The sequence below is a fragment of the Podarcis cretensis genome (genome assembly GCF_951804945.1).
Source record: "Podarcis cretensis genome assembly, chromosome: 2".
Classification (NCBI taxonomy): Eukaryota; Metazoa; Chordata; class Lepidosauria; order Squamata; family Lacertidae; genus Podarcis; species Podarcis cretensis.
In genome coordinates, this window is record NC_137171.1 from 58,285,188 (window position 1) to 58,357,276 (window position 72,089).

The 72,089-nt window shown below is 43.9% G+C and overlaps 1 protein-coding gene and 1 long non-coding RNA gene across 2 annotated transcripts; both read right to left on the minus strand.

Annotated features, from left to right (window-relative positions):
- Nucleotides 1-3,131: 3,131 nt before the first annotated feature.
- VDAC1 (voltage dependent anion channel 1) lies at nucleotides 3,132-25,801 on the minus strand. Its single transcript, XM_079968157.1, has 9 exons — nucleotides 25,604-25,801; nucleotides 15,083-15,152; nucleotides 13,374-13,423; nucleotides 13,065-13,217; nucleotides 12,915-12,967; nucleotides 8,495-8,722; nucleotides 7,777-7,927; nucleotides 4,825-4,882; nucleotides 3,132-4,122 (listed from the first exon to the last, which is right to left on the minus strand). The coding sequence occupies exons 1-9, from the start codon at nucleotides 25,709-25,711 to the stop codon at nucleotides 4,031-4,033; spliced, it is 963 nt and encodes a 320-aa protein (XP_079824283.1). The 5' UTR covers nucleotides 25,712-25,801; the 3' UTR covers nucleotides 3,132-4,030.
- A 25,659-nt stretch (nucleotides 25,802-51,460) lies between these two features.
- Nucleotides 51,461-57,972, minus strand: LOC307211526. The gene is made up of 3 exons (XR_013836506.1): nucleotides 57,906-57,972; nucleotides 55,795-55,880; nucleotides 51,461-51,836 (listed from the first exon to the last, which is right to left on the minus strand). It is a non-coding gene; the product is annotated as an uncharacterized lncRNA (long non-coding RNA).
- Nucleotides 57,973-72,089: the final 14,117 nt, after the last annotated feature.

A 72,089-nucleotide genomic window follows, 5' to 3' on the forward strand; every position in this document is an offset into this window, starting at 1 on the left:
CAACACAACACACCAACCCCAAAAGTCAGTTGCACTATACAGTGGTACCTCGGATTAAGTATTTAACTCATTCCGGAGGTCCGTTCTTAACCTGAAACTGTTCTTAACCTGAAGCACCACTTTAGCTAATGGGGCCTCCCGCTGCTGCCACGCCGCCGGAGCACGATTTCTGTTCTCATCCTGAAGCAAAGTTCTTAACCCGAGGTACTATTTCTGGGTTAGCGGAGTCTGTAACCTGAAGCGTATGTAACCCGAGGTACCACTGTATTATTTTCCATTCAGCAGCCTAACAGCCCACAGATAGAAACTGTATTTTAACCTGTTGGTATGACTGATTATACTTCTATATCTCCTGCCCGAGGGTAGACAATTAAAGAGGTGCTGGCCAGGGTGTGAATCGTCCCTGAGGATTTTTCTCGCTCTCCTAAGGCATTGATCCCTTGTGATGTCATCTAGCAGGCTCAGGGAACAGCCCATGATATCATGAGCTGTGTTCACCACCCTCTGTAAAGACTCTGTAAAAACATTGTGGATGTTGATCTGTATCCTGGATGTTGCTCAGTAAAGGTCTGAGTGTTGCCAGAAGTATTCACCTAGAGGGTGAGAGAGATTCTTCATCCACATCCTAGTTTGATTTGACTCCAGGCTGGGACTCCCAAGGGGAATGGGCAGGCAGCTTGTTAGACTGCAGATTGGCGTCTTTCTGCTTGATATGCTCTGCAAAGGCCTCTCAGTGGCATGGGTGCTGCCTCTGGGGTGTACGAGGCAATCAGAGGAGGAGGGAGAAGGAGTTTTTGCTTGCATAGTGCCTGCTAGGGGTGGCCTATGTGGCACCATGTGCATAGCGACTTGATTGCACGGGTTGCAATGGAGGGTGCTAAAAGGACTTGTTAGTCCACGCAAAAGCCAAGTCACGCAGCAGCAAATCCTGTCCAAGGCTGAGTCCAGATGGGGGTATTAGCTCACAAACTCTGATTTTTCTGCACGTTCTATTAGCACACTCCCTTTTTTCCCAGTCACCCTATTGATCCCTGTTCTGCTGCTTGCTGCCTGCCCCAGAATTGGGCAGAAGATATTCAAAGTACAATCTCATGTGTAGCTTTTGTTCCTCTCCTCAAACACTCGTCCCTCAGATGGCTTAGATGATTAGACAGCCATCAGTTTGTTCTTTTTTAAAAAATAATAATTGTGCTGTTCTGATTTAACAGACTTGTGCAAGGTATGTAATAATAAAAACAAAATGCAACAGCTTAGTGCTCTGAGTGGGGCCTGTGTGTGTGCCAATGCTTCTGCTAGTGAAGATAATTCCATTTTTGCTGCCTTCTCCAACCATTAAACTTCAGCTTCAAGCATCCAGGGATCTGGTCATGTTGCTGAGGCAGGAGGTAAATCAATTCAGTCCTGAGCCTCTCGCTGATGTTTTTTTCAAACCTCTCCACTACTGAAGGATTTGGGAGGTGCGGAAACAGCAGGAGGCAGCAAGCAGGGTTGCTCTTTTGCCTCTTTTTTGTTTTTCCCCAAAGCCTTTCCAAAAGCCTCTTGCAGCAAACTCAGGGTTGATTTGATTCCCTTTCACCCATCTTAGCACCACAGTTCAATTTGTGCGTGCTTTATGCTGAAGTTGAAAACTAGTCTGTGAAGTCCAGAAGGTGAGGAATTACCTTAATTTACAAGGGAAACAGCACATAAAGTAGCCCCAAACTTTTTACTATTATTATTACAGGCCTTGCACAGATGGAAGGGGGCCTGGAGCAACAGAAATGTCACCACACATATGACAAACTGACCACTCACCCAAAAAAATGCATTAAGCAGCTTTCACATCAGTAGTGATGGCAGATGGATAAGGGGTTTACTTATTGGATTTTATTGTGGTAAGGGGAAATCCAGAATAAAGGGAAATGAAATGTGGGCTGAAATTTTGATGATGTTGTTGTGGAGACGTCACAAAAACTTATAAGCATGAGTGGTACAGAGTCTGAAATAAACAAACATGTGGAAACACCTCATCTCAGGTAGTTTGACCTGTCCCACTCCTTTTACTAGTGCCAGGTTGGCGCATGCGCACACACGCACAATTCAGACTAGGGTCTTCAGTAGGGATGGGGCTTGCTACTCATCTGTGCTTGGTTAGTGCTGATGCTTCTCATCACATCAGCTTGGTTCATGTTGATGCTTAGATGGCTTTACCAGTTCGCACTCAGCGCATAGCAGGTATATCAAATGTGAATTTCTCTCTGCTGCCAAACTTTAGCCTGTTGAGCTAAAAATGCCAAGCTCTGGCTCAGCCAAGATTTGGACAGAGAGAATGTGTTAATCAGATTGGCAAATGCAAAACATTGAAAAGAACAGGAACACTGTAATAAGCCATAGGCTCAAGAACCAATGACAGACATCTGTCAAGTTTATTCATTTGCTGATAAGGCTATAAACAAACTCCAAGGAACGTACTTTTTTTCCATCATGTGCATTGCTTGTGATGAAAGCAACTATAATCGTAGTGCAGGGGAAATGGTTGATCTCTCAAACAGATGTGCAATACACAGTAGAAAGTCTAATATGCATCTCTTGTGTCATCCAGGCTCTCGTTCCTTCCATTCCTCCATCTTCCACAATGCCTACCCCATACCAAAGGTTCCTCAAGACACAGACCTACATTTTTTGTGTATATTAACTCCATGTACACTGGGGGAGATATCAACATGCTTTGGGGAATCCCAAGGTTTGCAGAATTCTTTTAAACAACTTAACAAGGAAAAAATGCACACACACACCCCCAAAAAAACCTGAATCCAAATGAGGGTGGATTATCCCATGAAATGTTGAGGGTCAAACTGGAAAGGAAACCATGGAAACAGCGGGGAGTCATGAAGTGTCCTAGAGGAGAATATGACTAGTTAGCATACCTGTTAGAAAGTGACTGCAACATTGGGGGGTCTCATTTGTTTCCATAATAACCAAAAGCTTTCATACTGAGGACTTTACTGGGATATTCACTCATCTGTTTGTTCTGTCTTACAACAAATGGGGGGGAAACACCTATAGGTTGTCAAGAGAAATGCAGCCATTGCGTTTTGTAAGAACACAGATGGGGATGCTTAACCATTTAGGAAAACAGACACAATTAGAGATGAAGTTTCAATGTTTTATTCAAGTTGGGTTTGCTTGTTTGTTTCATTTTAAGTGGTGTCCAATACAGCATTTTGGGGTCTAATGCCACACAAAAAAAGATGGAAGACTGAAGATGTAACCATTAAACTGCTAAAAAGAGAGAGAAGAAGTAGTGATAGAAACAAAGTCCATCTTGTTTAATGCAATGTCACTAGGTGATTACAGTTACAAAAGACTTCCCTGCTTATGGCTCTGTCGTACAAGCTTTTCCATAATGAGTGCAAGGGAAAGAACCACAACACGGGGTGTGATTTTTAAGTGGTGTTGGCTGAGTCACATCAAACTTTCTACACGCCAAAGTTATACGAAGTGAACACTCTAAAGCACTCAAAGGACAAGGTGTTGGTGTAGGAAGAGAGCTGAAGGTGTAGGAGGGAAGAACTAAGTAAGACTTAAATGTGTGTGATGCATCTGCCTGAGCAGCCCCTTATCAGACAAATTTGAACACTCCATCACAGAATGAAAGCCTGCTAATTCAAGTGACAGGAAAAGGAGCTTCCCGAGCACTTGGATGGATTGGCATTCTCATAGCATGAATTCCAAATGTTTCAACCATTTCAGGAACCATTATCTTAAGAAAAAGGTTCAAGACAAGAATCAGACCTTCATATTAATAGCTGGTAAGCAACATTCCCCAAAAGGCCTGGAACTGGAGGGGGGGAAAATCATCACCGGCCTTCTCTGAAAACACACACTTTGAAGCTTAGCCTTCTTTAACCAGATTCAACATGACTGACACATGGCAATAATTGCATCCCAGACATAAAACATTGAAAAGTACACTAAATTCAGAAGGTAGCTATGCTGTATAGTATTTCAGAATTAATCACCAGAAATAACGGTGGTACAATTCCTTCTTTCATGCTTCAAATTCCAGTCCTAGACCTAGTTTGTGGCCACCTGCGTTGACATTCTTCCCATCCAACAAAGCTGACAATGTCAATTTAATACCTGCATAGCAAAACAGGGAGAGAGAAAATATGAGCATTCATACTTAGGAACATAAGGGCAATGCATACAATCTGACAGCGATTTCCACCCGGACACAGTTTCCAACTGTCGTGTTCTGGCTATGTCTGGGAAATTCTGGACATATAGGAAGCCTATCTGAGAGAAGTATGAGAACTAGACATACAATGGATATAAAGGGTTAATTAATACTTTCCTGATATAGGACAGTGGTCCCAAAACTTCAATACAGCTACCAAGAAACCTCACTAAGCTATTTGCTCACAATTCCTTGTGATATCAGCATTAGCAACACTGTCCTCTGACTCACCCTCTTTTAGTATTTTAGATTTGATCCAAGCAAATGACTACAATAAAGCATGATCAACTATCCATAATTCTTACATAGACTGATCAGCTTTTTCTGTCAATTTAGATTTAATGTTTTTGGCACTGTAGTGGCAATTTATCTGAGGAAGTACAGGGAAAAATATAGAAACCAGATGGAGTGGCATTCAGTCGCCTTCACAAGAATTCAAATTTAGATAAAAATAAAGCCTGAAAGAATTGATCACTGGGGTTGAAGAATAATCAGGCTTTCCACATATCACAAGCATACAACAAAATCACGCATGTCATTTTCTGCCATAACCATTTGGATGGAAAAGGTCAGCAGAATCGAATACAATTCTATTCCATGCGTACCTGGCTTCAGAGTCTGAGTATATCCTAAACCAATCAGACTGGAATTATTCACTTTAGCCTGAAAAACAAAAGTGAAGATATCTTTCAAAGTTCTTGTTGCAGATCATAAAAAGAATTGTGGAAAACAGAAATGACAGTTTATTTGCTCAGGGGAAAGAAATTGGGAATTCAGTAAGCATGTGGATGTTTATTTGAAAACACAGATCTTGGTGAGTTCAATAGGTCTCCCCCCACCCCGCCCATCCCCGTCAGCTAATTGTGCAAAAGACTACTCATGCATTTCCTAACAAACTCTTTACTTTTGCTGAACAGAAGTTTTCTCCAGGTGATCAGTACAATATTATGGCTTGCAGCTCAAATGGCACAAGTAGAATGAACTTAGGATGTTGGCTTGCTGCCAGTGTAAAAGGAAAACAAATGGAAGCTTATACCCCACCCCACCCATTTATACATTTGAGCCTAAAGCTAAGCATGATGTTTTGCTGCCAGGAATCATTTTAAAAGCTCTCTGCAAGTCATCCAGTTGCCAGCCAGCCTCTATACGGCAGCCAAAATAATAATATAATAATAATAATTTATTATTTATACCCTGCCCATCTGGCTGGGCCTCCCCAGCCACTCTGGGCAGCTTCCATAGAAACAAAAAATACAGTAAAATGTCACACGTTAAAAACTTCCCTGAACAGGACTGCCTTAAGATGTCTTCTGAATGTCAGGTAGTTGTTTATCGCTTTGACATCTGCTGAAGGGCGTTCCACAGGGCGGGCGCCACTACCGAGAAGGCCCTCTGCCTGGTTCCCTGTAGCTTTGCTTCTCGCAATGAGGGAACCACCAGAAGGCCCTCGGCGCTGGACCTCAGCGTCCGGGCAGAATGATGGGGGTGGAGACGCTCCTTCAGGTATACTGGACCGAGGCCGTTTAGGGCTTTAAAGGTCAGCACCAACACTTTGAATTGTGCTCGGAAAATACGGAAGGCTAGCCTTGAACGGGAGAGCCCTCACTTTCCACTCTCCAGAATAGCTACTGCAGGTGCGTCATGCATTATTCCAACCAAGGAAATAATTAATGAAAGGGCTCATCAACTTCTACCACAGCTCTGATTGCCTAATGGATCCTGCTTTTCACCCTGCACTCGTGCCTCTGCTGCCCGTCACCATTGCCCTCCCCAGTGGGGCCTTGTCAGGCACCTGTTCACAAGTGGAATGAGCAGGATAGAGCCACAGCCACCATAGTAAAGACCAGCATTTTAAAGCATCAGTGCTACTGAGGCTACATGTGGGGCTATAATAATTAATGATGATGATGATGATGATGATTTATTATTTATATCCCGCCCATCTGGCTGGGTTTCCCCAGCCACTCTGGGTGGTTTCCAACAGAATATTAAAAACCCGATAAAACATCCCCAGGAAGGAAAAAATCCCCAGGAAGGAAAATGTTGAGGTTTTTTCAGGTGCAGAGATTTAAAATAAAAATTAAAAAATGTTATGACTCAAATGTGATTGTGGGGCAACTAAATCTTACATGGAGTAGTGAATTTAATGGGCTTAAGTTAGCCATGTCTATTCATTTCAATGGGGCTACTCAGAGTAGAACTAACATTGGACATAACCCTATATGTCAGGCATGGGGGACCTTTGGCCCTGCAAGTTAATAATCATAATTATTTATTTATAATTTATTATTTATACCCTTCCCACCTGGCTGGCTTTCCCCAGCCACTCTGGGCAGCTTCCAACAAAAGATTAAAAATACATTAAAACATTAGTCATTAAAAACTTCCCTAAACAGGACTGCCTTCAGATGTCTTCTAAACATCAGGTAATTGTTTATTTCTTTTACATCTGATGGGAGGGCATTCCACAGAGCAGGCAACACCACCAAGAAGGCCCTCTCCTCCTCCTTGCCCAGTGGCAGACTTTGGGCTTTCAAATATCAGCAGCACCCTGCGTGACACCAAAAATCAGTGCCCCCCCTTGCCTTCCATTCTAAGTCATTGTTGCGGCACCCTCTCAGCTCGGCGTCTAGTGCGGGCGAACCAGTTGCATTCCCCTAAATCCGCCTCAGAACTCAATTCGTCAGATGGAAGAGAGAACGAGCCAGCCACAGGTGCAGCAGCTCTTGCAATACTGCCAGTTCAAAACACACATAAGCTAGGTTTGTTAAATCTTTTGGCTCATTCTCCCTTCTATTCTTTAGCCAGTAGTTTCATGAGTCAAAGGAAACGATGAGGAGATCATCTGTGCAGCTGCCATAGCACAGCACTGAGCGAAGCTGCGGCAGCTGCATACACATCTCTGCCCAGCAGCAGTGAGAAGGCATGTGGTGCTGATAGTTACTCACTATGAGCAACTAGGCAAAGTGCTAGATCTACAAAGCTGTATTGCTCAGATACAATCTGTTTTCTTGTTTCTTATCGACGAGTCCACATTGTTAACACCCACATCTGAATACAGCTGAATAACTAGGGGAAATAAATTTAAAAAGGTGACGTTAAAGGGAAAGCAAATGGAAACAAAAAAGATTTCGTGTTTATGAGAGGTGCTGAGGTGCAAGTGTCTCTTTTCTCTCAGGGCTGCTTTCCTTGCCTGGACTTCGCTTGATAAGTGAAGCAAGAGGAAGCAGTGATTACCAGATGAGGTAGGTGACCCAGCAGATGGGTTGCTGTTGCTCTCCAGGAGGGGAGGGGAGGCGAGGGCAGCAGGAAGGCCTGTGCATTGGCAGAAGTGCAGGACTGGCTTTGCTGGTGCTTTTGCACTGCACCAACCTCCCCACCACCTTGCCCTTTGCAGGAAGCAACAGAAACCCACCTGCTGGGAAGCTGGCATAGCTGTTCCACCCCACCTGCTGAGCTGCTTCTGTTAAATGGTCTTGGAGTTCCAGGAGAATTAAGCAGTCAACCTCTGTAACAGAATAAATCTCAATGAAAATGAGTGCCCACATGTTACTCACAGAGAAAGATGCATCTGGGTCAATTTGATATTTGGCAGCTATTCCAAAGCGGGTGTTGCTATTTCCAGCTGTCCAAGCAAGATTGACGGCAGTTTCCAACTTATTATTCACCTTCTGATAAATGGAACCTCCAAATTCTGTGCCATCATTCCTGTAAGAACATTTTTCATACTTTATTGTACAGTCATTTGTGGGAAATGTGCAAGCCTAGGCATGGTTATGTTTATGATTTGCTGCTGACTTGTTCTAATGGTTGGATGCTGCACTTTTACTCTTTATTAATGTTTATGTTATTTAGCTTTTCATCATTTGAATACTGCTGTGAGATCCTACAGGATGAAGGGCAGTCTATATTACAATCAATTATATATAGTGCTTAAAAAAACACATGAAGGAAATAAATTAACAACATCCTTCCACATTTTTTATTTCTTCAATACACTAGTGTGAACTTAAGTCTGTCATCCATTCCAAATCATTTCTGAACCCCGGTCTCCAAACCCTTCATCTGGGTTTTGGAGATCTGGATTTAGAAATGATCTGGAAGGTCCTATATATCTGAATAAATATAAATTTGGCTCCTACCAAAGCACATAGTGATGTTTAAAGCATCCAAGTTATTGATAAAGAAACAGTTCCACCTTCCTTTTCACCAACTTGACAGGATTATTTTTTCCCTTACAACACTTTCCCAGTATGCAGTCTTGCCAGTACTTACACATTGGTGTGAAGCTGAAATTCGTCAGTCTTGTAACCAACAGCAAAATTGCTCTGAGTTATTCTGGACTTAGCAGTCTCAAAAGTCATTTGGTAACCAGCCAGCCAACCTTCATAGCCAAAGACAAAGGCACCACGTATTGAAGGACCAGCGATGTCAAAATCCATGTCACAGCCCAAGTTGATATGTTCCCGCTTGTATCCAGACTTGACCTTAGCATTCTTCTTCCTAAAAGGAAAACCGTGCTTTATAGTATACATTTTAAATCATGCATTCTAAAGCTATTTCCCCCTCGCTGCTATGTACCAGTCCCATGCATTCTCCACAGTTGGAGACAGAAATGTTTCTGAATATCAGTTGCTGAAAACTACAGGAGGGAAGTGCTCTTGTGCTCAGATCCTGCTTGTGGTTTTTCCAGAGGCATTTTGGTTGGCCACTTTGAGAACAGAACACTGAACTAGATGAGTCATTGACGTGATCCAGCAGGCTTCTCTTATGTTCTTGCCACCACCAGAAACCTTTAACGGTAGCATGGAGACTGCCAAAACAAATTAACCTCTTTCTCTGTATGCTGAGCTGCTTGACAGGCTATAGTCACCATGCATAAGCTATCTTAAGATGCTACCTCCTCATGCACCTGGTGTCTGAAACAAGTAGGCCAATTTTTTCAGCCTCTCCATTATTAGAGATTTTAAAGCAAAAACTGGATGGCCACCTATCATGGAAACTACAGCAACAAATTTATTACATCAGCAGGGCACTGAACTAGATGGTTTTGAGGTCCCAATTCTATGATTCTAACCAGCAATCAGTCCTGTTTTGAGCTGTTGAAATAGGCACTGCACTATTTCAATACAGGAGACTAATGATCAATGCAGTAGGTTAGGAAAATTATTTGGAACATTATCTGAAGATATTGACTCAAAACTGATGGTTGGCAAACATTTTACTTGCAATGCCTTTATCACCAGGCACCCTTCTACATGCTGGTTAAATTAAGGACCTACTTTTTTACCTGTTATTAATCAACCACATTATTTCCTCTCAATTCCTTCAGCCTTATTTTAACCTGGATATTCACACTGAAGCCAACTGGAACACTGAGATGATCCAAGACCGAAACCCCAGGTGTAACAGCTCGTGGTTCGACATGACATGCACCCCAGGAGGGTGACTGCTACATTAATCGGCAGACATATCCCTCTTTCACATATCGGCGCCTCCATTTCAAGTTTGGAGAAGAGGCAAACATCAGAGCCACCTCGAGAGATCACAGTTCAAGGTTCACTGAAGGCAGGTGCTATCAGTAACGCACACCAGTCCTTGTCAAGCAACACTTTCACTACTTCATTTATATAAATGGTGTACTTAACCACATAATTAATTCAAGGGATGCTGGCCTGCCTCCATTTTCCCTGGGATTAATTGAAAGGACATGCGTATCTGACATTTGTAATTCCTGAACAGTGTGGTGTGTTTTTTAAGGAGCTTTATATGGGCAGGAACCTGCCTAATATTAGGCTAGAATATTTGCCCATCTAACCCAGAACTGATTAGACTGACTGGCAGTGGCTCATTAGAGTCTCAGGTAGCACTTTCCCATTACCTGTTATCTGATCTAGCTGGAGTTGCTGTGCATGCAAGGAACATAGGAAACTGCCTTATACTCAGACCCTTAGGCCAGTGTTTCTCAACCTGTGGGTCCCCAGATGTTGTTGGACTACAACTCCCATCATTCCTAGCCAGCATGACCAGTGGTCAGGGATCATGGGAGTTGTAGTCCAACAACATCTAGGGACCCACAGGTTGAGAACTGCTGCCTTAGGCCATTAGGTTGGTGCTGGGCATACAACTGGGTCCTTCTGCATGTGAAGCACAGGCTGTACCTCTGAACTATACTCCCTCCCTAAAGGATGCTTGTGTGGCACTGATGGAGAAAGGGACAGTCATGAACAGTCCCAACTAGCATCTCAAGAAAGCTGCCACCTTCCTTCTTCTCTTCCCATCCACCCTGCAGTCTTGCTTGGAAGCCACAGGGAAAACTTCCTTAGCCATTCCCCAGCTTTCTTTGCCAGGCATGTCACATACCCTCTCTTTCAACTCCCAAACTCCATCATGGGACCCACTTATAAAAGGAGAGCAGGGTCTTTCCCCACTGAAGCCAGTGGCTATGCTGGGGTGTTATCCCAACATGAAGGAAGCCAGCCTCCTCTGTGCAGCTTTCCTTAGCACCTCTGCAGAAATCAGGGACAGGTTATCCCATCGCAGTGTGAAAGATGGATGGGGGGGGGGTCTCCTTTGTGTTAGCAAATCACTCCTCTGTTGCTGATATATGACTGGTAAGTCACATGTCTGTGTTTACTTTCCTGAGCTGGAAAGGTCTGAGGATGGAAGTTACATCTTATCTCTTCTGTTATGTCTTGCTGTTACACTGTGTTTTTCTCTCTGTGTCTGCTGCTGAAGAAGAGAGCAGACGCCATTATGATTTGTCCTGTAAATATTGCAAAATGAATCTAAGAATGTTTACATTCATACTTCCAGTCATCACTGCAGACTCTGCTGATTAATAGCGTGCACAGGATCATCCGACCTGTGTCGCTGAGTGCTCTGGCATGAAGACTCATGTCCATCCCAGGGGAGCGCAACACCGGACAATGCCCGGAGAGGCTTGTCTCATACCGGGGGCAGTGGGGGCCCCCAAGGCGTGTTATGGACACTTTGACCTCATACTGAGCTTCAGAGGTGCTCCAAGGTACCAGGTCAGGGGAGAGGTGTGGCTGGTGGTGACATTTTGATTGGTTATAAAGGTCAGTCAAAGTCTGCAAACACCTGCACCAAGGGAATGACAGGACTGAGGTTCATCACTCCCTCGTGTGGTTTCTGCTGTGCCACCAATGAGGTAGCAGGAAGGCAAGAATGGAGACAGAATGGAGGACTCCTAGTGGAAAGGATTACCTGTCGCTGGAGTCCAGTCTACACAAGCATTCCTCTCAATACCCACTCACTTGGAAAGGGGATTTATGGCTCTGTGTCTTACCTGCCTTTAAGATGTAGCCCTCCTCACTCTGTTATCAATAATTCAGCTGTTTTGAAAATGCAATTTCTGAAACTGGGTTGCAAAGGGCCACACTTAACGCAACACTAAACACACAACATGCTGTGGCAGTTTTTGTCCTTTCATTGCTAATGGCAAGTACAGGGAGACCGGTTTTCATCAGGACTGTGATGTTGGAGTGGGGAGGCGATTCTTTTCTTTGCCACTGTGGTTCTGATGAAAATCAATGTTCCCTGTGTCTTGGGTGAATAGCAGCTCTGCAGAGAGGAATTTTATTTAGCACAATGGTGAAGGAGGAAGGAGTGAAACCACTCCTTTCCTACATTCCACAGTCCCCAAAGTGAATCACACACACCCCAATTTGAAACAAAAAAATATGCAACAACCAAGAGGTGCATTTAACACATTTCTAAATTGGGTCTTAAAATGGCTAATTCCCAAATGGACATTTTAAAATCACACCAGTAATTAAAAGGATCTATTTAATTTAATAATTTTAGTAGATGTCTGATTTAGAGCTTTGTATCAGTGCTAAGGTGGATGCCACATTAACCCCTGGTGCTTTTAGCAAAGGTGCTCTGTCATTTTACATTTTTTATTCCCATCCAGGTAAGCACTGCTAGTAAAACCTGAGTTTGTAATGATGCTGCAAAGCCAAATCTGGAGGCTATGGAGCAGATACTCAGTAATCATTCTGAGATTGAACATCCACAGCTCAGGAAAGGGACACCATACCTAATGAATGCAGCCCTGGTTACTAGAAATGCAATACGCTACTTTTAGCTGTGCAACATTCTGACATCAGGAGCATTTAGAAAGGATGATAAAAATGAAGATGCACACACACAAATATTAAGTACGTATAATCTCCCAGCTGCTTAATCCTCCTGGCCCACATAACATGCAGGAAACAACCACAGCATCAAAACCTTTCATCCATCCAATGGCATCTAGCGTTACAGCCTGCAAGAACAGAGACCAGAAATCCAGCTGGGGCAGGGGAAGAAGAGGCGTCCCAAATAGCACAACTTAGTGGTAAAGAGTGAAACAGTTATTGCTAAGTAGCACTAAATAGACCTTGCACTGGAGGCTGTTGGAAGATGTATTTTGCATTTATAAGACCCGCATGTGCATCTTAGGCCAAAATTAGCAGCAGTTATGACAACTGGCTCAAGTGATTAACTATTTTAAATAGCACCACACTTAAGTTTGCAAAAAGAAAAGACCTTCATGGAAAGGGGAAAGATGATCGCACACAATGGATAATCACTAATGCAGCCCAGATTGGAAAGATAAAGCAAATTAAGCAGGCAACTAACAGCAACAAAAAGTGTATTCTACTGTATGAATGTACCCACTCCTTACCCAGTGTTAGGAGAGAATGAGGAGTCAAAGGTCAGCTTCAGTCCATGTGCAAGCTGAACAGAAAAAGAAATTCACCAATTGCATTTATAGTTTGAAAAGATGAGTGCTTAAAGAGTTAAAAAAACTGCCATCTTTCAATGTAACACTCACCTGATCTTCTAAAGTTATCTCTGTGCCTAGTGTGTTGTCTGTGTTCCACTTCTCTGTGAATGTCAAGCCATATTCTGTCCACCTGTACTTGGTTTCCAAACTTCCAGAAACTTTGGTTGTTTCTGTATTTGCTGAACCTGAGCTTATAAATTCCTAAGGACAAAATGCAGGGTGAAAAATTGTTTTTCACAAAATCACCTTACAGAGTTAGAAAAATATACAGGCCCCTGTCCAAGTAGACAGGTGGCTTTATTGGAAGTGTCAATTAAAATGACATGAAAAAATCATGCTTGGTCTTTCTCTACTCACCAGTCCATTTTCAGATTTTGTTTTCAAATCCAACTTTATTAAGCCAAATCCTAAGAAAATATAAATAAGCCAGAATGAGGTCAGTAACCATCTGGGGCAGAGGCAGGCAGAGATTCTGATTGAACTTTCATAAAATGTAAGTCTTCTATGCAGGAAGAAAAGCATTTAAGAAGCTACACTAATTTCTGCAGCTTGCAGGAAGGTGAAATATGATTATATTCACATAATATATAGCCACAGGACAATCAGCATAAACATGATAAACTTTTGCTGCTGCTCTTGCAAGAAGTAAACTGAGCAGCATTTTTATATATTTCTATTGATTGGTGTGTTTTCAGTTGTATCTGTTTTAATTCGTGTTATGAGGCAATACTGGAAGAAAGATAGGCTGTAAATAAAATAAATAATGGGGAAACACATGATGAGATCCATGATTCCATGAGATATTTAACAGAACACAAACAGTTTTCTTCAAAGGATCAGAAGGCAAATTGCTGAAATAAATACTCCAAAATAAAGGCCCAAATGCACAAAACCATCCTTAGTACCATAGCTGTCAAGTGTCCCTTATTTGAAGGGACAGTCCCTTATTCCAGCGCCATGTCCCGCTGCTGTCCCTTATTGATGGATGTCCCTTAAATGATGTCCCTTAAATTTCAAAGGAAGCAGCTCCTCTCCCTCCCTCCCTGCCGGCCAGGGAGGAGGGAGGCTCCAACTGTGTTGCTTGGCTGTGTTGCTCACCCAATAAGAAGTCTAAGAACGACTGGGGGGTGGAGCTTGCATGCCTTGTGTGTGGCTAATTAATGCAAGCTGAGGGAGGGTTTGAATGCTGGACGCCATTTTGTTGCACGTGCTGCTGCAAACTTTGCAGTGCAAAGCCAGGCCGGAGAGCCATCTTAAGTTGAGGCTGCATAGGCCTTGTGGTGCATGTGATTCAAATTCTATTCAGTTGAACCTCTGGTTACAAAGTTGGTTGGACAGTGTTCTTGAAGCTACCCAGCATGAGTTTGACCAGACTGCAGGAGGACAGGAAGACTGGAGTGCCTGGAACAGGTAAGGATGCAGGTCCCTTATTTTGGCTGCTGGTCCCTTATTTTCAAGGCTGCTGGTCCCTTATTTTCAAATCTGTAAGTTGACAGCTATGCTTAGTACACAAATTCAAAGGTACCTGGGACTTGGCCCAAATTTATTCCCTTCCACAGGTTGCAGAGTAAAGTGACAAGACTGATTACTCAGGCTGACAGCAGCTGGATAAAACTGTTAATTCAGTCTGGTCAAAAAAGGGACATGTCTCCCCTTGTCTCTGCCACTGAAAAACAATTTAAAAATACACAATTGCCAACGCTGCCTCCAGATATACAGTTAGATGGGCTTAGATAGGCTTTTACAAAGTGGGAGCTACATCCGAGAACTATTCTTTGCATCCCTCTGCTGCAGTTTACACCTTGAAGGACAGAGAATACATACGGACAGAGAAGTCCTGTGCATCTTTAGTCAGAAGGTTTACTAAGTGAGCTAAATGATGCCCAGAAGCTAGTACATACTGATAAAGACCTATTCTTAGGGCACAGTTTGATCTATGCATATTGACTGTGATCTATAACACACGCAACTGGCCAGAAACTGCAATTATAGTTGTGTGAAATCCTAGAAATCAACAACCCAGATAACCAGTGAAACACCACCCATTTCCTTGTGGCAATATTTACCATATCCCTTGGTGAAGATGTCTCGAGCAGATTTTCCTAGGTCAGCATAAGCAGGAGGAACAGCCATTTTCTGCCAAAAAAAGAGAAAAGACACTTGAGTTATGGTTTTGTGGAGAATCCAAACACCACAGTGCTTTTGTCATTCCAGAGGTCCAGCCACCAATTAACCAAAAAGAGGATCAATTAAAGTCTTTTTCATGTTACATTACCGAGATGCCCTCTCACTGGTCGCTATAAAAACAAACCCCACAATCAAGAACAGAGCTGAGTTTGCCGTGACCTTTATTTGTAATGTTGAATCACCTAAAAACATATATTGAGGAAAATTTCGACAAGAAGAAAAATTCTGGGGCTTTAATTCACCTCTTGATCCTTAACAACATGAACAGATCACAATGATCTGGGCTGCTAGGTGCGTGTGAAACATGTCACTCTGAATCTGCTGAGTTAAGAACATCTTCTCTCCTCCTCCCCACCCCATGCCCCCATATAGAGCTCACTATTTTTGTTTTCCCTTCTTCTAAATCTTTCCACAAAGGAAGGAGGTAGTATCATTTAAGCATTTTATTCTCTTTTCCAGCCAGCCTTGAAGCCCAAACCATCCATCAGAAACAGATGACGAAATCAAACAAAGCCATCAAAGCTATGCAATGTTAGGATCTGGATCCAGCACCTTGTTAAATGTCAATACATAAAAGTTATTCTAAAAACAATCATTCTTTAAGAACAGGAACCATAGAGATCCATTTCATAGCAATCAAGTCTATAGCCACATGAGGTTAACAAATCGTATAATTGAGCTCAATGAAATGACATTTTAAAGCATCTTTGCTCTTCTCCTGCAAGGCCAGTATGTTACACATAAGTAGACTTGCCTTGCAATAACCAAGACAGGCCCAACTCATGAGCCCTTAAATCTTTTTACTCTTCACCCAGATGAATATGCAACAGTGCCTTATGGCTTATCTGATTCATTACACATGGTGCAGGATTGTTTATTGTAGAAACTGAAGATTCCACCCTCATTTCTTAAATACTACTAGCTGCACACCATAGGTTAGAAGCTTTATACAAAATAATTTATTTTGCCAGTAAGCAACAGGCATTGAGGATCTATTTCATATTTCACAGACAGAATGATTTACCATAATTCCACTAAAAAGGAGAACGCAAAGTAAGGATATGCAGAACACCAAATGGTGTCTGTCCCTAAACCGTTTTGGAGCAAGCACCACTAAGTTGTTGCTTATTTTGGCTCCAGACCAGAAGCAATTTGCTTTTACAAGAGAATTGCCAGAGCACATATGTCAGATAGGTACTTTAGCAGTTATTCGCAGCCTGAAGCGCTAAGTGCAACAAGCTGTTGCATGCCAGAGTTGGATACTACTCTTAGATAAGTCAAGAGTCTCAAGAGTCTCTCTTCTGGCTCAAATTGAACTGCTCCATCAAGCAAACCGAGAAAACAAGCTACAAAGAATCTTTCTGGCCTAGTGACATAGTCAACATTCTTGAGGGTACACTGATTGAGAGATACAAACCCCAGGTGATACTAACTTAACTATTCTGTGACCGTCTCCAGGGTGCTCCAATCCTGCCACCCAACTCAGTAAACTTAAAATGGATGCTCCTCAACTAATGAGATCTTTAGCAAAATGGAAGACCTGAAGGCCAAGAATCATATACTCAGCAGCGTAACTAGTCGCTCGGGTGCCTGGTGCGGCACAGACATCCTGCAGCCGGGGCAGGACAAGCCACCCATGGGGACAGGGGGGTGCTACGTGGAGCCTCTCCGCCACCTCCTCTTCAGTTGTAGGGCTGCTGAGGGACAGGCGGAGGGCAGACGCAAGCGCCAAACTGCTGTTTCAGGCAGGCACCCAAGCCACCATGTCACTCCCAGGAGAGATGCGTGGCTTGGGCATGCTGCAGGCCCCGCAATAAGTGCCGGCCCACGTGGTATGGCACCCAGTGCCAGCCACGTTTCGTTACGTTTGTTGACTGAACTAAAAAGTTTTGTGAGCCCCATTTTTTTAAAACTCACATTTTTGTCATTTTGTCACATCCCCTCACTGATGAGAACCGGGGCAGCCCGCACCCGCCCTTCCTCCGCCACTGCATATACTCCAGAGGTCCCCAAACTAAGGCCCGTGGGACTCGTTTATCCGGCCCGCGGCAACCCCTACTGCCCGCTGTTGTTACTAGTGCTGCGCTGCACAGCTGCCCACTTCCAGGTCGGAGGAGCACCGGAAATAGCTTGTGTGCATGCGCAAGCGTTATTTCCGGCGCACATCCGGGTCAGAGGAGACCCGTGCACATGCGCACAAGCTATTTCCAGTGCTCCTCCGACCAGAAGTGTGCCAGAAATAGCGTGTGCGCACGCGTATGGGCACACGCTCCCCCGCCCTCCGGCCCGCCATGCGATCGGCGCTGGAGACACCAGCCCAAGGCGGGGTAAGTTTGCTGACCTCTGATATACTCAATACGTATCACTGTGAAAGGCTTAAAGAGAGCCATGAAATGTTAACAGGTCTCAAAAGCAGCTGACCTGAATGTGAGCACTAGGTCAGAGAAGGGACCTCTCAAGATTCTACAGGTGTCTGGAGTGACTAGATCTGCATGCATCTTTCCATGCGGCAAGCACTGTCTCTGCTCCAAAACCAGAAAATTCCTCTCAGAGGAGCTTGTCTTCAGAGGCCTCCTTCTCCAGTGCTGTACTTGTCCACTGCTATACTAGTGTGAGCTGGAGGAAACAATACCTGGAAGAGCTCCTTGACATCCTCATGATGTTTTCGTGGTGCTCAGATGTGACAGCTATCAGTCAGGACAACTTCTATTCCAACTGGCTACAAATCCATTCTAAAACTCCAGCAGGTAGCACTGAAGAAAGCCACGTCACCAGGATCAGCTCCGGGGTTTTTCAAGAAAGCCACCACAGCACGGGAAACGTCAGCGATGGCTGTGTGATGAATCGATCATGACATGCCGGCTTAATGCAGCAGTCTATACTATCCCTATGAAGCAGTGGGAGGTGTCTAAATCCCATCTTATGCAATTACTGAAATTAAGGAATATTAAAAGATAATCCTGTATCTAATGAGAATTGAGTTCTAAGCAACTATTAACTTCACAGGGGATCAGGTGTGTGAAACAGACAATATCACAGTGTTTTATCTGTGGTTAACCCCGATTAAGATATGAATCATCAAGGGGAGGAAAAGTTACTTGCTTCCTCTGTGCAACAGCTGATCAGTCGTTTTAGGTCTGCGGTAGTTCAAAGACAACCGTCAGCCTCCACAAGTTGAAAGTTCAATGAGCTTAATGAGTGGGGCTGCGGGGTCTTAACAGGGCAGCCTGTAAATGCCCCTATATATCAGTTCTGGGATCTCAGAATGTGAACTCCGAGTGGGTCATAAGTGAAACTGCATGTCTGTGTCTGATCCCAGCCTTGAAGATGATAAAGCTATCACATGACTCAATCCCTGTTCAAGGATATCACCAAGACTGAAATAGCAGGGACAAAATGCAAGTCAGTGTTAAGCGCTCCTGACTTAGCAACACTAAACTCTGGCATCTGTTGTCCCACCTCATGATTCTGCAATTTATAGGATTATTACATTTTTAAAAGATGTTGTGGAAGCAAAGTCAGGTAGCAAGCTTTAGAAGCTAATTGTTTTAGGAAACACCAACTGGCAGGAATAGGTTGGAGTTCCTTCATACTCAGGTTAAGAAGCCTCTCTCTAAAAGAAAAGTAAGTTTGTTTTTGTATATCCCTGGCACTGAAGATATAATAATAATAATAATAATAATAATAATAATAATAATAATATTTACACCTCACCCATCTGGCTGGGTTTCCCCAGCCACTCTGAGCGGCTTCCAACAAAATATTAAAAATACAATAAAACATAAAACATTAAAAACTTCCATAAACAGGGATGCCTTCAGACATCTTCTAAAAGTCAGGTAGTTGTTTATTTCCTTGATATCTGATGGGAGGGCGTTCCACAGGGTGGGCACCACTACTGAGAAGGCCCTCTACCTGGTTCTCTGTAGCCTCACTTCTCGCAGCAAGGGAACTGCCCGAAGGCCCTCAGAGCTGGACCTCAGTGTCCGGGCAGAATGATGGAGGTGGAGACGCTCCTTCAGGTATACTGGGCTGAGGCCGTTTAGGGCTTTAAAGGTCAGCACCAACACTTTGGCATAAGAAAAGGTCAGCACCAACAAAATGGCATAAGAACTTTCTCTAAAAATAAATACAAGTCTTCATAGCCACAAAGGGAAGACAAGTTGAAATTGTTCTGGACCCTTGGGCATGGAACAATTCATTTTTTAAACCAAAAGGAATGATTTGCTGTCTTAAAAAAAAGCAAAAAACTTTTCATCTCTTATTTTAAGGGCACAAGAAAAGCCCTGCAGGATCAGGCCAAAAGCCCACCAAGTCCAGCATCCTGTTCTCACAGTACACAACCAGATGCCCACTGGAAGCCCAGAATCAGGCCCTGAGTGGAACAGCATTCTCCCAACTTGTGATTCCCAGCAACCGGCATCTGAAGGCATATTGCCTCTGACTAAGTGGGGAGAGAGATGCAGTAGCAGCACTACTACGAGTGCCACATAATGCCTCTTCTGCATTTGTAAGAACTCATTTGTTCAGTGTGGCAGCACCTGCCCATTGGAACTCCCTGCCTATTGAGACGAAGCTTAGAAAGTTAAGATCATTTTAACCTATTTTAGTTTTTTAACTTTTGTATATTTTAAAGTATAGTTGCAAATTTCTCTTGATTTAACTGTTTTATCTTTCATAAGCAGCTTTGAGGGCGGCATATGAATTTTATGAAATAGATAAGAATACACTTCTCAGTCTCCGCTGTGAAAACCAATGTACATTAGGAAGTCTTAGTTCCAGCTTTGGTCAACCTCTGTCTTGGCACCCATCTCCATGCCACTTTCTGCTGCTGATCCATCTCTCTTGCCCTTAGTGCCTCTTCTGCAGCTGGTACAGAAGCTGTGGATCCTGCTTCTGTACCAGCTACAGCATGGCTAGGCAAACGAAGGTCCAGGGGCCAGATCAGGCTCAATCACCTTCTAAATCTGGCCTGCGGGCAGTCCAGGAATCAGCATGTTTTTACATGAGAATATGTCCTTTTATTTAAAATGCATCTCTGGGATATTTGTGGGGCATAGGAATTTGTTCATTATTATTTTTTTCAAAATATGGTCCAGCCCCCCACAAGGTCTGAGGGACAGCGGACCAGCCCCCGAGTGAAAAAGTTTGCTGACCCCCTCACTGCTACCTGAGCCCCAGATCACTTGCCGCCACCACACACCCCAGCCAGGTATGAGGAATGGACCTTAGACCCCCATCAAAAAAGTTAAAGAGTAACAAGTAATGTATCATTTTCACAGAGTCTAGAGACTGTGGCAGAATCCTAAGGTACCAGCAGCTACAGAATGTCAGGGCTGATCTTGACACAGTGTTTGGTACTAAGGCAATCCATCCCAATAGGAGGAGCTTGGTACAAAGAAGCTTTCAGGTTTGGTCTTAATCACATAATATTGTGCTTTTCTCCAAGTAATTCAGCTTTCCTTTCTGCATTTCATCACCTCCTTGCTGCTGGTTAGAAGTAACCCCCTCCCCAAACAAGATGTAGCACACAGTGTTAGAAATTCAGATATACAGTGGTACCTCAGATTACATACGCTTCAGGTTACATACTCTTCAGGTTACAGACTCCGCTAACCCAGAAATAGTACCTCGGGTTAAGAACTTTGCTTCAGGATGAGAACAGAAATCGTGCTCCAGTGGTGCCACGGCAGCAGGACGCCCCATTAGCTAAAGTGGTGCTTCAGGTTAAGAACAGTTTCAGGTTAAGAACAGACCTCTGGAACGAATTAAGTACTGGTACTTAACCCGAGGTACCACTATATAAGCTGGGTGCCAAATGGATCCTTAAACCCAGATTGCCGTCGCCAAAACGGAATGTCTAGTTGCTATTTTGGAGTAAGACAGCTCTAAAGTCTTATTTTTCAAATGATGGACTGACTGTGATTGAGTCTCAGTGAAACATCTGGCTAGTTCAGATGTCAACCTTGAGCAAGGTTAAGAGCTTTGAGAACTTAAATAAGAAAACTGACTTGATCCAGGGACAGTCACATATAAGAGGCCCATTCCAACCTTTTTATTCTTAATGGTGACTGCTGCTGCTCAGGCTGCACAGAAAAAGCAATTTTATTCCAGAAATTCATTCCAATTGTGCAGATAAAATATAACTGATAGAATTCTACAGGATGGGGTATTAGTGTGTGAAAACAGTCCATCTTCACTTGGTTGCAAGTGGTCAAAAGCCAGCTGGAAAATGTGGCTGGCGCATGGCCAATTTCAAACACTGGTAGCACACCTTGCCACAAAGCTACTGTAAGCAAAGAATTTCTACATACTTTGAATCCTACCTTATTCTCCCTGACTTACTGTGTGAACAGGTGCAGAAAGCAATCAAACCTAAGCCCTTCAGCCCACAGAACATGAATGATATCAGCCTCAGTAAGATTTACACATTCATATTACTAAACACAAAGGTGATTCAAGAGACTAATATTTGTTCTGACTTCCTGCTCCACAGTCAAACCTCCATAAAATTCCAGCTCTAACCCACACACAGACTTCACAGTCATACTGACTGAAGTGATATTTTGCATGGGACTTGACCACACAGAAATGGTAGGAAAAGACCTTGCTACTCATTTGCTGATAATGTTTTTACATAAGAACATCAGAGCCTGCTTGCTCAGGCCAAGGGTCATCTAGTCTTGCATTCTGTTCTCTCAGTGGCAAACCACTGGGAAACCAACAAGCAGGATTCAAGCACAAGTACACTCTCCCCTCCTGTGGCTCCAGGCAACTGGTTTTTAAAAGCATTACTGCCTCCAGCTACTGGGGCAGAGCATAGCTATGATGGCTAGCAGCCATTTTAGTGACTCAAACTAGATACATAACCCACTGAGGAAGAAATCCTACATCAGCTAACTTGGTCCACATACTCCAGTGGTGCCCAAGCAATTGTTCACACTGTATGAGGTTCTGTTCAGTCACCTGTAAATGTTTCCTATTTCAGAGGAATTTCTCCCAACTATTATAGGCTGGAATCCATACCTTTTACATAGGGAATGTCTAAAGCACATAGATGTGGCCATCACAGAAATCAGAGCCAAACGTATCAGACTGCAGAAGTGGAAAGTGGCCAAGTCTCCTGATGAAAGACCTCTTAGATCTTGCAGCTCACAAGCAATAATACATTATATTAAAAGAAGGGTGGAATATACATTTCAAAATATCCCACATAATTTATTGGAATCTTTTGCAGACTGAAAAGACGGATTTTGCTCCCCCTGCACCACCAACACTGATTTGTTTTATCTCTCTCTCTCTTAATCTTTTTTCCATTGTAAAAAATTGATTACCAGAATAGTCAAATCAATATATGTAGTAACTGTAAATTGTGCCTTATTTAAGTCACAGAACTTGACACATCAATGACATGAAAGGCATGGGGCAGGGAGAAAAATGGGACATTGCAGATTTAATGCTACCTGTCCGTTATCACTAACTGCATAGCTGGGAATCGGGGAGGGGGGTTCTTTCATTGTATCTTTTAAAAACATTTCAATAAACAACAAACAAAATGGACCAAATTTCTTCTTTATATATCAAGCCACTATCCGTCCCATATAAACACACACACACAACCCATTCCTAACAGCGCTAGCTTTATCTTATCTCCACTGTCACCTAGGTCATGTCTATCTCATCTTTGCTACCCTCAGTGAGTATCTGACTTCTACCAATCCTCGCCTTTTGCATCTAATGTTCCTTGGTGAGAAACAGTTTGCACTCAGCTCCTGCTTTCCTTAGGTGGTAAAAGGACAGTGAGTGCACAGTTCTCTGGCTCTGTGCTTTTATGTTGTGCATTTGAGGATTTTCTTTGCCTTCTCTCTAGTGATCTCCATCCTGCAACCTTGATGTACCTTTCATATACTCATTATCAAGATCTGAATGCAGCATTGTGAGCACTCAGTTCTGACTCCACCCCCTAGCTGGAGGAAGATACGGGAGGAGAACAGGAATGACAGATGCGCCCAAGTGTATCATTTCTGCAAGAAGCTCAGGTTTGGAAGGAAAACACCTTCTTCTTTTGTGTTTTAAGAATTAGATTTTGTTCTTACTTTGCCTCTAGGTGTCTTTTTAAATGTGTTGCTTTGTTTCTGCTACAGACTTTATGAAAACTGCTGGGAAGCCTTTTAACAGGGCATCTTGGAGAAGATTTCACCAATGTTGCCCACACATGAACAGTTCTACTGAAATAATTATATTAAAAGGAAAGCACATCACTAGTATATGCCTTGCTAAAAGAGCAGAGGCATATGCAAATGGAGCAACTGAAAAACAATAGCCTCAGTGTAACTTCCCACTGAGATCAGTATCTGCTAAATGTAATATGTGAATGGCTACATGAGTCTGTTTTGCTCCTTGGACACTTGTCTGGAAAACAACACCTGTACTGGAAGCCAGAATATTTACATATGATAGTGTACATGCTTCTTTCATGCAGTAGCCTTCAATCCCTTGGATTTCCAGTCAGTCAACCTGAACCAGCTGAGGACATCTGACTTCTGCACATGTTATCACCTGCCAAATCAGGAACCTGTGGACATATCTCTCATATGTATCTGAAAGTGGATGCTATCTCTCTGCATTGCTTTTGACAAAGAATCTGTTTGCAACCCCACTAAACAAAAAAGGAGTAAAATGATGAAATTAGCGGTGGTAATTAGCATACAGATTTTTCCTGCCATTTTCACAGGGGAATCAAGTTGGAACAGAAGCACACATGTGCAGAAAGGATGAGGGAGTAGCAACACTGTCCAATGAACACTGTAGCCACTGGTGTGAATGAAATTTAGCATGTCATGTCAAAAAAAAATCACAGTTCCATACTGAAGTGTGAAAGAAACATTAGTCTCACATGTACTTTTAAAAGCATGTTTAGAATTGGATGTCATGTGTCAGTTTTGCTCAATACCAAAGCACATTTTCAAAACACACATTTATGTTTTATACCCATACATTTGGTTGTCAATGGCTTTGAATTTGTGCTAGTAGTTAATATTGTGTTTAATACTATTACAAACAAAAAGGATTGTGACAGTATACATGGAAAGTTAGAAATATCCCACGTATAATTAACTGTCTATTTGCTAGATATATGTAATGTAATAGGCACTGTAGAATTCAATCTACTTAGCAGCTATATTGGCCTTATGAATGGCACTAGGCTTCTGCCTAGGGCAACAAATACAATCTGCATCCAGCCATAATGGTTGCAAAAATCAGCTGCAAAAACAGGTCACATTCAGAAAGCCCTTTTGAAACACATCAAAATCAATCTGAGAATGAAGGTATTTCCCATTGCAGACAGTGGAATTTGATGTAGCCATGCTCCTGAATATTGAAAAACCCTTGCTATTTATTTTTAAAATGACATTCCTTTAGAATTATCTACATCCATTTGAAGACATTCAAATACACCCAGCCCTTTGGGGCAAAACCTCATGACTCAATGTTCTCCACCCACTGAACTTTTGCCTTCATCCAGCAGATATAAGAACAAGCAAGGGCATTAGGGGCATTTAGAGGTCAAGGGGAAGAACCTGAAAAGAGGAAAAAGAGGAGGGAAGCAGCACCCACTAACAGGTAGCCAGGAAAGGCTAAGACACTGTTACCTGTGCGCTGCATCTAGACCTTGCCAAACCCACGTTACCGTGTCTGTGGCCTACCCCGGGGTTACACCACCTGGCCTCGCTACTACTTGGGTATGTGCTGCCCAGGAGCGCAAGGAGCAGCGAGGAAGAAGAGCACATGGAGCCGGCGCGAAGCACGCTTCGCGCACCGAGGTCACCTACAGCTCGGTGCTGCTGAGCGCGGGGAGAAGGGGAGCGGCAGACCCCCTCGTCGCCGTCTTCCAGGGGCCCCCGGCGGGGATGGGCTGGCACACAGATGGCGCTGGCTTGGAAGAAGAGGTCTCCAAGGGCCAGCCGGGCACCTCTGGGAGGGAAGGATGGAGAGGCGGAAAGAGGTCTGATGGGAAGCAGATGCGCACGAAGGAGGCCCGCGGTGGCGAAGCGAGGCGGCCTCGTCCAGGGCTTTCCGGGGCCTGCGGCGGCGCGCCGATCAGGCAGCCTTCGCGGCCTTGAAATAGAAAGGGCAAGGCGCCAGGGGTCGCGCTGGAGGGCAAGGCGATTTCTCCTCGCCATCCTCGCGACCGCCACCTCCCAGGCCTGCAGTGGCGCAAAGCCTTCTCCTTCCCCCAGCATCCCTCTCTCCGGCTGCTGCGGGCAGGGGAGCAGTAGCCGCGCCAAGGCCGCCTACCCCGGCTCGCCTTCCCTCCCGAACCCTGCGGCGGCCCGGAGAGAGGCTGGCAAGCAGCCCCAGCGCCGCCAGTAGCGGCCGATCTGGCTCGTCCGCCTTACCGTGTCTTTGCCGTGGCCGCAGCAAGGCTTCTGGTGAGCGGCGGGAGGGGCGGCGGCGGCGGAGGCGGCGTGGAACGGGGCGGATCTTGCAGGCGCCGAGGCCAGCATCGCGGGAGAGCCACGGGCAGCAGGCAGGCAGGGAGGCAGGCAGACGGACCCTCCCTGCCGAGCAGAAGGATGTGACTGCGCCGCCGTCGGACGCTGGCCGGCCGCGGATAGGCTGAGCGCCGGGGACGGGAGGGGGGATGGCAGAAGAAGCGGGGCTGGGCTTTCCGGGCGAAGGGAGCGGTTCGGCCAATGAGCCAAGGGCGGCGTCTCTCGCGTCTTCAGCCGCACGGTGGTTGCCAAGCGCGACGCTGGAGGCGGGCGCCCGCCCGCGGAGTCGCCGGATCGTTCAGCTTTAGCGCCTCGCCTTTTCTGCCCCGGCCGCTGCTGCAGTTGGAGACGGGGCGGCGAGGAGGTGGTGTTAAATGCCTCGTCTCCAACTGAAATCGGTGGCCCTCGCTTCCAAGCGGAGCTCCCGCTCAGGAATGACGGTCTTTATCAGCATTTATTCCTCGCTTTGCACACACAAGTCTCCAAGCGAATAGAACACTCGAAACAGCTAGAAATCGGTTAAAAGCCAGAGAGCAGAGATCGCTACACCAGATAATCCGTGAGGATCGTTCGCACGTAGGCAGCGGAAGGCTGGTGTGAATTCCGGATATACTAAAATGCATGCCAAGAATGCCCGGTGGGGAGCTGTCCAAAAACGTAAGCAGCATCTGCCGAATCAGGCCAGTGAAGCCTCTAGACCAGGGGTCAGCAAGGTTTACCTCGCCTGGGCCAGTTTACTCCAGCGGAAACCCCTACATGGGCCGGATCGCGTGTGTAAGAGTGCACGCAATTTCCAGCATCTGCATCTGTGCAGATGCGATTTCCAGCATCTGTGTCTGCGCACATGTGTTTTTTGGCGTCTGAGCATACACAGATGCAATTTTCGGTGCCACAGAAGCAAGTTCCCGCACCGCGCTGTGCTGATTTAGTGCAGCGCGTGGGGACTCACTGAGCAGGCGGCTTAGTTCGGGGGCAGCTTGTGGGCCAGTTAAATGACCCCTGTGGGGCGCTTGTGGCCCATGGGCCTTAGGTTGCCAACCCCCGCTCTAGACCAGCGTCCAGCTCTCGCAGTGGGCAGCCCACAAGATGAGCACAAGGAATATCTGAAGGTCTTGGAGACAATGGGAGCCCTGCATATAGACACAAGAAGACAGAGTGCATACAGGAACCCACCACATTAGTACTAGCCATCAAATGATGGGGAGTAGCTATGATAGCTCTGAGGGACATAAAACAGAGCGATTCCAACTAAACATCAGGAGGAACTTCCTGACATTAAGAGCCACAGTGAAAAGGACTCCCTCGGAAGGTGATGGACTCTCCTTCCTTGGTGGTTTTTAAGCAGAGGTTGAATGGCCATCTGTCTTGGATGCTTTAGCATTGCAGGAGGTTGGAGTAGATGAATCAAGCCATTGTTCCATTTAGCTCAGTATTATTCACACTGACAGTGTCTCTCCAGGATTTCAGACAGGGAGTCTCTCTCCCAGTCACAGCCCTACCTAGAGGATGTTGAGGATTGAACCTGGGACCTTCTGTGTACAAAGCAGATTCTCTACTACTAAATGGCAGCTCTTCCCCTTGGGACTGGAATAGGGGAAAGAAAATGGTGACAATTCCTCAGGTGGTAGATGACTAGTGGGAGTGGGAAGGAAGGGCCATGTTTTCACCATGTTTGTATAGAGGAAGTCAACAAAAAAAAAGAAACACAAACTCAGGACAAAAGGGAGAAATGAGCTAAGAGGAAGGCACATTTGGCCTCACCATGATCAATTCCTGCCTGGAAACATATGTCCCCACTGTGGAAGGATGCGTGGATCTAGAATTGGCCTCCACAGTCACTTACAGACACACCTCTAAGACTGTGTTCATGGAAGACAATCTTTTTTCCCCTTTTTTTAAAAAAAAAAAATATTAACAATTTCAACATAACAATAGCAAAACATCATATTCATTATTTCCCCCCTTTTTTCCCATTCCCCATCAAACCCTCCTCCCGCTGAGACTTCCCTCCGCTCCTCTCTCTGATTTCTCAGCACACGTTATTCTCTGCATATTATAAAATTATTTCAATCCTTGTATTATCTATCTACCATGTTATCAATCAATAAATTTGTGTATGTTTATTCAAAACCTGCCAAGGAGTCCAATTCATTTTGTTGTCTTTTTAAGTACTTTGTAAAAAGTTCCCATTCTTCTTTGAAGTCACAGTTGTCCTTATCTCGCAGTTTGTATGTCAGTTTAGCCAAGTCTGCATAGTTCATCCATTTTTCTTGCCACTGTTCCTTTGTCGGGGTTTCCTCGTTCTTCCATCCTTCTGCTATCAAGACTCTTGCCGCTGTTGTAGCATACATGAATAAGTTCTTTGTTTTCCTTGGTAGGTCTTGTCCTACAATCCCTAACAAAAATGCTTCTGGTTTTTTTACAAATGTCATTTTAAACATTTTCTTCAATTCATTACATGGAAGGCAATCTTACTCGGATGCAAGTGATAACCAAAGAATAGAGGGAAGTTGCACAATGGTGATGGAATGAATACTCAGGGGAAGCAGGAGACAGAAGCTTCATGCCTGGTTGGTAACAGGGATGGATCTTTAGAGAATAGGAGAGGAAGGGAGAATGAGAAGTTTTGATCATATTGAGTTTGATGCTTTTATGATCCAAGTAAAAATCTGCAGACAGGCAAGTTAGAGATGTGAGGTTATTATAGGGAGGTTACTATATCAGTTGTAAATCGCTTTGGGTTGCCCTGAACAAGATAAAGTGACTAATGAATTCAATAAGTAATAATAATATGGAAAGGAAAAGCTGAGAAGTAGAGCAGGATCTGGTGGCCTACAGAACCATGAAGGGGTAGTTCTGTAAGCCATGAAATTCACTGAGGTCACTCAGGGACAGTGTGGAGAGACAGAGAGGGAAATAGCAGAGGGATGACAACAGATTCATTCCTAAGGGACCCTGGCAGAGAGGAGAGAAAGCAGAGAAAGAGCTTCCTGCTGTGGGGGCAGGGGGAGGGACCTGAATGAGCAGTGAAGTAGAAAGAGGAATTTAGGTCCTTCCTTCCCAGCCACCTTGTCTGACCCCCTGCCCCATGACTTTTCAGTTCTGCTGCTGCTCCTGTTAAATTATTATTGTTATTATTATCCCACCTTTCACCCTACAGTCCCTGGCTGGGTTCTAACAATGAAATGCAATGTTAAAAACGTTTTAAAACAATTGGTTGTTTATTTGATTTTCATTTGATTTTTATTGTTGGAGTGATGGGTTGTTGTAGTTTTTTAAAAAAAGTTTCTCAGTCACTTTTCATGTGGGACCTTTTCCTTCCTCTTGCCAGGGGGCCAGCCTCTTGCATACTGGGTTGTCAGTTGTTCAGGAGTCTGGACGACTGAGACAACTCCTTCTATTCCCCTCTTCTTTTTTCCCTTTCTGCAGTTTCCCCCTCCCCTTTTTGCAGAATGGGTAAGAAGATACAGTGTGGTGTTTTCTGGCCTCTTGCTCATGCAATTGCAGGACCAGGACAAAGGCCAGTTTTTGCTTCCATTCTTTGTTCTTTTTCTCTTTCTTTCTTTCAAGGCAAAAGGATTGGGAACTGCCTGCTTGGCCCCTCATGCATCACTGGCAGTAAAACTCTGTGTGTGAGAGGGGAGGGAGGGAGAGAATGAATGCCTGAGCCAGGTTCCTCAGGGAACTTTGTGGCCGTGTGTGTGTGTGTGTGTGTGTGTGTGTGTGTGTGTGTTTATTCCTGTGTTTTGAACGTGCTGTTAATTATGTGTTTGTGTTGAGGTAGGAGTTCATCCCTGCAGGGCTGTTTTTAGCTCTGCTGGGTGACTGACATTCCCCTGGACTTGAAACAACAGCCTGCCCATTGCAGATGACATTCTGCTTCAACCATCACACTAGTCTAGGGGCATTGCCACTACTCTGGTGAGATGTCTCTGGTAAGCTCTTCTTTTTTATTCTCTGTTCCTTATTTTTGTATCTAAAAAGTTGTACATGCAATTGCTTGCTATCTCCTGGGGTCAGGGACTATCATTTTTGTTTTTAGTAATCTGGATGGCCACTCTGGTAACATGGGATAAAAATTATTTTAAAAAAATATTATAAAGATAATAACCTTTAGCCTCAAACTCTTTCTTTAAAAGCATCTTTTGTTTAATGCAGATTCAGAGATGTCTACATTCTGGTTCTTTATGTGGCCTAGGGGGCAATCCACTTAGGCACATGCCATGTATAAGACACCTTCGGGATGTTCACATAAAGGAACTCATAGAAAGCAGACTTCTGCTGGCCCAGAAATAAGACAGAAAAGGGAGAAAATATGCCCAATGCTCAGACTCTGTGTAAGGCTACTGCAACTGCTTCTTACGGTTACAAAAGTTGGAAGCCACCACCAATCTCTAACAAGCTGTGACAAGATTCCTAGAAGTTCCAGGTGCTCCCCGAGGGTCTGTGTTCCTGTGATAATTCGGACACAGTGGAGACTGTCGTGCCTTTAGAAATATGGTTTAATTACACATATTTACACCTTTAGTCTTTGTCTTTGTCCATAGAGTTTTCTTGGCAGGATACTGGAGTGGCTTGCCGGTTCCTGTTCCAGGTGGATCACATTTGGTCAAATACTTTGGTCAAATACTTTGGCTGCCTCATGAGAAGAGAAGACTCCCTGGAAAAGACCCTGGTGTTGGGAAAGATGGAGGACACAAGGAGAAGGGGACGACTGAGGACGAGATGATTGGACAGTGTTCTCGAAGTTACCAACATGAGTTTGACCAAACTGTGGGAGGCAGTGGAAGACAGGAGTGCCTGGCGTGCTCTGGTCCATGGGGTCATGAAGAGTCGGACACGACTAAACGACTAAACAACAACAAGAACACACCTTTAGTCTACATAGAGAGAGTCCAGATCTTACAGCATGCTCATCTCAAGAGGGGCTTGTTCTCCACAGCAGTGCAGCACCTGACTTTCCAGGGCATCTCTCCCAGCCAGCCTTCAACAGCCATCCAAGATCATTCTGTCCTTTTTTTTCAGCTGTTGCAAGCCAAAGGCACCAAACCCTTCCAGTGACATCACACCCCATTACCCTACCAAGCTTCCAAATATCCTGTCTCTGTTCACACCTCAGGGCAGGGAAGGAAGGAGAGTGTTCTTCCATTGCCAATGGCTCTTAATGGCCCTCTATTGTTTCTTAATGGTCATAGCTCATCCAGGTCTTTTTGCATAGGTTAGTCCAGGAATTCCTCTGCTGTATTTTCCCTTCTTACAACAAATAATCAAAATCCTACCATTTATTAATTTCTGCTATTCACTGATAGACTCTGTTACCTCATAGCGGTGACAATACATTCTTATGATGGAGCCAGGAATATCCCTATAATGACTAACCTGCTCCAGCAATCTTGTTTCTGTTGTGGTGACAGCACTCAATGCTTGTATGGGAATTAAGTTGTCGTCTTCTTCTTTGGCGATCACTTGTAGCCAAGTAATATTATCTTCCATGAACACGGTCTTAACAGTGAGTCCATAAGTGACTGTGGAGGCCACTTCTGGATCCACATGTCCTTCCACAGTGGAGATATAAATTTCTGGGCAGGAGTTTATCATATCCACTGAGTATGCTGGCTTTATTTTTTATAATCTGCCAGAAGATGGCAGTAAAGGTCCTATCAATTTAGCTATATACTATTTATGGCTTTCTTCTGTTGTAATAAACAGATGGTGCTATAAAATAGTCTGTTGAGTTGATAACTGAGTGTGATATTGTCCAATGAGGGGAATGGTGTGGGCAGTCGCATGCCCCATACCTCCCTCTTCCTTGCAAAAAGCTATTTAGCCACTCATAAAAGGTAAAGGGACCCCTGACCATTAGGTCCAGTCGTGACTGACTCTGGGGTTTCAATGCTCATCTCGCTTTATTGGCCAAGGGAGCTGGCGTACAGCTTACAGGTCATGTGGCCAGCATGACTAAGCTGCTTCTGGTGAACCAGAGCAGCACACGGAAACGCCGTTTACCTTCCCACCGGAGCAGTACCTATTTATCTACTTGCATTTTGATGTGCTTTCCAACTGCTAGGTTGGCAGGAGCAGGGACCAAGCAACGGGAGCTCACCCTGTCAAGGGGATTCGAACCGCTGACCTTCTGATTGGCAAGTCCTAGGCTCTGTGGTTTAACCCACAGCGCCACCCACGTACCTTATAGCCACTCATAGCCACTCATAGGTAGCAAAATTAATGTGTTGTGTGCTGCATTATGGAAATGGTGTGCTACAGCCTATGGGTTCTCTGTCTATCCACAGCATTATGAAGCACATGCAAAAGGGTCTCTTTCTTGTGCTACAAGTTTAGGTGATGCACTATACCTTGCATCGGGTGACATCATGGAGCCAGCTTGGCCATTGCCATGCATTTGTTGGTGACTTCTATGCACTGCTATTTTGGATGGTTATGAAGTAACATGTTGATTGCTGAATGGTGACAAAGTTACCATTGGAGGACTGCCTGTCACTGTTGCTATATTTTGTTACAAGATTACGGATGGTGGCTATGTTACACCGGTGTCAGCTCTGGAGTCATGGCTGCCTAACAGAGTAGGACTACTGGATCACCCTGCTTAGCAAAAAGTACTTACATTGAATTTATTATTCAATGTAAACATCCCATCCTTCCATCTAAAGGAGCCCAAGGCAGCAAGTGATAGCACAGTAAAAAAAATCTTAAAAACAATTCCAGTGCAGATGCAGACTGGGAGAGTTTTCAACTTAAATGGCCTGTTGAATGAACAAGGTATTCAGTAGGTGTTTAGTATTCTTGAGGGAAGGGGAATTCCGAAGGATAGATGTCATTGGGAGTTTGCAGTCTCCATATCATATATACAACATGTTTACAAACTGCCGGTCCAACACAACCCACCCCACTAAAATAGGCCACCAGTATGCCCAATGCCCTCTAAATGACAGGCCGAAAGCCAGGGTCAAAAGAAAGGTTTTTGTCTGGTACCTAAAAACAGAGAATGTAATCACAGAGAAAATGTAACTTAAATTGTCAAATTCAGTAACTTCTCCCCCCCCCCCCATGCATGCAATGTTTTTTTAAAAAATGGGGGGAAAGTATTGACATTGGTGGTGGGGAATAAATTGTACTCTGGTTAAAAGAGCACATTCAGTAGCAAACAAAATTTAGAAAAGTCAAACAACTGAATATTATCTCCTTTTCCCCAGCCATCTGGAAAAAAGCTAAAATAAGAAATAAAAAAAAAGTGTGCCACAAAAGTGAGCCAAGTGAGCATCTTTTGATCATGATAGATGACAAAGAAAGTCAGCTGACATTATTGTTTCCCCTCACCCCCTTGCTTTGGGATGTGTGTGTTGACTTTGCGTAACAGGCAGTGATCAAAGTCAAAGCAGTTTTTCCATCACTTTATATTTTCTTCTTTACTCTGAGCGCAAGTTGTTAAGTTTGCAACATTTTCCCTTTTGGAAGCACTGGACCAGTAGTCTACTTCAAACAGGACTGTTTAGAAAAGAGAAGACTCCTGTGGATTCTGTAACCCCATCCCCATGCCTCAAAGGTAAATGTATGCAGCTTGAAGACACAACTGGGAAATGAATGTGGAACAACCCCTGTAGCTTTGGAGACAGGTTTCCAGAACACAAATACAAGCTTAAGACTTCATACCCCTGGAGAGATCAAAAGAGGGATACATGGATCTGTAGTCTTACTTTATTTACCTACATCAATATTTTTATGCTGCTTTTCAAGGCAACAACCCCCTCTAAAGCAACTTACAAACCATTATCTTACATTTGTTAATGTTTTATTTAAAAAAAATATAACCCAATTAACTAGAACTACCTTCTTTAGAAACAGGTGGGAGTGTCTCAATAAGACAAGAATGATGTGGGTATGATACCCACCCAAATGTGACCATCACCAATAAATCTCTGAATTAGAGAACACAAATTAAATACTATGGGGAAGGAAATAAATATACTCCAATTATCACGTAGGTTTGATCATTTTCTGGTTTTGGTTTAGAAAATAAAACAGGTTAAGATAGAAATTATGGATGCTGCTGCTAGCTATGTGCCATTTATATCAGGGATGGGGAAGCTTCAGCCAAAAAGACAAGATGTGGTACCCACTCATCATCATCCCACCACCAGTCTCCTGGCTCTAAGCCTTCCTCCCTTGGGGGCTGCTCAGCTGGTGCCTCCCACTGCTACTCAGCATCTAGACCAGCCTTCCTCAACCTGTGGGTCCCCAGATGTTGTTGAACTACAGCTCCCATCACCCTTAGCTAGCAAGGCCAGAGCTCAGGGATGATGGGAGTTGTAGTCCAACAACATCTGGGGACCCACAGGTTGAGAACCGCTGATCTAGACAGTCAATGACACCCCAGTGGCATATCACACATTTAAACATCATCATTTTCATTCCACATCAAGCATAAAGGACAAATAAATGATCCCAAGAAAAAGATTTGAAACCCAAGGAAGAAATCAATCTTTGAATGTTAGCTGAAAAGTTATTGACCTAGGTAGATTTTTTTAGATTTGGACTTAAGCTGAAAACATCTCAGCTCTCCCATGTATCTAAGCAGGAGGTTACAATGGATGTGCAGCAAGAGGGAATTCATAGAATTATTCAGTGTAATTTCTTAGGTTTGTAGATAAGTGCATATGTGGTTCGAAGATGCAGATATGTGCCCAGAATTAGGATCTAGATTTCCCCCTGTTATGCCATGAAAATAACTGCTTTTTAAGTTCCCACAAAGAACACATCAAGGTTTTCACAGGAACTTCATCACATTAAGTCTGAGGTCAGTGTCCAGGGGCAGAACATATGAGCAGATCAAAGCCTCAGAACAGCATAGAACTAGTAGGGCAAAGTCACTCCACTGGAAACAATAAAGGCTTTCATTCTGATTACCATTTTAATTACTGAAAGCTGCATCTGAAAGCAGAGAATGTGAGGCAATCCCTGGGCACAGTTTAAAGACAGATGTGTTAACTAGCATTAAAGGGACATGAAAATATTTCATGCTGGCATTATTATCTTTCTTGTTGCAATTTGAGTGGATAACTAGGACATATGGTGCATCCCATCAGAGCTTTGTGGTACGGGGTGAGTTCCTTTCTGCAGTGATTCCTAGAGTGTTTGGAGCAGATGTGTTTTCCTACAGCAGACACTCTTCATATCATTTTCACTGTATGCAAAGCAATGGAGAAACCAGCCGCAATTCATCTGTTGCTAAGTAATGACTAAATAATACTTAAGAGTTCATGGTTGCAATCCTAGCCACACTTACCTGGGGTTGAATTCAACAGGACTTTCTTCTGAGCAGATATGGTTGAGATTGCACAACAAGGCATCTTTTAATAATACTTTTTGCCATTGATAGTGTTGTCTGCTGTCAGATGGGTGATGGCTGTCAAAAAGGCCTTTTTTGTTGATATGGCCAGCAAACCCTGATAACTTCCTGGTGCCAAATTAATACTTTTTTCTTGATACTGTGTTGCTGTTTTCAAGGTTTCAAGTGAGCATGACTGGCCACCTTCCAATCACATGACCCATTTTTGTCCAGCAGCACTTTGAAGTCTTGACAATCAGCTGACTGTTGCAGCTTCATGGAATCATGCAGGGATCTGTGCAATAGCCACTGGGGTACTGTACTAAACACAGGGCCTAGCGGGTACCACCAATCAGTTGATTGATGCCTGCCCCAGTCACAACTTTAGCTACAACACACCTGATTTGGGCATGTCTTGGCCAAATGGACTTGTGGGCCAAATGGGGAGTCTGATGGGCCTAATTAAGCCTGTGGGTGAGATGTTTCCCCACCCCTGGTCTAGTTCTACACACCTTGCATTTGGAATGGAGGAGAGCTCCAGAGGTTTGGCATACACTCCCCAGTGAAAATAAAAGGGCTGAAAAGGGACAAAGTGCTCTGGCTTCTGCATGATAGCTGTCAGGAGTCCAGGTTCCCAGCTTAATAACCCAGTAAGCGTAGACAATTAAAAAGGAGGATTTATTGCAAAAACAAACAGATAGCTCCAGAGGGCTCTAACAAAGCCTCCGACATCATTACACAAGATGACCCTTCTGGAGACTTCTTCCGGCATTGACAGAAGATATTGAGCTTACAAGCCTTATGTCTCTTGTTTTGCTTTCTATCTAGCAGCCCTCCCATTCACTGACTCTTCAGACTTAGTGGATCAGCTCCAACCTCCTTCCATTCTGAGAGGCTGTCTCTGAGTTTGTTCGCGCCTGTTTGTGCTTCCGGCAAGCTTTGGCTGTGTTCTAGCCTGCTCTCAGCTACTGCCTTATTAGCCTTCCCCTCAAGGTCAGGAAGAACCGAAGTCTGCAGCTGCTGGCTCTCCCCTGCCTGACTAATATCAAAGCCTCTCTGTTCCTGGCTGCTTTCTGCAGTTGGCTGCAAACCTTCGCTTGGAGCTGGCTCATTCCTAACAATAGCTCTTACATCTTCCTTGGGGAGTTTATGTTCTCTCCTCCATTTTGGAGTGCAATAAGAAACATATTTTTGTGGGACTGGGTGAGGTTTTTATTGTGTTGCATAATTTCTGTTTTATACTGTAAACCACCCTGCAAGTGAAGGGTGGTACATAGTTCTATAGTTGTAAAAGATGAAACAGGGGGTGTGCCTCTCCCCCTCCTATATGTTTGCCTTCAGCTTGCTGAACAGTTGGAATTTAAAGATGGTTGAATGCAACACTTCCTTGGATACCATTGGACATGGAAGCTAATGGATGGCTTGAATTACAGAACATTGTTCTTTTGAGCCGAGAGCTCAGTATGTTCAAGCTGCTTTCTCCATTGACCAAGGGTAAAGCCTTATCTATAGGGCATTCAAAGCACCACTCACTTAGTGTAATTACACTATGGGTCATATAAATCTGGCATTGCTGTAAAATATTAGATGTAGCCGTGTAAGTGGAATAAGATTTCTTATTAACATTTTACAGCGTTTCTAATTTGTAGCAAAGAGAGTTATTGGGATTTAATTGAAAGATTCCTCTGTTGGGACTATAATAATTTTCCACGAAAGTAGTTAAAAAGTGTGTTATGCTCTTTCAAAGAGTAGCAAATATTATGCAGTTGCTGGGGCAGACGGCTTGGCATCTTGCTGATGCACTTGACCTATATCCTCCTTCCTTCCACAAACCCTTTCATTTCCCTGTATTCAAATTAAAGGGGCAATCAGTTTCATCTGTGCTGAGCTGTAAAAGCAACATTCTCTAATGAGCTGTCAGCCTGGATGAAAATTTACATACAGGCTGATCCCCCCTTTTATGACCTGTAAATGTCTACTGTGTGATTTATGTATAGCAGCACATTTAATTATTCTTTCAGAATTATTCCTTCACCTGGTTTATGCGAGAATAAGTTCAATGGAGAATATTAAATGTGCTGCTATTCCACCATGGAAATTCCTGTGTAGGGAAAATTTAATCACAAACACAGTGTAAAATATAAGGAAAATGTAGTCTGATCCTATAGTCCTGGGACAGCCAACTCCTAAGAGAGAATAAAAAACTGGCAGTGATCCACGCCTTTTGGGGATTCAGGTCAAAGCTGTTGAGTTTTTTTTAGGGAGGAAAGTCCCTTTTTTAGGGGTTCAGGTCAAAGTTGTTCAGGGGTTCTTGCTGGGCTTTTTGGGGGGAGAAAGGGGAAAAGTCAGTCTCCAATGGAGCGCTTTCCTGGTCATGTGACCAACATAACTAAACTGCTTCTGGCACAACTGAACACTGTGACGGAAACCAGAATGCACAGAACTGCCGTTTACCTTCTCACTGCAGCAGTACCTATTTATCTACTTGCACTGGTATGCTTTCAAACTGCTATGTTGGCAGAAGCTGGGACAGAGCAATGGGAGCTCACCCCGTCATGGGGATCGAACTGCTGACCTTCTGATCAGCAAGCCCAAGAGGCTTAGTGGTTTAGACCACAGCACATATAGTGCTTGTAAAATGGTGGCCACTGTGCTGCTCTTGTGTCAGTACCAACTATCCTCTTCATACATTTTCCAGTAGCACATCAACAATGCTCAAAAGACATTCAGTATAGCAGGTGTGAAAAGCACCATCCACTGAGTCAAAAGGCTCTCCTGACCTGCCTAGATGCCAGTGTAGCCCTACACAGACATTACAGTGACCCCATTGGGGAAGAGGTGGTATAGAAGTCTCTGTGTTCTCTGCTTTGAACTTCTATTCATTTAGCTATCTGGAACCCTGACACCTATTTGTATGGTTTTTATCTTTGCAGATTTTAATCAGTAAAGAGAACCAGATGCAACTCAGTCCTTTCTGATGCTCTATGACCAGAGCTCCCTCACTGAGCTCCAAATGCACAGCAGAACTTCTTGATCCTCCAATGGAACTCAGAAGCTGATATGCAGAAGCAGGAGGATGTTAAGATATGTGTAATAAATGTGGGTGCCAAATATCCATCTGAGTGGTATAAGACCCTCACAATGTTCCTCTACAGAAGATGTTCTTTGCTATGCTCATCTTCGGTAGATTTTCCTCTCCACTCAGCAAACAGGGTGCTGCTAAATATGCCATCTCTCCAACTGCACCCCACGCCTTATATTAGAGTCCTTTGAAATGTCCAAAGTCACAAGTTTTCTGCTGGTAGCTCTTTGGCTCCTTGAGTGGCTTCTGCTCCAATACAGGTGAGCATTTTGTCTCCACAGGCTCTTAGTGGACAAGAGAGGCCTGTTGTCTTGTCAAGGGGCTTATTATTATTATTATTATTATTATTATTATTATTATTATTCAAGTAGGCAATAAAAGAGACACCAACTTGATACCGTAGTGCCTCTGGTTACGTATTTAATTCATTCAGGAGGTCCGTTCTTAACCTGAAACTGTTCTTAACCTGAAGCACCACTTTAGCTAATGGGGCCTCCTGCTGCTGCCGTGCTGCCGGAGCATGATTTCTGTTCTCATCCTGAAACAAAGTTCTTAACCCGAGGTACTATTTCTGGATTAGCGGAGTCTGTAACCTGAAGCGTATGTAACCTGAAGTGTATGTTACCCGAGGTACCACTGTACTTTATTTGCCAAACAAGACTGCAAGAGCAAAACATAAAAAAAAAAAAGCCATCCAAAGTTCCTCCAGAGCAGCAGCACACCCTCCCACTCCTTCAGTCTATGGCTGGCATTGGGATCTCCAACTAAGCAGGGTGCACTGCTGAGTTTATATACTTCTGATGTCTCAAGAGGAAGTCACCAAAATATTTCCACTCTCCTGGTTGTTGACTGCAAAGTTGGTTGGCGACTTCAAAGGACTGGCCGGTGGCCAAAGGTGATGGCTCATTACTCCTGTGCTAACCTCGTGCATCAGTGATGCCTGGGCAGCTATCCAGGGCCTTATCTTGATGGCCTTTAAGGGAAGCCCACCACCCTTACATCTGTACTTTCCCACACTGTGGTCTTAGCGTAAGACCACAGCCCTTTCTCATGACGTCATACATTTCTACACAATTAACTCCTCATGTAAGATGCAGGCTAGAAGGATTCTGTTACAGTGGTACCTCGGGTTACATACGCTTCAGGTTACATACACTTCAGGTTACAGACTCCACTAACCCAGAAATAGTACCTCGGGTTAAGAACTTAGCTTCAGGATGAGAACAGAAATCGCACGGTGGCAGTGGGAGGCCACGTTAGCTAAAGTGGTGCTTCAGGTTAAGAACAGTTTCAGGTTAAGAACGGACCTCCGGAACGAATTAAGTACTTAACCCGAGGTACCACTGTATTAGCTAAGCATTTTCAGGTTCATAAGCCTAAGACCTCAGAGAGATAGCCTGTTGAAATGCCACTATTTCCTCATGATCATCATATGTCTTCTGCCATATTTCCCATACATCCATATTCTGGAACCCCTCTGAATCATAGCCCTACATTCACAGACATAGGTGGACCTGCCTGCTCTGAAATGAACCCTGTCTCCATCTGTTGTGGTATAGAAACCATGGTCATTCTGCTCCATGGACAAAAGCAACAACAACATCCAGGAATTAAAAGGAACTCAGGCATACAGACTAACCCTGCCCCCAAAACAAAACAAAAAACACCTCAGAGAGCTATGTGGTTAATTCTCTTTAATGCAGTCTCAATCCATATAAAAGCCTGGAGGAAAAGTTAAGTTACAAATGTGGATTCCCACAGTTGTGGACTCTCAGAAGTACCGGAGTTTTATTAGAAGCTATTCTAGCAAACAACGCTAGAGGGTGACTGCAACTTTCACTGGAAAGAAACAACAGTTTTTAAGAAAACAAATCTTCCTTCACCACAATACTTAACAAATACTTAAATTAAAGCTAAATAGTTTAGGGCAGGAGGACTGGGCAATTTTTACTATTTGCCTGGATATTAATGATATTAATTTGGTAACTTGATTTTGACATTTACTAGGATTTAATAAAAATAGGGTTCCTTGGTGTGTAAGCTTTATTGTGGAGCATTTTAAGATTTCTATTAAACAAGCTAAATTACAGAAGATAATAAAATTAAATCCATCATTTCCAGGGGGAAAAAATTCACTTTAATCTTTTTAAATTTCACTCATTGCACTCATAGTGGCCCAAACATATTCCTGAAATAGATGTTGTCATCATTAAATAAGTCATATTTCCTATTTCTACATTCCTTTTTTAGTCTTTCGTAAGATCACTTGAAGCTCTTTCAGTAGAGTGATTGACCATCCCTAAATTCAACTTCTTTCTGATCTTCCCATGGGTATAATAGCACTGAGAAATAATTAGATATATTTGTTAATATTTACATTTAAAGCAATGGGCATTGCTGTTTTCCACATCCCTCTCTAGAGTTCTGTGTATCTGCGTACAATGGTATTACATTATAATAAAGTTTTGTTTCCGCTGAGGGCAAAACCAGATGTTTTTCTTTACTTCAAAGAAGCTGGGGAGGACTGCTAATTTCATTGGGGAAGAAGGGGGGGGGGAAGGACCGTCAATCCCTTTCTCCAATCCCTTTTTCCCATTCCACATTTATTTGCTATTTTAGTAATTTATATGCTGCATAATAACATAGTTTTTAAGCAGTGTACCTTTAAAGCACTATACCTTTAAAGCACATTCAAAGCACATTCTTCCCCTCAAAGAATTTTCGACACTGTAGTTTGTTAAGGGCTGCTGGAAATTGTAACTGTGAGGGGTAAACTACAGTGCCCAGAATTCTTTGAGGAGAAGAATGTGCTTTAAAGGTACAGTGTGTACACAGCCATCAACATCACATATCACCTGTAACACGTTTGTTTTAGCTGTCGGTACATTTTGGAAAATAACACCCTTTTCCTCCGAAAACTAAAAAGCTGTTCAAATTCTCTGTCGTGGAAAACATTTGACATACAGTGGTAACTTGGGTTAAGAACTTAATTCATTCTGGAGGTCCATTCTTAACCTGAAACTGTTCTTAACCTAAGGTACCACTTTAGCTAATGGGGCCTCCCACTGCCACCACGGCACCGCCATGCGATTTCTGTTCTCATCCTGAAGCAAAGTTCTTAAACCGAAGTACTATTTCTGGGTTGGCGGAGTCTATAACCTGAAGTGTCTGTAACCTGAAGTGTCTGTAACCTGAGGTACCACTGTATTTGAAAATACTTTAAAGGTTGGATCAATGTGGGAAATTGTTCACCTGCAGAGATTACCTTACCTTGCCAAATCTGATCAGCTATGTGTGTGGCACTAAGACAGTCATGTTACCTGGTTTTCTGGTATCACACTGGCAGGAGGTGATAAGTTTTGCTAAAAACTGAAGGCACCAAAACAGTTACCAGGAGAAACAGTAAGCTTTTGGGAAGCATTAAAGCCAGGATAGGTAAGGGAAATCCAACAGATTGCTTGGCATGGGGACATAACCACACAGAGGCCAGGGAAGACAAGCAAGCTAAAAAGTTGTTTACCAGGAGCCCAAAACAAGACCACTCTTCCTGCCGCTAGCACTAGGAACATGCAGCACTCTGATATAGAAGGTCCTGCAGAGGTGGATTTAGGGAAGCACGACTGGTTCAGCTACACTGGACACAGAGCCTTGGGGACACTGCAGGGGTCGATGCAACTATGATGTTGAATGGAAGGCAAGAGGTGGGACACGGTCCACAAATGGCTCCTTGGTTAAAGCCTCGCTGATTCATACAAGGGAGAGGAGGATGGTTAATGAGTGATAGAAGACAACATGGACTCAGCCCTAATATTTACCTTTTTTCTCTTTCTACTATGAGCAAAGCTCCCAACTTCAGAATGCTCTAAATATTTTGGACTTGATATTTGTGATGTAATTAGAAAGCATATTTAAGATCTTGCGATTAATAACCCAGGTTCTTTTCCAGAACCATGTTGTGATTTATTGTTATATTACTGTGGCTTGCCCAGACAGGAACAAAACAGGTTCTCAGTTAAACTTTAATGAGCTTTCCTGCTGTGACCACCACAGAATAAACATGGAAGCAATTGTCTCTTCATGATTTGATTGGAATGGTGAGCAGGCACAGTTTCCTCCATACGTACACAGACAAACTCATGTTTTGTTCTTCCTCTCCGTTTTATGGAGACGGAAACTTTTGCTGAAACAGACACAGAAAACAGAATCGGCAGGTACATTATTCAGAGATCTTCCATTTCCTGCAGTGTCTATGTGTATGGTCATGCAACTAAACTCATTCTCACCTGCCTCTTCATTAAAGCCTGTAAATACAATTGTAGCCCAAATGGGAGTTCCCCCCCCCCCCCCGTAGTCAACAGCTAAATGAAAAACAAATTGAGAGCAGAACATGAGAGCAATCCATAGAACTTCCCCATCAGAATGACAGCTCCAAGTTCTTGCGCTAGCAGAAGCCAGCACAAGAAGTCCTTTCAGTGCAGTAGGATTCCCCCCTTCCTTCTCCCTGCCCTCCCTTGCACCTTTTCCAAATCTCCGTGGGATGATGTGGTGGACTCAGAATAACACAAGAGGAGAGATCATTCCATCCACCAAGCAGAATTTCTGGCATTGTTTGAACCATCATCTGAGCAGAATGCTGAATTCCACCCAGACTGATTCGCCCCTCCTTAGTTAAGAAATTTTTGTTTCTGTTTTGCTAATTTATGTTCCACTACTACTCCGTGTGCTGTTCTGGTTCGCCAGAAGCGGCTTAGTCATGCTGGCCACATGACCCAGAAGCTGTAAGCCACTCCCTCGGCCAATAAAGCAAGATGAGCGCCGCAACCCCAGAGTCGGCCACGACTGGACCTAATGGTCAGGGGTCCCTTTACCTTTACCTTTTACTACTACAACTATTTTACCTTTTTGCCACTTTTTGTTTCCTTTGGGTTGTTTTATGCTCATTTTGATATTACTATCTCAGATACCAGAGGTTTTCAACCTTTTTGAGTCCATGGCTCCCTTGACCAACTACCTTCTTTCTGTGGCACCCCTGTGAGGCTCAGGAGCCCAGTTATGTCACCCCTTGCCTGCAGAGCTGGCAGCCTCTCACCCTTTTTCAAACCCCCTACCTTGTGGAGTGTTTCCTCAGCCTCCTCTCCTCTCCCCTCTCCTTGGGAATCCTCTGGGCAGTTGCTGCTGCTGCCCCAAAGAACGGTGCCACCTCATGCCACCCCACAGGGCCTGGGCACAGGATGCCCCCAGCCTTAGTGGCCCAACAGAGACTGGCCAAAGGTGAATGTGAGGCCAGCATCTTACCTTGGGAGGCAGCAGTGGCGGCGGCAGGGCTGCTGCAACCAACAGCTGTGCAAGCCTTTGGGAAGCAGAGATGTGAGAGGGCATTAGAGGAGGGAGGGAAGGAAAGAGGGACAGAGGCCAGTGTTGCCTGCTGCACCCCTGACCATCATTCAAGGCATCCCAGGGTGCCACAGCACACTGGATGAAACCCACTGTCATAAACCACCACCAAACCAAAAGTCGCAGGTACCAACTGAGTCTGGTGAGGCAGAAAGGCCACCAGGGCATAGGACAGATGGGGGCAACTTATTGTAATTTTGCCCCCATCTTCTTCCCTACAAGGAGCAGTACTGAGGCAAAGCAGGAGGAAGTTGACAGCTGAGGTCACCCCCTTTGGCTGGTTGTAAGTATGAAGGCAGGTGGCGTCTAGCTGATGGCAAACTGAAGTTGATGGGGCAGTGCCCCATATGCTCTAATGAACCAGACTCCACTGCATGAAACACGTGGTTTTTGTGTGTGTGGTTTTTTTGTAACCTTACAAACTTAGTAAAATACATACATTTATGCATGGCATCTCTTTTAAACATTTCAAGTACATGTGGCGTTTAGTTGTTTCCATTAGTCTTCCATTGTCAGTCGTGCTCATTAATAAAACTTGCTCAGTAAGAAATCAATTGTCTTTTCTGATGATGTAAGTTTTGTTGTACTAATATTGTTGCCACATGCTTGACAAAACAGCAGAATGTGTTTCTGGGTCTGCAACTCATCAATTCAAGCCTAAAGTTAAGAGAAACAGAACTTTGAAATCAAAATAAGACATCCTTCAGGCTTCATAAGATTTATCAATATTTGGCCATAGTATGTGAAAATTGTGAACAAACCACATATTTAGAGCCTGATCCAGCCAAAGTTAAGCATTCGAATTCCACATTTCCATGGAAGAGTTAAGCAAGCCTGCTTCCCCCAAAATATTAAACTTTTTTGCAATAAGGAAAATGTAGTGGAAAGTGTCATGGGTTAAACCACAGAGCCTAAGACTTGCCAATCCGAAGGTCGCGGTTTGAATCCCCACAACGGGGTGAGCTCCCATTGCTCGGTCCCTGCTCCTGCCAACCTAGCAGTTCGAAAGCACGTCAAAGTGCAAGCAGATAAATAGGTACCCCTCCGATGGGAAGGTAAATGGCATTTCCGTGTGCTGCTCTGGTTCGACAGAAGTGGCTTAGTCATGCTGGCCACATGACCTTGAAGCTGTACGCCGGCTCCCTCAGCCAATAAAGCGGTATGGGCGCCGCAACCCCAGAGTCGGTCATGAATGGACCTAATGGTCAGGGGTCCCTTTACCTTTACCTAGTGGAAAGTATGGGCTCAATGCAACATCTCCGTTTAACCATTTGGAAGAAAAACTCAAAGGATAGATAGTCTGGAAGCATCAAAAGAGTAACTGGCCCAAGGTCACTTCTTGAAAGAAATGCAGATTTAAGGCAGGGCCTTCTTGCTCCTTGGTCTTTGGTTCTCTATCCTCTACACCACACAGGTTCAGCATAACGGACCTGTATATTAGATGTACTGAGCTACTTATCAGTGCCATGGAACTCGCAGGCCTTCCCTTCTATTCACTAGTGGCTGAAGAAAGGGCCTCCTTAGAAATACCTCTCCAGCATCTGGTGGTTCAGAATATTTGTGAGGAAAATATCCTAGGAAGTATTCCTCATTCTTGCTCCTGTGCTCAGTATGTCACAAGTAACAACAGAACCAACTGAAGCTCAGTTAGTTAGTGATGTTAACTAACCCATGCTTGTTAGACATTTCCAGGAAATATAAATCCTATTTTACAATCCATTTTTCTTTCAGGACAAGCTCTTAATAAGCCTCTTATACATTGCAAGACACACACAAAAAATGTGTCAAGGAAGCAATTTGTTTTCGACTTCAATATGAGCTACAACCAAGAACTAATTGGCTTGAAACTGTTTTGTTGCTTCCCCTGCCCGCCATCTGGGTGACACTTGTGGTCTTCAGATGTGGTCGCCTTTGTTTTTCTAGATGTCCTCCTGGCTCCACCCTTACATTCACTTTCTTCCTCCTCTTTGCCGATCTTTTAGCGAGACAGCTGATTAAGCAACTCAGATAATGTATTTGACGTTTTTTATATAAAAAAGAATTAAACTGTAAGCCACAGAAAATCATCATTGCTGTCTGGAGTGGAATTACGCATTATTTACTATTTAAAGTTAAAACATTAATCAATAGGCAGATGTCTCTGATGGAGCTGACCATTGCTTATGAAGTCCCATGCTGTAGTCCACCAGTTAATCATCAACTTTTCTCAATACTGTTATTCTGATAGCACAAAATAACATAGCAACTCTTCTGGAGTTCATCCCCAGTGAGAGATGGTCGCAGTCACTGAAGGAGATAGGAACACATGAATTTCCATCAATACAGGACTCTTTCTATGAAGTTTTTAAGCATCTGCAAAATGGAGGGTGGACCTGAGAGCGTCAGGAAGGGGTAACAGCTCGCACTGCTGTCTTTGTAAGTCATGTCCCACACTTCCTTAGCAGATGTTCCACATGAGTTCTGCACAATCCATGAAGCACCAAACATTACGTAACGCAATATCAAAATGTGGGTGGGAGTTTTACCAGGATTCCAAGTTCCACAGGTTGTATTTGCAACCATCTGCATGCAAAACATATATTCAGCCAACAAACTTTGATCCCTTCTTTAAATAGTGTAAGACCCAGTGAAACCTCCATGCATTGGGTCTAGTTTAGTTGCTTCAAGCTTCCATAGTCTCATTTTCAATTTTACATAGCATCTAGAATTGCAGGCATCTTATAAAATAAAGCGAGACTAACAATTTGACGTTTCTACTTGTCATCTGAATTTCTGTTGCCATGGATGGTTTTATTTGTAACTGAATTCTGTATTTTGTTTTACACCATTTTAATCTTATCATTTAGCTTTGGGTTTGGACTGTGCAAAAGGCCACCCTGGGACCTTCAGCTGAAGGGTGGATTACAAACACTTTTTAATAAAATAAATAAACAATAAACTAGAGCTGCACTTGCATGCTGACATTTGGGAATATTATGACCTCCCAAGCCAAGCAGACTTTGATACACATATGTAACAAACTGGTCCTACTAGGCAAAAATCACTGGTTTCAATGGAACTTTCTCCTTAGTATGTATACATGTTTTTGTTTAGTCATTTAGTCATGTCCGACTCTTCGTGACCCCATGGATCAGAGCACGCCAGGCACTCCTGTCTTCCACTGCCTCCCGCAGTTTGGTCAGACTCATGTTGGTAGCTTTGAGAACACTGTCCAACCATCTCATCCTCTGTCGTCCCCTTATGTGAGTGAGCCCTCAGTGGGACTTACTTTTGAGTAAATGGCCTACATTTGAGCTCCTTCTATAGTAGGACTGTAGCCATATACATATTGCACAAATAGACATTCATACAAGATTTGTTCAGGATTTTGTAGCGGCAAACCTTTTTTCTTCTCTGGACATTTGGCATTGCAGATCAAGTAACAACAGATAAAAGGGGTAATTTACTTTGGGCTGTCTGTCTTGCTACGCTAGTTTTCTTATCTAAACACCAGCTAAACATGAGTATGATCTCAGTTTGAAAGGCAACTACAATATTCAGATTCTTGAATAATCCATATGCATGATGTGACCTGCTGTTTATAACGTTCTGAAGCTGCAGATTAGAGATGTACTAACTCACAGCTTGTCCTGATTTAACACTGAACTACATTGAAGTGATGAATCATAATTACTGCAGGATAGACAGATAATCCTCATTTCTGGTGATGGGATTGAACAAAGCTTCAGCGTGTCTGTATACAGACAGGAAAGAAGGGGCTGTTTAAAAGTTCATGTACACACAGAATCAAGCCAAATTGGATTGTAACTAGAACTCAACCAAAACTAGTAGACTTTGTGTGAGAGAGAGAAAGTATTTTTCAGCAGCATGGAAAAACGGCTCTCATTTTCTTGGAGCCTTTTGGCCGCCTTCGCTGAAACGTTTGTACTTGCGATTGATTCACTCTCACCCTGCCCAACCCGCTCTCAGTGGCATCATCATATAGTTATGGTGTATGGCCATCTCTGACCCATGGAATTACCCATGGAATGATTCCAGAAAGGAGGAAGTGGCAGATAGAACTATTTATTTATTTTTATTTTGTAACATTTATTTCATAACCACTTGATTGTTAAAAGAAACTTAAAACCACAAAGCAGTTTACAGGGGGGTATGGGGAAGACACAATAGAATTATTAGTAGAAACAGTTAAATCATTCAAAAAATTAGAATCAGCAAAAAACTAAATCATAGAATTCTGGAGTTGGAAGGAGCTGTGGGGGTCACCAAGTCCATCCCCCTCAGCAGTCTAGATATCTGGTTAGGCTTGTCTAAACAAGACTGTTTTTAGCAGGCACCAAGCAGTGAGATCACCTGCCTGATATCAATAGGCTATGAGTATGAAGGCTGCCTTGTATATCTCCCCACCCCCATACTACATCCCTGGTTGGGATAGTGCACCACCATGGACACAATTACCAGTTCCGTTTTCAATATGGGTGGCAGGAACAAATATTTCCAACTGCTCCACAGAACAACAAATTATTTTCCCAAAGAAAAATGTATACAGTCAGTTGTCAGATATTGGGCTGTATGTCAAGCTTCAAGGAATTCGATCCCTCTCCCTCATGGCTGGCAGCTAGAAATGGGAAAACAAGACGTTCTTACCATGGTATTTTATTCAATATTCAGAGAGAGAAAGAGAGAGAGAGAGAGAGATGATGTCTGCTCTGAGTAAAGTTCCACCCCTCTGTCTTTCCTATTCTACGTCCTCCCTGTGCCAACTGATCTGTGTATTCTGCCTCTGAGCTTTCTGTTCTACTACTCTCAATGCATTCTGGGTCCTGGGAGGGGGTGGGTAGGAATGTTGTTTAAAGACACTGAGTCTGTCAGCTGTCTCTCCCCTGGTGCTTCTTCCTGCCGCTCTCCCAATATTTCCCAGCTTCTCCCAGCTACTGTCTCTGAACTATGACCTTCTGCAAACCACTGTTCTAAATCTATACTGTCCTCCTCTTCTCGGGAAGGTTCAGGAAGAGGGGGGGTCCCCACCATTCCTCCTCAGTCCAGTCCCTGACACCTTATACAGTACATTTGCTCTGTCGGTGAAACGATTTATGCTAGCACAACAGACCTTTCCTTCTTCTCCACCCTCCTGCACCTTCCCCAGATCTGCTCCAGTGGCTTTTGAGAGGAGAATAGAGAACAGATTTAGAGAGCACATGGGGGGGTGGAGAGAGACGGGTGTTCAGTTGTGCAAACATAAATGCTTGCAGTAACAGAAGAAACCCATTGTATCTGATATTGTGTACTATTGCATACTAAATCCATGCAGAGTTTATTTAGGGGAGGGTGTTAGGAGTTCAGCCTATACTCAGGTAGGACGTTGGCAGAGATACACACCCGACTGGCATGTTCTCTCCCTCCTGGTCGATCGTTCGGGAGCTTCATAAGCTTTCTTCAGCCCGAACATTACAGCGACCGATGCCAGCCGACACCGGCACACTTAGGAATCTGCAGAGTTTGTGCATCATGCGTAACAGACCTCAGCAACTCAATATTTTGGCTAATCTACTTTATTTACATATAAACACACACGGAGCACTGCAACATGGCTCCCTCTCTCTCTAGCATCAGACAGCAAAGAGAAAAGGGACAAAAGACGAAAGTCCCACTTCACGGAACACAGTAACACAAACATCCTGTTTCCATCACTTCCCACTCTGTGGAGTCAAAACATATACCATCATGTGGTAGACAAAAATCTCATGACTGCAATCATAGATCAGGAATTCTAACAGAGGGGTGGGAAATCAATAAGGAATTAGAACAGAGCAGATGTATGGGTAAATATGAAAAGAGCATGACTGATCCATTCATCCCTCATCTGCTCAATCCTTGCCTTCCATGGCTGAGAAAAATGACCGACAGAGTTCAAAAGCCTCTTAAGGAGAGGGATGGATGGAGGGAACCTGCATCATGAGAGGAACGGGAACAATAGAACCCTGTCAAATCTCCTGAACCAGTCAGAGGCTTCTGTTACCACAACTGCAGTGCCTTACTGAGTGTCTATCTAGGTTGCGTGCAGTTTGTTAAGGGCACTGGGAATTGCAGCTCTGTGAAGGGTTAGCTACATTTCCCAGGATTCTTTGGGAGAATAGCTATGTGTTTTCAATGCATGGTATGGATGTGAGCTGTGCCAGGGGCACATGGTTTACAAAGCAACACATGGCTTGGGCACACTGAATTAATGTAATCATAGAGAGTTACGTATGTTCATCCAGTTCTGTCTACTCTGACTGGTAGGGGTCCTCCACTCAGAGTTCTTCTTAAGCAGGGGGAGCCAGGGGTCAAAACTGGATTCTTCTGCATGAAAAACATGTGTTGTGCCACTGAGCCTTGACATATAGTGTTTTTTAAAATAAAAAAATGTTTGATAGGGGTTTGGGGGGTTGACATTATTATAAACTCTTGGGAAAAAGGCAAGATAGCTTGGAAGGTGACAAAATAAATAAGGTATCCTACACAAATAAACAAGTATTTCTTGGTACCCAAATGTTCCCGTCTGGAGGAGCATTTCCCTGCATTGTTTCACTCAGCCTAGCACTATGTGATGTCTTCCTCAAAGAGTTCTGTTGCAAAGTTGGCACAGTGTTTTTGAGAGCTCCGCTGTTGACAAGCTGACGTCTCTGCCTGGCTGGAACAACTTCAGCTCTTTGTCGTGGTAAAGCTGAATTACATGGGCAAGCATTTCCCCCGGTCCTAACACAGCTTCATAATGCTTTCATACACAGAAAACAGAATTATTCAGCAATGACTTCACGAATATGATTTGGTTCCTAGCCACTTGTGCACTTAATTATTCTTCAAAACAGATGTTCAACAAGAGCTGACAAAACAAAGAAAAAGGACCACCAACCGAATGTTTCCACAAGTAGAGCTTTTAACTTGGCTTCACAATAATTCACCCACCCAGTCCCAACAGGGGATTCTCTTTCAAATAGATTCAATTGCTGAAATTGTAGTCTAATTCAATGAAAGCCCACTTGCTCCAATAAGTTGATAAATTGCTGGAAAAAGTTTTACAATGATGCAAGTGGGAGCGAGAGACGTGAGGGAGTCCAAAGAAGTTATGAAAAAGATGTTATGATACATGTTATATTGTTTATTATTTTTGCATTTCTGTTTTTAAAAAATCTCAATAAATATTTATTTTTTTAAAAAAAATGAAAGCCCACTTGCTCCAAGTCATATTCGTCCATAGTCCACACCACACCATTGCCTTCACTTATTTAATATGAGACCTAACGTGTCCTAATATTTCATTTTAATGTTTGTTTCTTGCAGGTCATCACCATAATTCAGCTGCTGTGGTTGATTCCCTGTATCTGATCATTTTGGACTTTCTAGACGTGTGAGGGGCTCAGACACGTATTTCCTCCTCACAAAACAGCCTTTGTTGGGAATACAGCTACATGGGGAAATGATCTAATACAGTGCATGTAACCTCAAAGCTGCATTTCTGCAACACGCCCTATGTAGAGCTGTCCTGAAGGTTGGTCCCAAAGCTACAGCTGGTGCAGTATACCAGGGTTAGGCTGCTGTTAGGAGTGACCTACTGTCAGCATGTAACACTGCTGTTAAGAGGTCTATACTGGCTGCCAATTTAGCTACTGTGCCAAGTTGGTGTATAAATTCTTCATCTGTCTGGAACAGGGGTCGGCAAGGTTTATCTTACCTGGGCTGGATTGGTCCCGCAGAGATCCCTCCATGGGCCGGATCTCTCGCGCGCATGAGCACCTGTGATTTTTGCTGTCTGCACGTGTGTACCCATGATTTTTTGAGTCTGCATCTGTGCAGATGTGATTTCCGGCAACTGCGTGTGCGCAGATACGATTTCTGGCGCCCCAGAAGCAAGTCCCTGTGCCACGCCATGCTGGTTTAGCGCAGCGTGCGAGCGGGCACCTCAGTTCAGGGGCCACTTGTGGGCCGGTCAAACAACCTTCACGGGCCGCTTCCAGCCCATGGGCCTTAGGTTGGTGACCCCTGGTCTAGGACCTGTTTACCCTATTTACCTGTCTTTTCTCATGTCCTCCTGCTTGAACCCTTAGGCCATCATGTGAGACCTTGAACACTTGGGTCATTAAGTGAGTTTACCCTCAAGACCACATCTTCTCTCTCTGCCTCAGCTTTCTTCCCTCAGAGAGCCCCTCTCTAGGACCACAATACCTCCTCTCTGCCATCTGTTTCTGTTTCCCCTCAGGACCAAACAATCTCCCCTCTTCATGTCTCGGTTTCCCTCCCAAAGACCACAATGCTTCTTCCTTCCTCAGCTTCTGAACCTAGAAAAGAGTCACATATTAAAAAATAATGCGTCATGATAACATATACAATCCATAAAGCCTTAGTCTAAAAATGTTATAACAATATTACAGTAGCAGTCAAAAAAATCCCAGCAGTATAAATATTTTTTTAAAGAATTTTTTGTTAAAGGATAGTTATACACAGAGCATTAAAATGTCAATTAAAAGCAGTTTGAAAGCGGGGGGAGTCACCCATGGCAATCTAAAAGTCATAAGAATAAACTCTAATTATCTTGGAGGTTTTTTGGGCCTGTAGTTTAGTGTCTGAGACTATGCTATGTGTACACATCATATAAAACACCCCATTTTCAATCCCTGGAATTTCTATTCTAAACAAGGAAGCATAACAAGAGAGTTTTATATGACCAGATTGCTTTACCAGCTCAAACCATTCAAGAACAAGAATCAGTACATAATAATTCCATCTGAAGCTTTTGCTGTCAGGCCTCATCCCACATTTTCTGATACAGTGGTACCTCGCAAGACGAATGCCTCGTAAGACGAAAAACTCGAAAAACGAAAGAGTTTTTCGTTTTTTGAGTTGCTTCGCAAGACGGATTTCCCTATGTGCTTGCTTCGCAAGACGGAAACATCTTGCAAGTTTGTTTCCTTTGTCTTAAAACCGTGCATTCACTTCGAGGAGCAACTCATAGCACACGGTGTGGTAGCCTTTTTTGAGGTTTTTGAAGACTTTGGTGATTTTTGAAGCTTTTCCAAAGTCCGTGCTTCACAAGACGAAAAAACTCATGGAATGAATTAATTTCGTCTTGCGAGGCACCACTGTATAGAATTCACTGTTTCCCTGCAGGCTGACCAGCAAGGGTCCCTCTGAGCTTTAGCCGAGTCCTTACCTCTCCCTTACTACTTTGTAAATATGGCCTATAATCATTCTGTGACTGGGGCCTTCTATGCAGACATGAGCTCCTCTCTTTCAAGCAGTAGATTAATTTGATATTAGGCTGTGCTTAGCTCTAATTTCATGTGAAACATTCCCACCAGCATGGATCAAAATTTACATCAGGAGTTGATTTCCCAACAGCAAAGGCATTTTTCAGTGATGAGGTAGTTGTTCATTTCCTACAGAGCCATCAAATTAATTGGGCTGAATGAGAAACTGAATGGATTTTGGTCTGAATCTTGCAGTTGTTCTTACTCTTTTAAAACTAAATGAAATGCTTGTAGTCTGAGACAGACACCAGGTAATATGAAATTAATCTCATTTCTTCCGGTAATCCGGAAAGCCCAGTATAGAGCTAGAAGCAGAGAGCGGCCTAATGCCAATGGATTCCCATTACAAAAATGAGCTTGCATGAGCCTTAAACTTACATGGCTCCCATAAGTGGCTCATTTAGATCATTCTAGACTCTGGATTTCATGGTCTTGTGAGTGGTGCTCTTTAGATTGTCATGTGCATTTCTTCACTGTTTTCAAAACGTACTAATCCAGCCCTGTTGTGTTTGCCTCCCTTCTAAGTGTTGTTGTGAGGAGCCGTAGACTTATGCCCCCCTGGGTCCAGCCCTCATGATCTACCTCCCATCCCCACTGATCCATCTCCCACCACAACTCCTCCCTATGTGCAAGGAGAAGATGAAAGGCTTTCACTTTTCAGCAAACTACGGTTCCCTATCACAATGGAAGTCAGGGAACTATGGTTTGTCCTAACTAGCTAATAAATAAGTCTGATGCAGTTTGATGCTGGTTTGCTAACCAGAGTTAGAAGAAACCACAGTTCCTTGAGTTCAGGCAAAGAACAAAGAACTATACCTTGTTGCAAAGCGGTAGCCTTTGATCCCTACACCATCATAGATCCAGCCATGCACAAGTCTGCATGCTTCCTATATCCGACTACATAAGGTTTGTGAGCAGGATTGGAACTGACATACAGCCTGTCCCTAAGCATATGTGCCTGTTCCTAAGCACAGCATGCAACTGTAGCTGTGTCAATGAATGTACTCTATGCCTTGTTGCAACTCTCAAAGTTTGAGGTAGCAGAAACAAGTCAAATGTGTTATTCATACAAGTAACAAAGCTAATCTGTTATGCATTTCTGCTCACAAAAAAGAAACCCTCCTTGATCTTTGCAGAAATCAGCTGATTTGTGTGGACCATTTGGTCTCATTCCTGCTGCCTCTACATGTAGTTCTCCCTATGAGCATTATTAGTATTCTTAATGCCAACCAGCTGTTCTTAAACAAGCCAGCTGTACAGCTGAGCTCAATGGATTTGATGTGATTTTCTTTTTTAGAATGACAAGGTTTTGCCATATGGTCTGCCTCTTGATTATGCACACTATAAAAATGTATTTCAGAATGACATGTAAAAAGCAAGATGATAGTAATGGAACTGCCTGTGTGTCCTTTTTCACAATGCATTTTTTCATCTGTCATTCATAAATCATCAAGGAAAGTTTTCCCAATCAAGCAGTTTCCCCATAGGCTAATTTTCCCCCTTTATTCATTTTCAGTCAGTGTCAAAAATGGTCAGATGTTCTTCATTCTCCCACCACCCAGTAGCACTCTGGGAATTAATTCCTTCAGCCAGGCCAGTTCAATGACACAATGACCGGAAGGACAGGTGGGTTCACACCAAGGGTTGCCAAACACTACGTGACATGGAGTCCAAAAAGTACCTGGGAACAGCAGGTAAAAGCCACCCATAAGTAGATGCACTAGGGCTTTGTATCAGCAGGAACTCAACGGAACTCAATTCCAGCACCTCTCAGGTGGGCACCATTGGCATTCTAACAGAGCAAGGGAGGCGTGAGTCCCAGCACCTCTTTTTCTAGAAAAGTAGAACTGAGAAGCACATTTGGAATTACTAGTCAGAGGGGGACTCCTGCCATGTAGGTTGAAAATGGAATTGCCTAGCCTGGCTTATATAGCCAAATGTTTCTTTATTTTATTTATTAAATTGATGTTATGGTGGAAAATATTTGGAAAAACTAATAAAAATTATTGTATGTATGGAAGTGAGAGCTGGACCATAAAGAAGGCTGATTGCTGAAGAATTGATGCTTTTGAATTATGGTGCTGGAGGAGACTCTTGAGAGTCCCATGGATTGCAAGATCAAACGCATCCATTCTTAAGGAAATTAGCCCTGAGTACTCACTGGAAGGATAGATCGTGAAGCTGAGGCTCCAATACTTTGGCCACCTCATGAGAAGAGAAGACTCCCTGGAAAAGACCCTGATGTTGGGAAAGATGGAGGGCACAAGGAGAAGGGGACGACAGAGGACGAGATGGTTGGACAATGTTCTCGAAGCTACAAACATGAGTCTGACCAAACTGCGGGAGGCAGTGGAAGACAGAAATGCCTGGCGTGCTCTGGTCCATGGAGTTGGACACAACTAAACGACTAAACAACAACAACAAATAAAAATTATTATAAAAAAGGGAAAAATAAAACCTGCATGTTAAAAGAAAAGAAAAAAAATGGAATTGCCAATGCCCTGAACTGAGGGCATCTCATAATGTGTCATTGCTTTCAGAGAGACACCTTGGGATAAAACATGGCAGCTAGGGTATTTATTTTTAAAGGGGGGGGGGAGTTTAAAAGGCAGCTCTTGAGCCAACTCATTGAATAAACTATAATTAACACTTTTACAATAATTTTATGCCATTTTTTAAAAAAACACACATCTCACTGTACTCATCCACCTATCCCTGCCCTCCTAGCAAATGAACAGCATGGATTTTATGATGACTCATGGGCTAACTCCAAATGAAGGCCTCCAGCACGGGACCTGGGAAAGCATTTATAGACTATTGCCTTGTGAAATGGATGCAGTAGCCTAATCTGCTTCAGGATGTTGGCAAGGGTGAAGCAACAGTCACCCCTGATTGCCCACTCAGGAAGGAAGGAAGGAAGGAAGGAACATTGGGGTCTTGGTGTTACAAAAGATCAAAATAGGTCTGAAAATAATCTAAAATTCCTCACTTTTAACCCTTGGTGCCACAGCTGTTTGTGACAGAGATTTGTTCTGTTTTCTTGACTGGAAATCGTGCTTGTAGTGCCATCATCACCTGTCCAGCAAAGCCAGCAAAAGGCATTAGCAGATATCATCATCTAAAAGCTACATGCCCTCGAAGAATTCTGGGAACTGTAGTTTGTTAAGAGTGTTGGGATTTGTAGCTCTATGAGGGGTAAATTACAGGCCCCATGATACTTGAGGGGAATCTATGACTGTTAAAGTGGTATAAATGTGCTTTACATGTATGCTGGGATTGTTAATGAAATATTTCTATCTTTCAGAATGCTGCTGTGTTTTGTGAGTTCAGGGCAAAAATGCCCATTTCTGCTGAAGCGCCCAAGAGTGCACTTAATATTGTGTCAAGAATGATACAAAAATAGTAGCTCACACCGGCCCTGAAAAGCTGCAAGACAGTTGGGCCCTTACATTGTGACTTTTACCTCAGAGCAACTCGTAAAAAATAATGTTGTTGACATTTGAGGAAAAAGCAGGTTTCCTGTTTGAACTCTGACAGGTATCGGAAGATGTGAGTAATGTCAAATCTTGGGTTTGCTTTAAAAGCAGTCTGTGGTCATGGGTTTCTCACATTTGTTGTGTGCCAAGCAGCTTTGAATTGCTTGCAGTACTTTGTCAAAAAGAAAAAATACACAACACAACACAAACAACAAAAAAACCTCTTGGAGATTCTTATCGAGAAGAGAGACAGGATCCGTTATGACATATGTGCAGTTGTGAACAGGTTACTGGAGATCAAAACCGTTCTATATTACAGGCTTCGCTTGCTGTAAAATGTGGTAGATGTACCTGATACCCCCAAGCAAACGTTGTATTTCACTGTGTTTGGCCGGAAAGGGATGCTTTTTTGAGACCAAGCTTTTATGTTTATTTTCATTTAATATTATTTTTCTGAATCAGAGGTTAACACTTTTGACCAAACAAAAAACAAAAAACAGTCCAGGAGGTTCCTTGTGAATTGTTTTTTTTAAAAAAAAAAAAAATATTATAAGAGCAGTTTAAACATGTGTTTACTTTTCCTTTTTCTGAGCAAGTCTGAGCCCTCGATGCCCAGTCGAAATTAGGCAGGCACAATCTCTAAGTTTCAGGAAATGGGTTAAAATGGCTTTACTTCAAGAGGCTTTTGAATAATAAAATAAAATAATATTTTTATTTATTTATATGCCGCCCATCTTGCTGGGTTTCCCCAGCCACTATGGGTGGCTTACAACATATATAAAAACACAACAAAGCATCAAACATTAAACAACAAAATATCAACAAACAAACAAACAAATCAATAGAAACCAATAATAACAACAATAATAACAAATAAACAGTTTGCAGTAATACCAAAATTAAAATAACCGCCAGTCCCAACTAAACATTTAACCAACATCAACCCCCGCAAAAACAAAACAGATGAACCAACATTAGAACTGTTTGAAACATTTTAAAACATTTTAGCCAGTTGCTCCAGCACCATGAACGTTGTACTAGTGTTCTGCTGTGAAATGTTTTAATCTATGTAAGCCGCTATGTAAACCACTTTGAGACATACGATGAAAATGAGGGTGTACTTTTCTTAAATAAATAAATAAAAACATCTCTGGTGCTATTTGGCACTGCTACCTAATGTTAGAATAAGGGCTGGCCCAATGTCTTTTACTACCTGAGGTGAAAGCAGGGCCGGATTTAGGTTTGATTTAGGCCCTAAGCTACTGAAGTTAATGGGTCCCTTTATATGTCCAGCTGTCCTTTGTCAACAACAAATGGTCGCTGTTTTTTGTGTTGAATATATGCTATATGGTAATTTATGGACCTAATCGGTATCTAAAGCCATTTGCATATAACAAGATATGTATTCTATCAAAGTAATTGTTGAACTGAAATACAATTAAGAATTTTGGAAATGTACATCCAGTGTTTTTTTTTCCTTTAAATTTTTTGGTGGGCCCCAAGAGAGTGGGGCCCTAAGCTATATCTTGTTTAGCTTATATGTAAATCCGGCATTGGGTGAAAGACTAGCTAGTGTTTCCCATTCCTCATATAAAAACTGATGAGACTTCCAATAGAATCTTACTTAAACAATGGAGAAGGGACAGCATCTCCCATCACAACTGAATAGAGTGGGCCCAGGGCTGGCCATGTGGCACAAACACCCCTGTCCACTAACACCCGGATGCTCCTCCTTGCCGCTGCAGCGTCATTCTACCAAATGGTAGGGCCGGTGCAAACTAGAATCCTGAAAAAAGAATCATAGGTTCTTTTTTTAGAAGTGCATCTATATTATTATTAATTTGTTTATTAAATGCCTTCTACACAATCATCCCAAGCTGATATAGAATAAAAAGAGCAAAAAAAAAGTTAAAAACCCAGTGGATACATTTAAAACAAAACTGAAACAATACAAAGCAGACACTTGTAGCAAAGACCCATTTATCCAGCAGAGAAAGACTGTCAGAATAAAAATGTTCAATTGTTTCCTGACAACAGTGATACTATTTTACAGAAGAGGCAGCCATATTGAAATCCCTGATCTGAGTTACTGCAGAGCAGATTTCTGAGGTCTTTGGAACTTGCAGGAAACCACATATTTCGAAGATCTCTTATAGAAATGTTGGATAGGTATAAAAACCTACTGGAACAAAAAATACCACATTGGTTATCTCCATTAGAAGCGATGTGCGTAAAAAAGGTCAATATGAGTGGGAAGTGGATAACATATGGGAAATTAATAATTAGAGAAGGAGGAAAATGGAAACTGAAACCATATGAGGACGTGAAAGTGTATGTCAATGACTGGTTGCATTATTATCAGGTTAATGAAATATTTAAACAAGATGTTAAAGAAAAAGGTTTCTGTGAAGAAGAATCGAAGTTTCAACAAGAAATACTGAATAACAATCTTACAATTCTGTCTAAAATGTATAAACTACTGCTTGAATGGCACTTGAAAGATGAGGAGGTAAAATCAGTTATGATTCATTGGGCAAAAGATTCTGGGTATAATGTACAGTTAAGTGATTGGGTAAAACTGTGGAAAGAGGGTTTGAGATTTACCACATGTAATGCATTAAAAGAAAATGTGATGAAGATGGTGTATAGATGGTACATCACACCAGTTAAGTTAGCAAAAATGTATAAAGTCAGTAATAAATGTTGGAAATGTAAAGAAAAAGAAGGATAATTTTATCATATGTGGTGGGAGTGTAAAAAGGTGAAATGCTTCTGAGAGATGATATATAACAAGTTGAAAAAAGTGATGAAATATACTTTTATAAAGAAGCCAGAAGCATTTCTTTTGGGTATTGTTGGAAATGATATAAATAGAAAAGACTGTAAGCTTTTTTTATATGCGGTAACAGCAGCAAGAATATTACTGGCCCAAAAATGGAAGCAAGAAGAACTACCAATGTTAGAAGAATGGAGGATGAAATTAATGGACTACGTAGAATTAGACAAACTAACAGGAAGGATCCGAAACCGGCGAGACCAGAGGTTCACCGAAAACTGGACTAAATTTATGGAGTATCTGAAAAATATCTGTGACGATCAAACTACGTTTGTAGGTTTACAAGAAGTTCTGTGAGGAGTAACTTAAGAAATATTGTAAAAATGGAAAGGGAGAGATGATTTGTTAAGAAATGTAAAGGCAATATTAAGTTAAGAATTGCAGGAGAAGTGATTAGGACGGGGGATTATCAGAGGTGCCGAAGGAAGTCCAAACAAGAATATGTATGTAATAATTTGTGTGGTATGTCTTTAAAATTTTGTAGGTTAAAAACTAATAAAAATATTATGAAAAAGGAACTTGCAGGAGAAACTCTCTCGCTGACCGCAGTGATCTTCTGCATACATAAGGGATAAGCTGGTCTTTCAAGTAACCTGGTTCTCAGGTGTATAGGGCCTTATATGTTAGTGCCAACACCTTAAAATTGGCCCTGTAGCAGATTGTCAGCCAGTGAAAATCCTGCAAGCCAAGCATTGTATGCTTGTGGTAGGTTGTCCCCACAATCAACCTAGCCACCTCTTGACTGAGTGATATAGACTGAAGAGCAGGAAGTGTCCAAGTAAGTAATGAAAGAAACTCACAGCATTGTTTAAAATTATATTATTAGTTTTTTCTTTGTATTGAGTAACATTTATTTTAATTCTCTACAACAGTTAATGTAAGGGTGTCCCTGATCCGTCATTGAAGTGCTCCTGTTCTGACTTTCGTCCGGCTGGTATGTGGTTGCTGACCATGACTTGACACTTTTATTGTAACTAGTTTTACAATGTGATCTAGTTCTTAAAAGCCCTCTGCTCTAGCCTTCATTTCAATGGCAGAATACAACAATATTCAGTGCCATCAAGTTCCCCAAACCTGTGATTGTATGTAAATATAACCTTAATGCCATTCTACATAATAAATGCTAAGATGGGTGATTGAGATGGGTGATGGTGCTTTAAAATGAATTTAAAACAATTCTTTTCAAACAAAACTGTTGAAATGGCTCATTAAAATGTGCTGCTCCTTTGATGCTCAAGTTATTGATGTGCAAGCAACTGTACTTCACATTCAAAGGAGAACACAGGGCTTTGCTGTGACATCCATATTGATCACCTTCTCTTTGTTAGAATGTGTTACCCTGTAATAAAGCAAGGTGTGCTCATTCTCTACAGAGGATTTGAATATTTATGCACCATCAGATTGGCCCTGATTTGCACTGAGACTCGTCATACAGAGGTGCCTTGTGCATGGCACTAGAGCTCGGTTATTAGGAGTTGTTTGTGCTTCACAATGTGAACAATTATGCCTTAGAAAAATACAACCTCATTTCACCTTATATTAGCAGTCCTCATTTTCCAAGCACTGCCTAGAATAAAAGGTTAATTAGGACTTACGCTTTTTTACAAAAAAAATAAAATAGCTATTTTAAAGAAGCAATTCTATGCAAATTTACTCAGAAGTAAGATCCACTGTGTTCAGTGTTGACTATTCACATTTAAACTCCTGAGAACACAATAGAATTTCTATATAGACATACATAGGATTGCTCTCAATTAGAGTTGTTTATGTATAGTTGAGGCTCCAATCCTTAATGCACTTTCCAGAAGATAAGTTCTATTGACCTCAGTGGGATATATTTTAGTAACCATACTTAGGACTGTAGTGCACATGTTAAGCAAGTATGCTGTGGGGACGATACAAAACTGTACATTGTGTTAAAATAATTTATTGAAACCGATTGATTCATCAGTGTTTAATCACTAGTAAACCATCCATAAAATGAACACACTTTTTTATCTCATTCTTCTGTGAAAGGTTTCATTTTTTTTTACAATAACCCAAACAAATGAGATTTTTTAAAGCCATGCTGACAGCTTTCAAAGTCAGTAGATTATTGATTAAAAATAAATGTTTCAAACAAACATTCTTTATTCCAAGGATGAAAGAACCTGTGACCGCCGAGAGGTTGTTGGACTCCTTCTCCCATCACCCTCAACCACTGTGGCCAGTGTTCAGGGATGATGGGAGTTGTAGTCCAACAACCTCTCGAGGGCCACAGGTTCCCCATCTTTGCTATATTCAAATTATCTGAAATTTCCTTTTCTCACAGATCCGCTGTCATTATCTGCCCCTTCAGTTTCAAAATATAGCAGCTCTAGTGTTATAGATTTCTGACTAGCATGATGTTGGGAAAGATGGAGGGCACAAGGAGAAGGGGACAACAGAGGATGAGTTGGTTGGACAGTGTTCTCGAAGCTACCAGCATGAGTTTGATCAAACTGTGGGAGGCAGTGGAAGACAGGAGTGCCTGGCGTGCTCTGGTCCATGGGGTCATGAAGAGTTGGACATGACTAAACGACTAAACAACAACAACAACAAAGGTCCGGATTCAGAAATTCTTGCAAGAAATGTTAAGGACTGCATTATGGTCTACAGGTCCCCTGTTGAAAGGAAAACGGGGAGCTAGTAGATTCAGTCTCTCAACCCCTATCCCCACCAACAGGTGATATGCATGTGTTGAGCAACAGCCCCAGTCAAGCAGCGGTAGCTACATGTGAAGACCTACATACTGATCAGCTGTGCACTAATGGATGGATATAGCATACACAGGACCTTATTGCATATACATGACTCAGTTCAATGCTGGACTTACATCTTGATTGGTTTGGTGTTGTAAATTCTGCTGTCACCCCACCTATTTGGATAAAGGAGAGCATGATAGATCAATACGCTTAGTATGCTAAAGTTACATGGAAATTGTTCAGTACATTTCATACAGCAATGGGAGGTGCATGCCATTTTAATGTTTCTATGTTTAGTTACCTGCTAGCAAACTTGTAGTGGAATATAGATAGGGATCTTAGGTATAACTGTACCTGTGGTGAAAGGGTTTGCAGATTTGTACCTAGATAAAGACAGAATGGAAACATCTGTCAATTGTAACTTCACTCTACAGCAAGACAGTTCAGCACAGATATTGCTTTAAAGATACTAGTCGTTTTACTCTTCTGGAGACAAAGTTTTAAAAGTAAAAAAATCCTGTTAATTTATCCAATTTTGGGATAATCAAACATTAAAAAAAAAAACCATGCACATGTATTCACATGTATTGAACACCCCCACAGTAAAGATTTTAAAGTTAAAATCCATTTTGAAAAACTATCTCCAAGTTTGGGAGCTATATCTCAACTTTTCAAAAAATCCGAAATTGGAACTATGCCCCCAATTTTACAAAAATCCAATAAGTTTTCTGTTATTTGTATACCAACTGAAGTTCAGAATTCCCCATTATGAAATACTGATGGAAATCTGCAGAAGAAGAAAAGTACAGTGGTGCCCCGCAAGACGAATGCCTCGCAAGGCGGAAAACTCGCTAGACGAAAGAGTTTTCTGTTTTGGAGGTGCTTCGCAAAACGAATTTCCTATGGGCTTGCTTCGCAAGACGAAAATGTCTTGCGAGTTCCTGCGGGGGTTTTTTCCTTCCCCCCCCCTTTTTCTAAGCCGCTTATCCGCTTATCCGCTTATCCGCTAAGCCGATAAGCTGCTAAAAGCCGCTAAAAGCCGCTAAAAGCCGCTAATAGCGCTAAGCCGTCAATGGGCTTGCTTCGCAAGACCAAAGAACCGCTAGACGAAGAGAATCGCGGAACGGATTCTTTTCGTCTTGTGAGGCACCACTGTATTTTAAACTGGAGGTTGGTTTACCCTTCCCTAAAAATAAAAAAATTCTGGGATATGACATTGCCCCCATTACTTCTTTTGAACAGGAGGCAAGTATGTAAAGTTTGATCTTCTAATATTATTTCATGGCTTTACCATAGGTTACATGCAAACATGAATGAGAGCTCAATGCAGCTGAATGCTAATGTGCACTTTTAGTTTTAAATTGGATATATTTCACAAAGTTTGTCAGAAAACAACAGAAATATTAACAAAACCTATTAACCAAAACTATCTCCAAAGGATCAGGATTATTAACATCCTTAAGAGGAGTACAAAGGTGACAGGGTAACTCCAAGAAATAGTAAGGGGTAGTGGGTGCTCCCTACTCGCTCACCCAATTTTCAGATTCAATCCATGTTCCCCTAACATGGCTTCTGCCACACATTTGACAGAGATTGGATGTGACTAGGGTAGGATGGTAGGAGAGATGCTTAGCCCTTCCCCAACCAGTCAACTTCCCATTCAAAATCAAGAGACACATTGCTTTTTTACCCCATTGAATTCTATGCTTGTGTTTTGCAATGTGTTGTGGCAAGAGAAAAGCAAAGCTAAGCTGAATGCCCTCTTTCTAAGATACAATCACTAGCAGGGAGAACACAAGGGCTTGGGCACAATGAAAGCATTCAGCTGCTCTGGCCAAGTCAGCATTGTGGTGATTGTGATGACTAAGACTGCATGCACACTTTACAGTTGTACTTCGGGTTAAGAACTTAATTCGTTCTGGAGGTCCGTTCTTAACCTGAAACTGTTCTTAACCTGAGGTACCACTTTAGCTAATGGGGTCTCCCGCTGCCGCCGCGCCGCCATCATGCGATTTCTGTTCTCATCCTGAAGCAAAGTTCTTAACCTGAGGTATTATTTCTGGAGTCTGTATTAGCGGAGTCTGTAACCTGAAGCGTCTGTAACCTGAGGTACCACTGTACCTTTAAAGCACAATCGAAGCACATTTTTTCCTTCAAAGAATTCCGGACACTGTAGAATTTTAGTCATAGCTTGAAAGAGAATTATATAAAAATGATGTATAGATGGTACATTACACCAGAGAAAGTGGCTAAAATGTATAAGACAGGATCAAAAACGTGTTGGAGATGTAAAGAAAAAGATGGTACATTTTATCATATGTGGTGGGAACGCAAAAAGGTCAGAAATTATTGGTAAATGATATATAATGAATTGAAAAAAAATGTTTAAAAAGACTAATGTTAAGAAACCAGAAGCATTCTTACTAGAGATTTTAGATCAAGAAATAAGAAATGACAACTGGAAATTATTTATGTATGCAACAACAGCGGCAAGAATTCTACTAGCACAAGCTTGAAAGACAGAAGAAACCCCAGCAAAAGAACAATGGTAAGAGAAATATATATAATAATAATAAATAGATGTAAATGTATTATGAATTAATTGGGGGAATAATACGCAGGATGAATAAATTGAAAGTAAAACAAAGTGGAAGTATGAGGGAAGTCCAGGGGAGGGGAGGGCAGGAAAAAATGGAAAATGGTTAGAGAGATATTTCATAAAGGATGTATATATAAAAAAACCAATAAAAACTATGTCAGGGAACTGCCATCGGAGCCAGAGGGAGAGAGAGGGCTCCAGAGGGATTCCGGAGAGTGTCCCGGGATGGGGAGAAGCAGCCCATCTTCTGGGGAAGGAAATCAGCGTAGCACCAGTGGAGAAGGGGGGCAGATGGGGGAATCGGCGAGGCGGTCCCATGACTCCTCGCCGGGGACCAGCGGGGAGATCACGGGTCCTCCGCTGCCCACACCCTCCTTGCGCAGAAGGCTTCCGCGCAGGGAGAGTAGGCGGAGACTAGGCGTCAAAGAGCTTATTTGCTGGAAGAAGTTCAAGAAACGCCCACTGACGGATTCTGCCAGCGATTGAGACAGCCACGGGCGAGTGGCTGTCCGGACAAAAAAGGTTCACTCAGGCAACCCAGCCAGGTGTGGCGCCAGTTTACGCATGAGCAACCCCTAGAACCATGACAGCAATCCGTCAGTCACTGACGTTGCTTGTGCGCAGCCCCGGAGAGGCAGCACGATGAGCCAAACAGGGACAGCCGGAGAGACAGAGCAACAAGCTGCGTTGCAGAGTCTGGTCGAGAGGAACCGAGACTTGGAGGCTCATGTAGCTCACAAAGGCTGTGCTGGCGATCGGCGTACGCCAGGAAGCGCAGGCTCAGGAGAAGCAGGAGATAAGAGGGGAACGTTTCCATGACAAACACATTCCTGAGATACCGAGGGAGCCTTCCCAGGCGGCAGAGCCGATGGAAATCAATGGCGTGCGCGCGCGCGAAGTTTCAAACTCTGGTGAAGGTCGTAAAAGGGAGGGAAAGGAGTGGAAAACTACAAAGAAGTGTTTCCTCTGTCAACGACCGGGACATTTTGCTAAGGTCTGCCCTCAACGAAAAGCCTGGCAAGGGATGGTGGGGGCTGCAGGCCACGACAAGAAGGGGGAGGAAGGGCAGGTGCAGGGAAACGACAACTCCTGGCTGCCAACCAGCAGGGGCAGCAGCCAGGCTAGCGACCAATAGAAGTGCCCCAGCCTGACAGCCTGACCCTCCCAAGGCAGCTATAGCCATAGAAGTGGTGCTAGAACTCCCGAATGGGTACCCTGTCAAAGTTAAGGGACTGCTGGATTTGGGCAGCTCGTGTAATTTCTTCAGCAGAGACTTAGCTCTGGAGCACCAACTCCACCTGTTACCTCTAGATTTTCCCTTGCAGGTGACCACCATCGATGGCAGGGAACTTCTGGGAGGGGAGGTGACACACCAGACACCGCCAATGTGAATGAGGGTCTCCAGGCACACGGAGAACATTGCCTTTCACGTAGCCACGCTGGCAGGACCCCCAATAATACTGGGAATGAGCTGGCTGGCACTACATGATCCAGTAGTGTCATGGCATCAGCGGTCAGTCACCTTTGGGTCAGCTTACTGCTTAGAACACTGTCTGGGAGGGAAGGACCCAAGTATGACGGTGGCCAGGGTGGCTGGGCTGGCCTTGGAACAAAAAGAGGTGCCGCCACAATATGCTGACTTGAAGGAGGTCTTCAGCGAGAGGGAGGCAGATAGACTACCCCCCCACAGGCCCTTTGACTGCCAAATCAACCTACTCCCAGGGGCTCAGTTGCCGGTGGGTAAGCTGTATGCCATGTCCGACCGGGAGATGCAGGAGTTGCGGCAGTTTATTGACAAGAACCTGAAGACAGGGTTCATAAGGGAATCAAAGGCGGTGGGGGGCAGTCCGGTGTTCTTTGTGGACAAAAAAGAGACTAATCAGCCCAGATTTGTCGTGGATTATAGGGCCTTGAACCTGGTGTCAGAACCCATGACCTTCCCAATGCCCAGGATTGACGACATTTTAACACGGGTGAGGCAGGGGAAGATTTTTACCAAGCTGGACCTCAGGGGAGCATACAATTTGATTAGGATAAGGGAGGGGGACGAATGGAAAACAACCATGTTCACCCCCCTGGGGGCTTTTGAGTACTTAGTTATGCCATTTGGATTACAATCGGGGTCCGCCTGCTTTCAAGCATTCATACACCACGTGTTGGGGCCCCTGGTGTACAAGAATTCCGTAGCCTTTTTGGATGATGTCTTAATCTATTCGGACAATGAGAAGCAACATGTCAGAGACGTCAGGGAAGTGCTACAGAGACTGCAGAAGCACCAGTTGTGGGTCAAGCTGGAAAAATGCCAATTCCACGCCAGAGAGGTCAAGTTTCTGAGGTACAAGTTGTCAGACAAGGGCCTAGCTATGGACCCAGGCAAGGTGAAGGCAGTGCTGGAATGGAAAGCCCCCAAAACCTGGAAGGATGTGCAGAGGTTCTTAGGCTTCAGCAACTTCTACAGGAAGTTCATAAAGAACTTCGCTCACTTGACAGCGCCCATAACAGATTGTCTTAGTAGCAAAAAGAAGTTCGCGTGGACAGAGAGTGCGCAGCAATCCTTTGAAAGGCTGAAGAAGGCATTCGCTTCGGAAGAGCAGCTCCTGCACGTGGATCTGGAGAAGCCCATGAGAATGGAGACGGACGCGTCTGACCGAGCCATTGGAGTGGTCCTTTTGCAGCCCGGGGCCAAGCAGGGCTGGAGGCCGTGTGCCTTTTTCTCAAGGAAGCTGAGCAAGTCAGAGCAAAACTACACAGTGTATGACCGAGAACTGCTTGCGATCTATGCGGCGTTTTGGCAATGGAGACATCTATTGTTAGGGGCGCAGCACAAGATCCAGGTTTGTACTGACCACAAGAACTTGGAATACTGGTGGACCGCGCGAGTGCTCAACCAGAGACAGATTCGATGGGCCCGGTAGTGTTCGCCAAATTTTCCTTCGAGATCAGATACGTGCCGGGAGAGGAAAACGTAAGAGCAGATGCTCTCTCCTGGAAACCGGAGTACATGGAAGGAGAGGGACCACCAGGGACCCGACACGTGTTTCCCGAGGACCGGTGGGTGTGGGGGGGAGCGTTCGTTGGGAAACGAGAACTGGCAGGGCTTACTAGAGACGACATGTTCACTCAAGCAAAAATCAGGGAACTCCGGGGCGGAAGGAAAGACAATGGAGGGTTTGAGGAAAAGGAAGGGCTACTGTACTATAAGGAGGCACTGTATGTACCGGGGGAGACCTTGAGAGGGAAGGTACTTAAACAACTCCATGACAACCCAGCAGCTGGACACTTTAGACAGCACAAGACCATGCTGCTCGTGACCAGGCAGTTCTGGGGGCCAAAGGTGAGGGAAGACGTACGAGAATATGTACGAGGGTGCGACTGATGCCAGAGGGCAAAGAGGGAGAGGGCTGCCCCCGCAGGGTTACTGGAACCCTTACCTACACCGGGAAGGCCCTGGGAGGTGGTGTCCATTGATTTATGACAGATTTGCCCAAGTCAAGGGGGAATACAGCAGTCATGGTAGTAGTCAATCTACTGACAAAAATGTGCCATTTCATAGCTTGCTCACACGCGGCAACGGCAGAGGAGACAGCCAGGTTGTTTGTGGATCACATTTTCAGACTGCATGGGGATCCCTCAAGGGTAATTTCGGATCGCGGGAAACAATTTACTTCCAGGTTCTGGAGGAAGCTCATGAGCTTGCTACAGGTCGAGGTGAGCTTCTCAATGGCGAGGCACCCAGAAACCAACGGACAAGCAGAAAGAGCGAACAGTATACTCCAGCAATACCTACGCTGCTATGTCAGCGAGAGACAGAATGACTGGGTAGAAAAATTAGCTTTCGCTTAATTTGCGTACAATAACGCTGAACATGTGTCCACGGGAATGAGCCTGTTCATGGCCATTTATGGGTGTCACCCCAGGGCCTTCCCGGGGAGGGGGAAGGAAGGATGGAGTGTACCGGCAGCTGAGCAATTTGTGGAGGAAATGGAGGCCTTGCACCAGCAACTCAAGATGAACTTGGAGTGGGCCAAGGAAGTTTACAAGAGGCAGGCGGACAGGCACCGTCGGGAGGGGGAGGCCATACGGGTGGGAGACCGGGTGTGGTTGTCAACCCAAGGGTTACCCCTAAAGGGAGGGTGCAAGAAGTTGCAGCCGAGGCGGCTGGGGCCTTTTGAGGTAATACAGCAGGTGAACCCAGTGGCATTCAAACTCAAGTTGCCTGACAGCATGAAGATACATCTGGTGTTCCATAGGTCCCTACTTTCACCGTACAGGGAGGTGCGGGAATTTCCGGGGCCGGAGGGAGGAGTCACCACCCACACGCGGGTAGAGGAGAGGGAACACCGCAACCAAGCCACAGAAATACTCAATTCAAGATGGTGAGGTCGCCAGGTGGAGTACTTGGTAGCTTGGGAGGGAGAACCCAGGTCAGAAAACACGTGGGTCCCTGCTGAATCAATCAATGACGGGTATCTGGTGGAAGAATTCCACAGTTTGTTCCCGGATAAGCCAAAACCACTAGCTAGATTCTGGGAGGAAGAATTTGGACCCACAGACGACGAAGGGGACTTTGTGGGTTTTCCTGCCTCCGAAGAGGAGGGAGGGGAGGTGTCAGAGGGAGAAGAATCAGACTGGGAGGTTCAACCTGCGGGGAGAGATCTGAGCGGGTGGGAGGCTGGTTTTGAATCCTCAGAGAATGATGACAGCACCTTCAGGGGATTCCCTGCATCGCCGACCAAGGAAATGGAGGAGGTTGTATCGGAAAATCGCGCCGGAGGTGGAGGGGGTCCTGGGGAGGAGGTGGATGTCAGGGAACTGCCATTGGAGCCAGAAGAGAGAGAGGACTCCAGAGGGATTCCGGAGAGCGTCCCGGGATGGGGAGAAGCAGCCCATCTTCTGGGGAAGGAAATCAGCGTAGCTGTGCTGGTCCCGGGGGAAAGGTACCGTGATCGTAGTCAGAGTTCACGAGATGAGAGGCGAGGTCCGAAACAGGGAGCCAGGCGGGAAACAGGAACGCTGGGAGGTCAGAAGCAGAAGGCTGGGCAGGGAACAGGAACGCTGGAAGGTCAGAAGCTGGGAGCCGGGCGGGAACAGGAGCGCTGGAAGATCAGAAGCAGGAGGCCGGGCAGGGAACAGGAATGCTGGAAGGTCAGGAACAGGAGGCCGAGCAGGGAACAGGAACACTGGAAGGTCTGAAGCCAACAACGACATTGCTCCCGCAACCTGGGACCGGGCTGACTGACCTTTATCTTCTTCTAAGGCCAGGGGCGGTCCCGGCCCCCAGGAGCCCCGCCTCCTCTGGCCTTAAGGCGAGCACCCCTCCTGGGAGCAACCAGTTCCCTTCGCCTCTCTGCCCTAAGCCTCTGTAGTTCAGGAGAGGCCGAAGGGTTACTGGGCCCCCGAGGAGGCTCACCTGTAGCCACTGAGTCCTCAAGCACCTCTGGGGCCAGAAGGGTTTCACCTGGTGCCTGCTCTTGAGGATCTGACACAGGTGCAGGCTCCTCAGAATCTAGGCCTTGCCCCAGTTCAGCCGGCCCTGGAGGCGGGGACTCCTGTGCAGGCTGGGATTCCTCTGGTTCAGCCTCTGAATCGGAATCCCAGGCCATCACAGTAGCACCAGTGGAGAAGGGGGGCAGATGGGGGAATCGGCGAGGCGGTCCCATGACTCCTCGCCGGGGACCAGCGGGGAGAGCACAGGTCCTCCGCTGCCCACACCCTCCTTGCGCAGAAGGCTTCCGCACAGGGAGAGTAGGCGGAGACTAGGCGTCAAAGAGCTTCTTTGCTGGAAGAAGTTCAAGAAACGCCCACTGATGGATTCTGCCAGCGATTGAGACAGCCACGGGCGAGTGGCTGTCCGGACAGAAAAGGTTCACTCAGGCAACCCAGCCAGGTGTGGTGCCGGTTTACGCATGAGCAACCCCTAGAACCATCACAAACTATTTTTAAAAAGAATTATAGTCATAGCAACCTTTGATAAATTATGCCTGACTGTGCAATTGGTTATCACATATGTAACATATAGGTTGCTCCTCCCTTCCAGCCTATAAATGTAATTTTTCCGGGGTCAATGGTGCCATAATGTTTAGAAATCCCTAAGAACATGAGAAGAGCCCTGCTGGATCAGGTCAAAGGCCCATCTAGTCCAGTGTCCTGTTCTCATGGCCATCAAGCAGATGCCTTAGGTCCACTCCACATTTTCTAGTTTACTAGATCTGGAGAAAATCCAATCCAGATTTTACTTATGGGTTGAATTATCTCTACAAATTGGGCTTGGCTTGGCAGCCATGATAGATCCTGGTGGGCCTCACTCTACATCTTTGTTTCAATGAAAGTTGCTTTAATCAAATCCCAGACTTTGCCCTGAACACTTATCTGTGATATACAGGGCCCCATGTTAAATCTTACAGGTTCTAGGCAGCCTTATCACTGCACTGGGAAGAAAGAAGAACAAAGTGATTTTTTTCCCCATGTGCATATTATTTTAATATAAACCTAAGGTTGTTATTTATGTGAGTCACTGCTTGTTTATTATAGATCTCTATTGCTCCATTCTTCCGAGTAGTTCAGGGTGGCATACACAACGCTGCTCCGTTTTATCATCCCACAATGCCTGTGAGGTAGGTGAGACTGGAATGTACTGACTGAGCTAATGTCACCCTGTGAGCTACATGTCTGCCTGGAGATTTGAACCCAAATCTCCTCAGTTCAAGATCAACACTTGACACACTACGAAAACAGTGAAATGTGAAGATGCACAATCATCCAGAACCCACAAGGCAAACCAGGGCCATCTTAAGCATATCCAGCACCTTGTTGCAAAGATTCCTCCAGCTTCCCAGAGTTTTCAACCTTTTTTTAGGGCTGGAGGAAGTGGCAGTGGCTGGAGGGTGGCTCCTCCGGTGGGGAAGAGGCGGAGGCTGGACATGGTGTCTCCCGGCTCAGCTGGCCGCTTCGTGCCATGGCAGGCAGCACACTGAGCGAGTGGGCCTGTGCTGAGTGAGTGAGGGCGTGTGTGCTGCGTCGGTTCGGTTTTTTCCCTTTTAGCCTTCTGGGGCCCCTCAGAATTCGGCGCCTGCATGCTAAAAGGGAAAAAACCGAGCCAACGCTCGGCAGGAGCGGCACACGCACCCTCGCTCACTCAGCGCCCTGGTTCGGTGATCCCCAGACTCTCGCCTGGCGCCCTCCAGAACTTGGTGCCATGGCGCCCTGTGCCACTAGCCTCTATGGGTAAGACGGGCCTGAGGCAAACTCTGTTGTGAATTTAAGTGATCCACATAAATTTAAGCTGCAATCCTTGCCTTGTTACCTAGAACATCAGTAAGTTCCAATGATCACAGTTGTAGGGGTTGGATTAGACGACCCTTGGAATCCCTTCTATGATTCTATGCTCTTAATTTTGAATAAACATGTGCACAGTTTTGAGCTGCACATCTGTGAGGCAGACATTCATTAATGTTTTGGAACAGTTCTGGTAAATGATACATGATCAAAGCCAGGCATAGCTTGAGCCTTAGGAGCTAAATGTGTGAAAGGACACTCCAGTTGATTGCTCAACGGAAATCTGTGTTACAGAATTGAATTAATTAGCAGCCTCTCCTTTGATAGGCAGGGGCTTGCAATGTCCTTCTCCATTTCAATAATGAACTTATTATC

Coding starts and splice junctions, on each gene's coding strand:
- VDAC1 (XM_079968157.1), bottom strand. CDS start 25,711: ATGCTGGCCTCGGCGCCTGCAAGATCCGCCCCGTTCCACGCCGCCTCC. Junction 12,968..13,064: donor AGATAACTTTAGAAGATCAG/GTGAGTGTTACA, acceptor TTTTCTGTTCAG/CTTGCACATGGACTGAAGCT. Junction 8,723..12,914: donor TCATTCTCTCCTAACACTGG/GTAAGGAGTGGG, acceptor TTTTCCTTTTAG/GAAGAAGAATGCTAAGGTCA.